Raw genomic sequence first — 72,089 nt, 5'->3', positions numbered from 1 at the left:
ACCCTTCTACCACCATCACCACCACCACCACCACCACCACCATTATTACCCATCTGTGCTTATTATCTGCAGCTGTGCAGAGGCCTAAATAGTAATGTATCTAAGGCAAGTCAGAGAAGTGGTAGTGGTGGTGGAAGTCCAGTAGAGGACACTAAGCAGCTAAGTCTCAGATTGGCACAAAACAAGGAAGGGTCAACAGCGTGGAAGGAAGTTTATGGTGGATCCTGCTAACCAGCCCAAAGAGCCATGATACCATCAAGTCAGAGCACTGAGACCAGTCAAAACTGCAAGAAGGATTCCAAGTTGGCATATCACCCAAGACTAGATAATGAGGTTTGCCAAAGAGCTCTACATGGGTGGCTACTGACAGCACTGGGGCTCTTCAATTACCCCAAGTTATCTGATTTCCTAATGCCATCCTGAGGTCCAGGCTACAGGATCAAGGAGACAACAATTTTGCTATTTTGCCAATTATCCAGTTACCTGGGTATGTGTTCAACTAAGCTCTTATATCCAAAAATTACTAGAGTGCCCCAATGGGTGTCAGATTGAAAAAAAAAAACAACCTTAACTTTTCAGATGCTTTTTTTTGTCATAAAATAAAAGGAAATAGGAAGAAAGAACACTTTTAAACACTGACAACACTTAAATAACTTATAACTTTCATTCAAACCATCCTACCATTATCAACAACAAATATAAATTGATTCCCTGCTTTGTGCAAGGCATCCTGCTAGGCATTAGAGATGGAAAGATGCAAAGAACAGGATACAGTATCTGCTTTGAAGGAGTCTATAATCCAGTTGTGCAGACAAGACACACACCCCCAATATGAATAGAAATTCAAGGTAGCATAAACTAAGTGCTGAGTGAGTGCTACGGATAGTTATTATAGGACTCCAGAGGAAGACATGACAACTGAGCTTTGGGATAACCAGGAAAAGTCTCACAATGCCAGACTCTTAAGGATTTAGAACTAGAATTAAAGAACTTAAACAGTCTCCAAAGGAAATTATCAGAAATATGGATAATCTCTAAAACTATATAAAACGTTCTAGAGAAAATTATACCGATTTTTAAAATGTATACACACACACACACATGCACACACAGAGGAGATGGACCCATCCAGGATAGAATGAATGCTTGATTAAATTAAACCTTGCCTGGGGAGAAAGAATGGGGAACATAAACTATGGTCTTCATAATGCAGAATTTCAGAGTTGGAGAAAACTTTTTAGGCCACCTAGTCCAACCCACCCTCAACAATAGTTCATTTTGCTACATATTTGCCAAGTGGTCATTCAGCCATTATTTGAAAACCTCCAGCAAGGGAGAGCCTTCCACCTAACTGAGCAAACCATCTGGACAGCTCTTGCTGTTGTTGAGCATTTTCAGTTGTGTCTGACTCTTCATCAGACCCCATTTGGGGTTTTCATATCAAAGATACTAGAATGGTTTGCCATTTCCTTCTCTAGCTTATTTTACAGATACGAAACTGAAGCAAACAGGGCTAAGTGGCTTGGCCAGGGTAACACAGCCAGTAAGTGTCCAAGGCCAGATTTGAACTCAGGAAGAAGAATCTTCCCAACTCCAGGCCTGGCACTCTATCCACTGTGTCACCAAGCTGCCAACTAACTCTGGGACTTTCACCTAATTTTTTCTAGTTCTACTCTCTGGAGCTAAACTGGAAAAGTCTAATACTTTTCCTGCTTCATAAACCTTCACATACATACAAACACCTATCATATTCCTCTTAGTCTTTTCTTTTCCTTTTCCAGTTCCTTCAACCTGTCCTCACAAGGCAGGATCTCAAAGTCCTTCTCCATCCAGGTTGTCATCCTCTGGACATCCACAATTTATTAATATCCTTCCTAAATTATAGCACTGCAGTGAGAAAAAAATTCTGTCAAGCCATTTCTCTGCCATCTTTTACTTATAAAGTTGGTGTTTTCACCCCAAATATAAGACTTCATTTTTAAAAATCAAATTCTATCTTATTAGATTCAGGCCAAGACTCTGGCCTGTTGGGATATTTTTTGGATCCTTACTGTCATCCAATGTATTAGTTATCCCTTCCAACTCTGTTTCACTAGCAAATTCCATAGACAAATTCCATTAAATTCCATAGATAGCTGAAAGGCTATCTATGCCTTCTTCCAAATCATTGAGAAAAACGTTGACCCACACAAAGCCAAGCAAAGATCCCTGAAGCACTCCACTAGAAACTTTCTACATTGACATACAATCATTAATGTATTAATTACACTAATGTATTAACGTATTTATCACATTAATGTATTAATGTAATTTTTGGGTCCAGCCTTCAACAAGTTCTAAATTCACTTAGCTATTTTTCATCATAGAAAGGAGATGACTTTAAATTTTTGAAGGCTATGCCAACAGAAGGTAAGCTCTGCTATTCCCAGTAAAATAGACTTAATCATTTGGTCAACAAGAATTTATAATATTTCTGCTATGTGCTAGGCTCATGGGACACAAAGACAAAAGTGATCTGCCCTCAACTTTATTTACTAGGTGGATGTTCACAGAATAATAAATATGATACTAAGAGGCTGAGTTGCCAAAAATCAAACAGGATTATTTTTTTGTTTTAGTCTAAAAGCATAAGACCATAGCTTTAGCACCAGGAAGTATCTTAGAGGCTATCTACTCCTATCCTCTCATTTTACCAATGAGTAAATGAAAGAAGGAAAAACTGACTCACCTAAAGTCACACAGCTAGTAAGTGTCAGAGGCAGAATTTGAATCCAAGTCCAACACTCACTCCACTATATTTCACTGAAGCTTTTTGAAGCTTTTTGAGCACAGTAATGATATGGTTAGAACTTTGTTTTAGGAAGATTAATTGAGCAGCTTTGGGGGAAATGGATTGGAGTAGCATAATAGAGGCATGGAGTCAATTAGAAGGTCATTTCAACAAGCCAAGTGAAAGATGATGTGGGCCTGAATTAGAATGACTGTGGGTGTTAGTAGAGATATTGAGGAAGTAGGATTGATGAAACTTGGCAACTGATTGGAGGCAATTGTACAGTGTTTATGCTATTCATATTCACTGTGACTCCCAACTGTGTATGTTGAGTCATTTTTTAACTCTTTTGAACTCTTGAACTTTAGCCACCCTCCTTTTCTCAATGTTAAAGGGTTTTTTGTTTTTGTTCTCTTTTTGTAGGCATTATTTTCTCTCCTGATTCTGAACAGTATCCTTTCAAGTCAAGGAAAGAGACATTAGTCAAAGGACAGAAGGGATTAAATACAGCTTTAAAATATAACACCTAATTAATTCAAATATGTTCTTAGCCCAAAAGTTGAATGAATTTGTTAGCTTGTACTCGCTGTGCCTTTCATTACTTTGTTATAGAAATTCAGTGACTTGTACTAAATAGGAAACAATTTATTTTGAAATTTAACTTGAGGAAAGACTAATACATGGTTAAGAATTTACAATAAGAGCACATCTAATATTCATAACTGCTTGTTCATGGATTTTTGTATTTAAAAAATTAATGTAATAGTGATCTACAAAGAAACAAGCATTATATTAAGGTTATTATTCACCACCGGCATATAAATAAAGCCTAATATTTTCAGTGGGAAAAAAAAAAAAGATGAAGCCTACAGCACTTGCCCATTCTGGACTTGGAGTGAGGAAACCTGAGTTTTTAACAGATTTACCACTACTAGCTATATGACCTCCAGCAAGCCATTTTAACCACTCTGAGCCTGAGAATGCTAAGTTGTAAAACAGGGGAAATTATACTTTTATTTGTTGTGACAAAACCAATATATGTCAATTGCTATCATTGTTCTTGTCATTGTTACGGATGCCTACAGAGCTGGGAGATGCTTTGAAGCTTGAAAGACTATTGTCTTTAATAATCTGACGAGCTAGAGGCAATATAAATTAGGACATAAAAGGTACTATCCATCTGTCGTTTTCTCCTTAATCATCTCTCTTGGATAGGGTAGCAAGTAGAGACAAAGCAGAAATATAAATGGCTTATGCATACAAGGCTCTGTCACTCTCCCTTTCCCCTTCTGTTGCTAATCTCATACTCTTTTATCATTTGGGCTCCTCTCTCACCCTGAACCTCTTTCTTTATGAGTCAAGCCAATAAGCATATTAATGAGGACCCAAATCAAAGAATGTACTTTCCACACAAAGACAGTCAGGAAAGATTGGTGGTAACAAGCATTTTCAGAAGCTCAATGAATGTGATCATCCTTTTAAAAAGAGGTTGTTTTTTTAAAATTTAACAAACACCAAAACAAATTGGCATTTTTATATATAAAGTAGAATGAAAAAGAACATGGTATACTAAACTGTGAGCTTCTATTATACATATGTTGCTTTTTTCCTTTTAATCATATAGTAAATTCAACATATAACTTTCAAAGCTGTCCTGCTTATCTGTGTTTTGGTTTAGCCTTTCTCTTTGTTCTGTTTGATTCATTTAAGAAATATTTCAATGGGGGCAGCTAGGTGGCACAGTGCACAGAGCTCTAGCCTTGGAGTCAGGAGGACCTGAGTTCAAATCAGGTCTCAGATTCACTACACATGACATGTACTAGCTGTGTGATGCTGGGCAAGTCACTTAACCCCTATTACCTAGCAAAAAGAAAATTTTAAAGAAAAAAAAGAAATATTTTAATGATGATCTTTCTTTTCTTTTTCTTTGGGGAGGGGAGACCCTATTATTAGCCCCTCCCCTCCCTCCTACCTTCCCACTAAGTTGAAAACAAAGAAAAGCAATACCCTCACAGCAATGATTCTCAGGGCTAGAGCAACATGAACTCAGAGCTGGAAGGAACCTTAAAGGCTGTCAAGTTGAACCTTTTCATTCACAAATGAGATACCTGAGGCCCAGAGAAATTCAGGGACTTGCCTAAGGTCATACAGCAAATTAGTGATAGAGGTTGGTAGATCTACATGAGGGCATTCACTCAGCATAGCCAAAGTTTGAATTTGACATTCCCTATAGATTACAATCCTCTTTTCAGAGGCTTTGTGACCCCACTGTAACACAGGAAACAAAATGAATAATAATAGTAACTCACATTTACACAGCACTTTGACATCTGCAAAGCCTTTTCTTCACAACAAAGCTATGAGGTAGGTTCGCCATAGCATAGGGAGCTTAACTTTCTGACCCTGAAAATATGTGTATTTATAATTCATTCATTTTCCACTTGCATTCCTCTAAACAAATCCATCATGCTCCAGAAACCTCTTCATTCTAGAAGATCATCACTTTGGCCCTAGAACTGATACCTCAGAAGGACCCTCTGCCCCTAGAGTCCATCCCTAAGATTAGAGACAGGAGGATCCTCCCAAGAACTTCCATCTAAGGAGGGCACAGAGACCAGCTTTCTATTTCCTATCATGCTGCACTCCTCTGGATTTTTCCATCATGACTTCTAGACCAAATACCTCTCATTCCCTACCCTTTTCAGGTTCCTTTTGTGTGTTTTTTCCATTAGAACATAAGTTCCTTGAGGGCAGAAATCATATTTGTATTTGTATATCTAGCACTTATCACTGTGCCTGGCATATAGTAAGCACTTTATAAAATGCTTGTTGACTGTTTATTAATTGACTATTAAAATAATCTTTAATAGTCTCCCTTATTATATATATTCTCCTGCCCTCACATAGTACACACTAAGTTACTGTCTATCTTGCCTAAGTCAATATCAAAATAGAGATATCCCAACTCTCAATTCAGTTGACTCATTTTGATTATGATCTCTAACTCTTTTCCCTACTATGATTACTACTTAAGTACAAAGGACAGCAACAAATATCAACCAGTTAAGCATTTATTACAGAATCTTGAGTAAAGTAATTTTGAGTACAAATACTTGTATAAATACAAGCAAAAAAAAAGACAGTCCCTGCCCTCAAGGAACTTCTATTCTAACATAATTCTAACATAAATACATCTTTAATATATGTTTTGCCCTTATATAAGCAGCTTCAGTCTTTACTTGAAGAATTTGAGATAAGTTTCCCTCTTCATTCCCCACCAACCTAGGAAAGAAGGGATGCAGTTCCCTGGGAAAAAAAAAAATAAAGAACAGCAGATCATCTAAAAAACCTTGTATATTTCAATTTACCACATATGGATTTCCCACTCCCCCAGTCTTTCCTCTCTCTCTTACCTTCCCCTCCAACACATTTACTTATTTTATTTAGTCTGTTATTAAAATTAGTCTATACTCTCTAAGTGTGTATCATCTGATTCCAGAGATGGGGCCCAGAAGTATACTGGAGGATAGGAGGGAGCCTATGATTGATTTTTTTTTAGGTTATTGGGGTTAAGTGACTTACCCAGAGTCACACAGCTAGTAAGTGTCAAGTGTTTGGTTTGAGGCCAGATTTGAACTCAGGTCCTCCTGACTTCAGGGCCAGTGCTCTATACACTGCACCACCTAGTTGCCCCCATGTGTGATTTTAAACTAAGGACAGAGCTTCCACACACTGATGACTGGGAGATGTCTATAATAGGTCTTGTCCTATAGTTTTGCATCTGAAAGAACTGGGGAAGAAGGAGGGACCTTAGAGTCAGGAAAATTGGGATCCAGTCTCAGCTCTGCCACTAGCTCAGAGTGACCTTGGGGCAACTTGCTTCATTTCTTAGATCTTCAGTATGCTCATGTATAAAGACCTCTTTTTGTATCTCCAATACTTAGCACAGTACCTGGTACATAGTGGATACCTAACAAATATTTATTGGTTGGTGTTGATTGATTGATTGATTGAGGGGTTGAAGATCCCTTCTAGCTCTGAGATTGTGAAAATGGTTGTCTACTATTATCTGCTCAGCATTATTTCAGAGATGGCTAAATATAAATAGGAGAGCTCCAAGTCAGCAACTTATAAAACTTCAGCAGGAAAGTACTGTACCAAGGAAAATCAGAATTGATTTTTCTTCAGGATTTCAGGAGCCACCATTAAAGAGCTACTCTGGCATTGACACCAGAGTAAATTCTTTCTTTTTTGTAAAATTTCCTCTTTGTGAAATTTGTCATATTTTATTATGTGTCTTGTAAAGGAATCTCAAAGGCAATGAGAAAACAGAGTCTGGCTTCTTTGTAAAGAAGTTGCATCTGTGTGACTGGAATATCTTAATTACTCAGAGGATGAAGCCCTATAGCTCAAATCCATCCTTGCTGATAACACAAAATAGTTTAGAAGAGCTATATACTGGGAGACAAATGGATAAGACTAAATGCCTCCAGGATTAGCATTTAGGACCACATAACAGCAGCTGATACTTGGCAGGCCAAATAGTTATCTGAGGATATTGTGAAGAGTCTAGATATTTAATATTATGATTAATATTAAAAAGTTGGGATCATGGCAATGGATGTCAAAGGGAAAAGAAATAATCACATTTTATCTTTTTTTTGTTCAGGATATTTGTACCAGGTACACATTACAGACAATTTAAACAAAATAAAACAGAGGTTAATCTATTTATGCAATTCTTTCAATTCTATTTTCAAAAGAGACCATCCTGTCAGATTCATTTTAGAACACTATCAAGTGACTAATTACATTATTATTTCTTTTTAAAGAACAGAGTTATAGATGTATAGATATTCATATATGATTCATACACAAAGAAGATGAGAGATAAAAATCCAATTATCCTCCAAAGAGCTGATTCAAAAATCACCCTAGCATTTAAAACTTTTAAAAGAAACTGGAGCTGAAAATAATATCTAATACTTGACAGCATTTTACATACATACATACATACATACATTTTATGTGCATTTGATCCCCACAACAACTCTATAATATAGGTACTGCAGGTATTACCCCCTTTACCTGAAAATAATCTAGCCTGATCCTCTCCTCCTTTTCAACTTTGGCTCACTGTCCATCTGTACTGTCTGTCCCAGATCAACATACAATTGGACAAACTCTATGGCAGGTCCTTTCAGGTGCCTAATGATATCTGAACAATTAATATTCTTTCCATTTTATCTTTCCTGTGTGAATGGACAGGAGAAGGTCTGGATGTTCTACAATGTCCTGAGGACTGATGCAATTAACCTATTCTGTGAACAGGAGCAGCTGCAGGACATAACCCTAACTATCCACAGGGAATTTCTCAGTTCCCTAGATTCTATGCTAGATCTCCTTTATCATCATGATGAATATTTTTTGCAAGCATAGATATTTATCCCTGCTTTATGTCTCACCTGATGCCCTACTCAATGCCTCATTTGGTATGGAGGTGGCCCTAGATCTAGATTCCTGCAGAATATAAGCCATAAGAGGTTCTCTAATGCTGTAAAGACTACAGGCATGATCTCATGAATAGCCTGAGCATATTTTCTGAGCATTATCCTCGCTAATTATCAGTTTTTACCTTCTAAGACCATACCCCACCCCAGGAGAAATACAACCAAGTACAATCAACTTCCAGGATGGCAAGACATAGACCTAGAGATCAAATAACCTTTTAGGATTTGTAAGTGATCATACAGAGGGCAGGGAGCAGAGCTGTGCTTCATAACTTGGGCCACAGAGTAGCTCCTATCATCCTACCACACTATACTGTTTCCATTCAACATTACTTCCTTTATGAATTGACATTTCAATAAGTGAGGAACAGATAAAAAAATAGAGATGGAGTAAAAAGCCATAAATTCAATAACATAGAAATGTTATAGAAAATTTATTACATCCAAGGTTCTATGCTCATGAAGGATACAGAGAAATAAAGAAGGAAGGGCACAGTCCATAGAATGTAGAATAGATGAAGAAAAAAGGGAAAAAAGTGAGTTAAAGTAAAGGAAAACTTCTTGGAAAAGGGCACCATGAAAAAAAGCTTATTTAAAATTGGCTTACAGGAAGGGAAGATTTTGAAACACAACCTTAGCTATGTGAGGAAAGAGAAGAGTCAAGAGAATGGCAGAAATGCATAATTAATTAAGCAAATAATCAAGAAAATGATCAAATGAGCAAACAAGAAAATAGAAAGAAAAAATTAACAGTAAGAAAATTTAAAGATTTTGGATAAAGCCGGCAAATGGGTATGGGGAAGAACCTATTGGAATGGACTAACATTATAGCAATATTTACTCAAAAGATAAATAGGGCAAAAATCAACATAAAAAGAATAAATGGTAAAAAAAAAACAAGCCTTAAAACATAATATTAAATGTGAATGGATTAAGCAATCTAATTTTTAAAAAAGAATGGCATAATAATGGCATAATAAATAAGAAAAGAAAACTAACCATTATGATGTGTATGATATATATTGAATGAAAATTAGATAGATTAAAAATTGCTATATATCTGATCCCCCTAAAAAATCAAGAGTTGCATTCATTTAAAAATAAAACTTCTTTACATTGGTAAAGATAGAGAATTTGCATTGTGTCCAAAGGCACCATAGACAATGGGGGAAAAAAGATAAATGCTAAACATATATGCACCAAATGGAATAGCATCTAAATTTTTAAAAGAAAAAAAATAACTGGAAAAATACAAGGATAGTAACATCATAATTTTAGAAGAACCTCTAAGAGCTGGATAAATCTAAGAAATGAACATACATATCCACACACACACACACACACACATATATATGTATATATGTATGTATGCATAAAAATGATATGTGTATGTGCATGTGCGTTTGTGTGTATCTGTTAGAGAAATTAGATCTGAAAGATCAATGGTATATTATGAGTGGTAGTTTAAAGATTATATATATTTCTCAACATCTCATCGTACTTTTACAAAAATATACCACAAGCTAAGTCAGTTCCCCATGAGGCCAGAACCCAACTTCAAGGTTTCTATCACTTGGCACCAAGGGATGCATGTTCTACTGATTTGAACTTTGAAAAATGGATTGCATTCCACCTTCTCCATAACAGCCAACTATAGAGCTTGTTTCTAACACAATCACATCTACTATTATTTCTCTGTCTCCCAACCCTCACCTAATATAAGGAGATAACCACCAAAACTCTTTCACTCTGTTCCATCTCTCCTCTATTCAAGCTCATAATCAGAAGTCTCAGGGAATTTATAATTTAATTCTGACCCAGCACCCAAGGCAGAAGCTGCATACCCAACCCTCCCCACAGATAACTTTCTGGCTACCCCAAATGCCCCTTAGAGGGTGAATTCTGCACTCTAAAGTAGTGATCAGTGAGTAAAAACCCTACCTTCTTTCTTTTCATTTCTGGTGGGACAGAGTGAAAATGAGCAGGCAGGATGGGTTCTGACACCTCATAGATACCATTACATTACCTTTCTTTCCAAATCTCCCAGTTTCCAAAAATTTCTACAAGGGTACCACTATCCTTCTAGTCACTCAGGTTCACAAACTTCATGTCATCTTCAACTATTTACTCTCCCTCACCTAATATAGCCAATCAATTGCCAAATCTTGTTTCTACTTCCACAACTTATCTGCCCCCTTCACTCTACCCACACAGCCACCACCCTAGTTCAGATTCTTACCACCTCTTGCCTGAGCTATTGCAGTTGCCTCCAAAGCAGGGAGCTGCTTTGATTCTCTCCACTATCCAACTCTCATGGAGCTGCCAAAATGATTTTCCTGAAGTGAAAACATGACCATGTCACTTCCCTACTCAATAAATTCCAGTAGTTATGAATGGACTAGGACCAAATGGTATTTCATTTTTATCTTGTCGTTTTAATTTTTTGTGGAAATTTTAAATCTATATAATAACTAGTATAGTAGTACATGTATATAATTTACAAATAAGTAAAGCTACACATTGGAGTTGTATATTCAAAAATGTTTGATTATTAGAGGAGTGCAATCACAGGAGTTTGGAGATGACAGTTTTAGAGTATAGAAAAATTACAAGTAAATACAAAATTAGAAATAGTAAACATAGCTACTTATAGGCTAGAATGCAATAAAATAGTAATTAATAAAGGGAACAAAGCCAAATACAGAGCTTGAATTTAATAACATCCTTAAAAAACAAGTTGGTCAAAGAACAAATAACAGAACAACAACTATGTTCAAAGTAATGATAATGATGAGAAAATTCCTCAGAGGAAAATGATTTCAGGAAATATAAATTAACAAAATAAAAAAGACATCCACCATGCAATTAAAAAAATAGATAATCAAGAAACATACAAGAGGAAATTTTACACATTAAAGAAGAAATATATAAAATGGAAAAAATCTGGAACTCATAAAAATTTTAAAATGGTTCTCTGAAAAAAAATTAACAAAATTGATAAACCTTTAGCTAAGCTGATTTACAAAGACAATGTCAAATTACTAAAATTAAAAAGAACTTATGTTGAAGAAATAAAACAATAATCAGAATCTAGTAAATAAAATTTTCTAGCAATAATTATATAATATTCGAAGTATGTAAAGCACTTTACACGTATAATCTCATTTGTTCTCCCAACAGTCCTGAGATGCTATTTTTTCCTCCTTTAATAGATGAGGAAACTGAGCCAGAGAGGTCAAGTGACTTATTGAGGGCAATATAGCTGGTAAGTGTCTGCATTTAGATTTGAACTCAGGTTTTCCTGACTCTAAGTATAGCACTGTATCCACAGTGTTACCTAGCAGCAAAACTGAAAATTTAAAGGAAATGGATAAATAATAACAAAATATAAAATGTTCAAATTAATAATAGGAAATAGAGATCTTAAGCAACTCAAGCTCAGGAAATGAAATTGAGTAAACTCCCAAAGAATTACAAAAGGCAGAGGGATGGGGGTTGGGGGTTGAGAAATGGAAATCCCTGGTCCAGACATTTACAGTTGAATTCTATAAAAAAAAAAAATTTAAAAAGCAATTAATACCCAATAATACACAAATCATTCCCCAATATGGCCATTTACAGAAAAATCTTCCTTTCTGCAAATGGACCAATTACAAATGAGATAATTTATATGATTCTGGATAACTATTACTTTCAAAAAGCAACTGTTAGAATTCAGTTAATGATATTTGAACAATTGTTATTGCTGTTTCAAAACTTTTTCCAATTGTCCCTCATCTCCACCACATATATCTCTTTGATATACCAATGCCTAAATGTGCTGATATAATTTATTCATGAATCTGGGATATTATTGTAATCAATTGGATTTATTTTTAAATTATAATTTAAAATGTCAGAATAAAAATAACATTTCCATTAATATTTAATTTCTAATCTTACAAACATACCATCCCTTATTTACTGCATTATGAAGTATTTAAGTCACATCTCCTGAAATGAATCCCTGAAGCAATAAATGAATGTTTAAAAAACAAAAGATAAGAAAGTAGTTTTTTTTCCTACTTTCTTTTGGGGAATAAAATTTTCTCATTGAAAAAGCTGAATTTTATTTCACTGAATGTTTTGAAATAGCTTTTCCCATTTGTTAAGTGTAAAGGTGTAATTACTTCTACAGTAGAAGTGTAGTTATGATTTCATGTGCTTTGGCCTTCTCTCTCCAATTATCTCTACCCATAAAGCTTAAGAAAAAGTGGAAGGTAGGTGTGCCCACCATGAGAAGATATGGAAAACTATAAAGTATGGTGAATTGGGGAGCTGGGGTGGAAGTGATCAAGGATAGAGTCAGTGAGAACAATTGTTCAAAGGGAATATAGAGGTATAGCAGGCTTGAGGGGATTCTCTAGCTATGTCTAGGCCTGCTCTTAAGCCCAACTGTTCTATTCCCCTGAGGCTGAGCAAGTTGTGAGGACTGGAGGACTGCCCATCCAATAAGCAAGGCACTCAGAAAAGCAGTAAGAAGTAGGATCATTACATATTGTAATGCTGTTATAATAATGTTGAAAGAGGAAAAAAGGTCAGGAAACCTGAGTACCCGCAACTGACTGGACATTGACCTTTGGACATTGAGTTTTGGCCATAAGTAGAATTAACCCTGAGAGACACTTGCTTCCCCTCTGCGGGAGTGGTTGAAGAGAAGTTACGAATTTTTGCACCCAAATTGTGTTTCTGAAATTCTTGGTTTGGGGTTTATAGACTGGCTTGAGGCTACATGGATCTGGGAAGAGTCATGAGCATCCAGAAAATGCTGTAGTTATTTTAATGTAAATTTTCTCTTTTCTTTCTATGGCTATGAGTATAGAATCATATAATTATTTTATTCATTTGTGATTGACTCTATTATGCCATTTCTGTGACTGAATTCTAAAAGTTATCCTAAAAGAAGAGGGTAGACTTTCTCAAAGTGGGATACTATTTATCTTTTTGGATAAATCTATAAACATTACACCCTTAGACAAATGAGAAGTAATACTACCTACATAAGGAATAAAGATAAGGGGTAGAGGTAGCCAGCTGTCTGATAGCCTTAAAGAATTTAATTCTTCTCCCAGTGCATTCTGGTATTGAGTGGATTGCAAAATCACCAGGGGGAGCATAGAAATGCCAGTACTTAACCAGCAGCTTCCCCTAGTGGTTAAACCCTCCAGGAACTAGTCTACTGGGGGCAGGGGTGATGAGAAGAAACTACAGTTATTCCTTCCACATCCACATGGGTATGGGGGAAGGTTGAGGGGGCGGCACCCACCACGATCTGGAAAATCCATGTAAATTTTTTTTGGCCCTCCCTTCGTACCAGGGAAGAAGTCTAATTTTTTTCTTTTTCTTTTACCTTACTATAAAATTTGGAGTTGGCATCAGTACTACACATATCTTTTACTCATTTCTGAGCATCTAACCTTTTTCTGTGTCATCTGCTGGCCTTCCAATGTCATTTGAGACTTCCACAAAATGCTCAAAAAATTCTTATTTAATTTCTTATGTTGACCCCACAATATAGTGAAACCACAATGGGGAAAGTCAGCTGTGGAAGGGATAACTGTATTTCCTAATTGGTATCCAAAGATCGAAAGCACCTTCAAAAAAGCCTCCTCTTTCCCCTCCCCCACAGAAGAAGTAGCACGATAATGCCAGAAGATATGATCCTTATGCTACTAAATTCTTTATCTTCCAGGGGAGCCACAGAAGGGACTCCTACCTTGGATAAATTGGATTAGATGACCCATTAGATCCTTTCTAGTTATGCAATTCTGTTATAACAAGCAACTGACACTCCACAGAAGTCTTGTCCTGATGCTTCACCATAGTATGAAGAAGACTATGAATTTTCAAAGGCTATGCTAGGAGAGTAGAAGCTCTGGTAAGTCTTACCAACCAATGCTGGGTGGGGTGGAGGGTCACCTGTAATCCCTGCTACTGGGGAGGATGAGGCTGGTGTATCACTGGAGCTCAGCAGTTCTGACCTGCATTAGGCAAAAGCTGATTAGGTGTCAATACCAAGTCCAGTACCAAAACAGTGAGCCTCTAGCAATAAGGGGGGTGGGGCATGGGGAAGAGGAAGGGCACCAAGCTGCCTAAAGCTCTCTCCTTATAATACTGGGGTCAGGAGCTATTGAACTTCAAACCTCTATGAGATGGAGAGATGATAGGGAGACCTAGTCCTCCCACCCCCAAAAAAATCCTTACCAAACCAGACAGGACTATAGGAAAGGTCCCTACAACATTATAACATTTCTTTGGTCTCCCACTTTAGTTACCCTAAAAATGAAATGAAGTTAGTCAGGCACGAGCTATTCTTGCTGAATTTTAGGGATCACTGCTTCCTGATCCCTTGGGGGATATTCCTAGTAAAGAATGGGAAGTGGAGGGAACATGGGAAGGAGCAAATGTAAACCTGAAAATAAAATATAGTTTAATTCCCCCAAAATACAATGATTAGAAATTTAAATAGTTTTCTTTATATGTCTAAAGGTCAGATCCAATAAAATTCTGAATAACAATAATAGCATTTATATAGCAGTTTAAAGTTTGCAAAGTGCTTTATAAATATTATCTCATTTTATCCTCACAACCACCCTAGGAAACAGGTATTATTATTATTATTCCCATTTCAGAGATGAGGAAATTGAGGTAGATAGAGGTCTTCATGCCCAAGGGCACACAGCTAGTAAGTGGACTCAGTTCTTCCTGACTCCAAGCCTGGCATTCTATTTACTGTGCTACCTAGCTGTTCACTAAATATATATTTGAGGGTCAGCCTTCAGGGCCCTCTTCCCCATTCAAGCAGCCTGTATTTTCATATACCTTTTTCCCTTCCCAATGACCCCCACTTCAGTGCCCTACCCAAGCCTACCCTCTTTATCCCCACTCTTTAAGGTGTCCACCACCTGAAACTATGTGCCTAATGTTACATTTCCTAAAGGTTCTGCTCTCTAATAATGTCTTTGCCCATGTGCCTTTCCCTGGGTGGTCTGGAATGCATTCCCTCCTCATCTTTGCCTCATGGAATCTCCATCTTCCCGTCTCACACACAAAGCCTTTCCTGAGACTTCCTTCCCACTCCCAAGTTCTGAATGTTTTTTTTCCTGTCATTTTAAATTACTTTGTATTACTGCACAGACCTTGTATTCACTTACATCTGCGTACAAAATGTCTATGTGCGTGTAATTTCCCCCAGCAGAATGTAAACCCCTTGAGGGCAAGGATGATTTCATTTTTGCCTTTGTATCCTCAGCATGTAACACAGTGCCTTGCACACAAGAAGAGCTTAATAAGTGTTGGCTGAATTGAATGCTGATGAATTTAGAATTTGGGACTGGATCATAGGATCAAAGATGTAGAGCTGGAAGTGGCCTTAGAGAACATTTAGTCCAACCCTCCAATTTTACAGATGAGGAAACTGAAACATGGCTTGTCCACTGTCACATAGGTTTTAAGTGGAACCAGACTTCCAACCTAGGTACTCTGATTCCAAATCTAGCACCTTTCCCCCAGATCTAAGGTAAATTAATGAGGTTTATTTTCATATGAGGCATATGGAAAGCAATTATTGCTTTATAATTACATACGTTATATGAGACAAGAGCTTTGAGCTAATCCATACCTTTATCCTTTTACGGAGGCAGTATGCTTTCATGGAAAGAACATTCGGTTTGGAATCAGAAGACCCAGGCTTCAAGATGTGCCTCTAATACTTACTATATAAGCCTTGAAACCATGAAAAAATCATGTAACATCTCTGAATTTCCATTTGGCAGCTCAGTAGAGTATATGGATAGAGTCAGGAAGGAGTGAGCTCAAATTCTGCTTCAGACGCTTACTAACTGTGTAAAAGAGAGAGTGAGGCTGACAACTTTGTGTAGTTCTGCCTCAATTAAATCCAATTCACACTCAAGTCAAGACATCACCCTCATGATATCATTAATCCTCTTCGAGAAAAAGTCAAACACCACCAATAACTGTGTGACCCTGAGCAAGTCACTAAACCTATCAGCTTCCGTTTTCTCATCTGTAAAACAAAGTTACTAAAAGCATCAACTTCATAGAGTTATTATTATGAACACCAAATAAGATGACATACATAAACTGTTTGGCAAATCTTAAAGTGATCTAAATGCTAGCTATTACTACCTAGTTTCCTCATCTATAAAACTTACCTACTTCACAAAGGTGTAGCAAAAAAGTAGCATTGTAAACTATAAAGTGCAGTAAGTGATATATAGGATGTTCTAAAAGTCTTAGTGCATGTTTAAGTTTTAGTAGATTAAAACTGCACTAAGACTTTTGGCTCCGCATTTATTTGGGGGCAGTTAGGTGGTGCAATGAGTAGAGCGCTGGTCCTAGAGTCAGAAAGACCTGAGTTCAAATCTAGCCTCAGACACTTACTAACTGTGTGACCCTGGGCAAGGCACTTAACCCATTTGCCTCAGTTTTCTCATCTGTAAAATGGGGATAATAATAACACCTACCTCCCAGGGTTGTTGTGAGGATCAAATGAGATAATAATTGTGATGTGCTTGGCACATAGTAAATGCTATATAAATGTTAGTAATGATGATAATGGTGGATCCTTTTGTGATCTTGTCTATACCTTTACATTATGAGTATCTTATCCTTGAGCTCCCATAAATCCTGGAAATAACAGGGCAATATGACGGGGAGGGGACAGATTCTGAGTGGTGGATTTTTTGACGCCCCTTAAATCATGTCACCTAGTTGACCTACATGTGGGGATGGAACATAGTTCTAACTGCATTCTAATCTCAGTTCTTTTTCTTATTGATTGTGTGACCTCTGGTAGGTTTTTAAACTACTCTGAACCTCAGCCTTCTCAGTCTACAAAACTAGTATAGTCATACATGCCCTCCCTACTTAATTGCAGTACTGAGAGGCTCAAATAAAATAACGTCTATAAAATTTTTGATACCAAAAAGTGCTATATAAATGTTATTATTATGGCAGAGAGGCAGTGTGTTAACAGTGGATAGACAGCTTGTCTCCAAGTCAAGAAGACCTAGGTTCAAGTCCTTCTCTAAATACAGCCTCTCAATGCACCCACCCCTGCCACTTCCCCCTCCAACTCTCTAAGACTAAATAGAGCAGGTCATGGCATGATTGATGGCATGATTGATAGATGGAGCTCTTTGGTGGACACTCCCTACACCAATGAAATCACAATCTGATACAAAAAAAAAATTGTTAGAGCCAGTCCCATATTTCACACACATGCTGGGCCATGAAGTGTGCACCCATGCAAATGCATTTGGCCTTTGGTATTGCAAAATACAAGTGTGTTAATCAGTGACCAGCAAGAAACAGGAAACGTTACACAGCCTCTGGTTTTTCATTTCAGTTTTATTCACTTGGCTACCCTTCACTGATTGGCTTTGACTAGAAAGTCATGTCTCACTTTGAGATCAAAACAGCAAGTGTTGCTAAAGCTGGTCATGCTGTTAAATTATTCCAATTAAAAGAGTGGCTTTTCTGCTCACAGCTGCAGCCAAAGCCATTCTTCAGAGAGTCTTTCAAAACTCTGCCACTTGGCCTTCAGAAATCAAGCTTAATATAATACCATTCCTTCCAGCCCCAGGAATATATCCAGATTTTCTAGAACTGTACATTGGTAAGAAATTTTAGGGGTCCTTTAAAAATAATGTAGCAATCACTCAAAATAGGTTGAATATCAGAATTCCCAGTCTACAGAATGCTCAAAGACAGGGCCCAACCTTGGCAACAATCACATAAGGAAGAATAAAGAATCAAGATGAATTAGAGAATTGGATTAGATGATCTTCAAAGTAACTTAAAAATCTGATTTTATGATCCTATGATGATGATCCCCATTTTACAAATAAGGAAACGGAGGCTAAAGAAAGGTTAAGGATGTGGCCAGAGTCACAGAGCTAGCGTTAGTGATTAGAATCAGGGCTCCTGACTCCAAGTCCCATACTCTTTCCACCACACAACAGCTGCCTCTCTAGTAGAAATTTACTAGAACATTTTCCCAATATTCAGTCATAATCTGCCATAATCCAAAAGAGTAATCTCTAGCTCGTAATGAGGCATCAACATTGGTGTCCTGCCCACAGCTGTCATGAATTAGCAGCTGACATAAAAAAATACAAAACAAACAGTAATAATGGCCTTATGAAGGCCAGTCAATAAACTTTTATTAAATTTCTACTATGTGCCAGGCCTCAGCATCATGAAACCAAGTAATTCAGTCCCCTCTGCTATGTGGCATCCTGGCTTTGATGGACAATGCCTAAACTGAAGTCATCCCCTTGATGTTTTCAGTCTGCTGTGGCCCTAGTTATTAGGTTTTCAATTTTGACCTTTTAAAAATCTAATTCAACTTAATTAACAAGTATTTACGATGTACCCAAACTATATTAGCCAGTATAGGGTTGCAGTAGGAAGCTAAAACGTGGTCTCTGCCCTTAAGAGATTTATAGTTTTGTTGGGAAGCTAAGACTTCTATACGTGAATGATTCGAGAACAATGTAAGATATTAGGTATGCAAACATTCTAATTAAAACAAACATAATTCAATACTTCAAGCATTCACGAGTTCCTTCAGTATGAGAATATAATCAAATGTCAACATGTCTCTTACAAGCAAAAGTTCATATAGTTCAAGTCTCTTGTGGCCACTATATGTGGTCTCCACATTAGTTTTGTGATGTTTCTGGAATTTATCATCTAATGCCTCCTTCTGGCTAGGAGATCTATAACATATGTCCACCATAATGTTTCTCATATATTTCTCACAACTGATCTTTACAGAAATAGCTTCTACTGTATTTCCTGATTCTGGTTTATGGATTTCTACTCTAATATACATTTTCTCATTATATAATTTTCTTGTTATATAATTCTACTATATTCTACTACCCTTTGTCTTTTTTCTTTTCCCCCTATTAGAATATAAGCTCATTGAGAACAGCAGCTGTCTTGCTTTCTGTGTGGTACACTAAAAAGGACAGGGTGCCAGATTTGGAGTCAGAATAGCTGAGACCAAATCTTGACTCTGTCACCTATTAGCTGTTTGACCTTGGGCAAGTAACCTCTGGATTTTAGTTTCCTCATCTATAAAATGAATAATCTCTGAGGTCCCTTCCACTTCTAGATCTATGATTTTATGAACCTATCCCCAGGGGAAAGTATAGTGACTAGGACATAGCAGGCATTTAGTATATGCTCATTTGACTGTTGAGTTTGGTGGTTTGTTTCTTTTCAAGGGGCCGGCTCTTCTTGGCACCTTGAGGTCATACTTTGTGGATAATCACCTACTTTGCTTATGTACAAAGCCAACCCTACGCAATGCCATGCACATGCTACTCTATAGGAAATAGTATTATATACTATTATTATTTATATCAGCTTCCAAAAATTAAAGCAATTTGTGAACATCCACTAAATGAGTAAGTGGGAAAGAATACTCCATTCATTCTTCTGTTTCTCCTTCTGTTGCCTTTTATACAAAGCACTTTCTGATCCTCACCAACAGATAATGTCTTTCCTCTCAAAATGACCTTTTAGTTCATTTGGATGTATTTTGTATATAACTATACACACATACACACACACACACACACAAATATATATATAAAACTATATATATAAATATATGTGTATATACATACACACATATTTTTATATGTGTGTACATATATGGATGTATGTGTGTATGTGTGTGTGTGTATATATATATATATTATATATATATGTAGATATATGCACACACACGTGCTGTTTTGTCATATGGAGTGTAAGTTCCTTGAGGGCAGAAGCATTTTCACTTTTATCATTGATCTTCAGCTCCTAGAATAGTGCTTGGTACATAATAGGCATGTAATTGATTGATGGGTTGATTAAAGTCCAAATGTTCAGCTGTTCAGTCCTTGCTGTCTTGTGATAAACTTTGTTGAACAAATTAAAATGAAAATTTTAATTCTAGAATATTATTTTTATTTCAAGGGAACTTTTGGTCCAGTGAATTATCTCTTCCATAAATTTAGCCATTCAGCTCACGTGCATCTAACCCATTCACAGACAACTAACTGAAATATACTGAAGAGTTGAGTACATTTGTTCCAAACTAAAAGCTGACAGTAATAAAGTTTAAAATGATCATTTATCACTTCCTATATAGCATTAATCTAGAAAAGGCATGACTGTAGGATGAGTCTTTGTCTCAGCTTCCACTGGGCTGGCATCCTGAAGGTCACAGCCCAAAAGGACACCTTGCTCCTCACAGCTTTAATCCTGCATTGTCTCTGTACCCTAGACTCTGGAATGCCCCATCTGGAATGCACTGGGATGCTCCCCTATGACTACGAAGTCATAAGGACAGAGCCTCCAATTTCCTTCACCTAAAAGGGAAAAGAACAAATGCAAAAGCAAAGCCCTTTTCACTGGTCCATATGTGGTTCCAGAGGGCAGCAGGCCCTACAGCCTTTACACACACTGTCTCTCAAAGGCTGCCTTGAGCAAAGTAGTCACTGGATGGCTCAAGGAAGAAGTGGCTGAAGCTAATAGGCCTTTTGGCATACCTCTGCAATCAAACACAGAGCCTCTTCTTCAGTTTGTAGTTAGCTGTTCAGAATCTCATTACCTACAAAATGCCTATTATTAAAAAAAAAAAAAGAAATAAAGAATCCAAACAGCTGATCTTAGAAAGAGATGTTGGACAAAACCATGGAGGAATTCTCAAAGTGGGAGAAAAACATTCTGGTCTAAATCAGCTTACAGATGAGTTCTACCCAATACTTACAGAACAAATCATCTCCATACAATATGAACTATTCTCAAAAACAAAGAAAGCATTTTGCCAAACTCCTTTTTACAGAAAATATGATTCTGATATTCAAATGGGGGGGTGTAAAATGGAAAAGGAACATAATTGTAACAATATATGCAGAATAAAGACCTAAAAAATACAAATGATGTTTTTATTTTTAAAGCACATTCACTTAAAGTCATAAGAATAGAAAGGACTTTTCCTTTCCTACAAAATAAAGGAAATTTGTCTAAAACCAAAAGCTAACATTACTTATTGCAAAGAAACCCTAGAAACATTATCAGTAAGATTATTTGTTTTATTTTTTAAATTTTACTAATGCCTTTTAATATAGCAGTCATATTTGGATATATCCACCAGTCCCTGAAACTGAACTTTCCTTTGGACTAAATTAAAATCTTTAAGTAAAAAACAAGCTATATAAAGTCCAGGTCCAACAATGTATGAAACATTCTGCCTCAAAGTCCCCTGCCTCTATGCCAAAAGTATAATAATAATAATAATAATAATAATAATAATTTTACAGTTTACAAAAATTTACACGGCACTTTGTAAATATCTCATTTTATCCTTACAACAACCTTATTTTACACATGAGGAAACTGAAGAAGACAAAGGTCAAGTAACTTGCCCGGGATCATACAGCTAGTGAGTATCTATTTTTGACTATCAGATTTGAACTCAGGTCTTCCAGACTCCAGGCTCAATGATCTATTCACCGTGTTCCTCCGAAGAGCGGGGAAATATATTTCCTTACTCTCTCTTCTCTCTCTCTCTCTCTCTCTCTCTCTTTCAAGGCCTATTATTTCCAATAAGATTTTAATGCAGATGGTGATTTTATTAGATTTTTTTTTGGCTGCCATAACACAATGACTCATACAAAGCTTTCAGTTTACTACCCTCCAGCGACTTTTCAAATAAACTGCTATCTTGCTACTTTCTCATCTTATACTTATAAAGTTGATTTTTTTAAAAGCCAAGTCTGAGATTTTGATTTTATACCTCTTAAATTTCATCTTACTAAATGGAAACATGAATCTTATAGAAGAAAGAGCTATCCTGATGGAGCCATGCTGCATAGTAGCCAAGGTTAACAAATGGGCTGGTATTAGATTGGTGTTTGAAATGATTAATAAAATTGTTAATTTGTTAGGATTGGTAAATGGATGTGTCACAGCCATTATCTGTACATGCTCATTTACTAATTCTACACTCATATAAGATATTTAAAGTGAATACTGATATTTCTATTGAATTCCAAAATAATATTGGAGATAGGCTCTAGAATGGGAATTGAAGGTGGTTGGGGAGTTGAAAACTTATGGTGGGAAAATGATTTAGATAATAACCAAACTTGTTATATTCTAGATATTTTTTTTAATGCCCAAGGATAATTAATTATATTTGTTGGGAATTGTAATCTCTGCCTCTAGCTGTTCATTCTTACCTTATAGTACTTCCAATGCCTTCCCAACTTCTTCCACTGTCAAATACCATCCTTATTGCTCACTGGACATCAGGAAGAGTTCCTATACTCAGCAATCTCCTGAGTCTATATTCAAAACTCGTAATAACTTTTTGCTTTCTCTTAGATAGTCCAACAAGGCCAAGTTGGTGGATACTCATACCTGCAAACATGATCAGGCAAGCCAGGGTATAGACAGGGGCACCATGAAGAGAGCTAATAAGTGAAGGTGAGAAATTAGCATGATAGTCTGACAATCTAATGGAAAGCATACTGGATTTGTGTCAGTAGAAGTCAGGTACAGGAGGTACAGATCCTGGCTCTGTAGAGCATTTCCTGTGATACTATGAGCAAGTTACTCTACTCTAAACATGTTTCCTCATTTACAAAATGAAAGAGTTGGTCTACATCATCTCTAAGGTTTCTTCTACCTTAAATCATAATGGTGGAACTAAGGTTACAGGTGTAGTCAGTATAATTGGAAGTCATAGGCCACACAGACAAGAAAGCATACTATGCATTAGGTTGTGAGCAGGATTAAGAACAGATTTAGACAGGCCAGAGAAACTGGTGCCTAGTTCCAAATTTGCATATGGTATATTTAAAGTAATTCCCAACTTTTCCATTTACTTCATGGAAAAAAAAAACTGAGATATTTCTGGTGAAATTCTATGTCAACAAGTCATGGAATGCCACATTTTCTAAAGAATTGAAAGTATGCATCACCCAGCAGGGAATAAAGAAGTACATAATAGAAATTAATAAAATTGCACAAAAGTAGACATAAAAATATCATCATAGAGCTATGACTGGAAAAGGAAATTGTTCATATAGCAAAACTACAAGATCTACCAAATACCTGATCAATTAAATTACAACAGGATACTTCAGAGAAGTAGACAAAATAATAACAAAATTCATGTGGGGGGAGTAAAAGATCGAGAAACAAAGGAAAAATGGGGGTGGGGGGAGAAAACAAGTGAAATCACTTTCCCAAAGCTCAAACCATATTAAAAAGAAGTAATTATAAAATGTGGTACCATATAAAAACAGAAAATTAAATTACATGTCTCATCATAAGTCTCTCCTAGTAAGGCATGCTTTTTGTCCTTATTTATATTTTTTGGAATCAAAGAGCTGGTCAAGATCAAAGGATACAGATGAGGGATAAAAAAAGATTAAAGTAATATTCATTTATCATCAGTATTCAGCAAGGTATTACTCAAACCCATGCATAAAATCCAGTATACGAGATAAGCAGAAAGATGCTTTTATTGGGCAATTTTATTCAACTGCAACCATAGTATTCAATTCTATAAAAATGATCATAGCATGGTATTTCATTGAGTCTTATGTAAAGAAAATTGAAGGTGCCTTATATTTTCTGGCAGTTTAAGAACAGGGAATAGATGTCTGATATCATTGTTATAAAGAATTCTCAAATAAGAGAGAATTCTCTCCTTTAGTAATATGAATTGTCACCTCTGAAACTGATAATAAAAGATCTGGCCAGAGTCCCAAATGGTAAGCAACTTGCCCAGGGTCATACGGGGAAGGATAAGAGGGAAGCAGAAGAGAACTAGCATTTATTAAGTGCCTATTACGTGCCAGGTACTGTACGAGGCACTCTACAAATATTATCTCATTTGATCCTCACAAACCTAGGAAATAGGTGCTATTATCCCCATTTTATAGTTGAAGAAGGTAAGCAGAGGTTAAGTGACCTGCCCAGGTTCATACAGCTAGTAAGTATCTGAGACTAGATCTGAATTCAGGTCTCCCTGATTCTAGGCCCAGCACTCTATCCACTGCAACATTGAGCTGCCTCTCTCTACAGTATACAGACAGTATATATCAGAGTTATGACTTCATCTCATGGCATCTTGGCTTCTAAGTCAATTACCTACACCCTATACCATATTACCTCTCTCTAGGAGTTTACCATCTAAAGCAAGTATTACTAAATGAAAACCAATAGATATACTTATCTTGTACTTTAGACTAGCTGCATTTAATCATGCATAAGGCAAACCCCATGTAGCTTTAGAAAAAAAAATTGGAAATTCTTTTTTACCATATTTGTAATTTACAGGAAGGTCATATAATTTATGGTTAGGCTTTAGTGAAAAGGATGAGGTGAAGCGTAAGTGAAGAAAAAAAAGAAATAGAAAGAAGAAAATTAGATAGGAAGAATGAGAGCTGAAATACCCCAGAAAGATTGGGAGTGAAAAGAGAGAGGTTATAAGTCACCACATGAATCTGACGAAAGTATTGGTCTTACATCTGACAAAACTGAAAAAAAAAACCTACGAGATCTACCAAATGCCTGACCAATTAAATTACAAGAGGATACTTCACAGAATTAGACAAAATAATAACAAAATTCATGTGGGGGGAATAAAAGATCAAGAAACAAAGGAAAAATATGTGGGGGGGGAGAAAACAAGGGGAATCACTTTCCCAAAGCTCAAACTATATTAAAAAGAAGTAATTATAAAACAGGGTGCATCTGACAAAAAGTGATTCCATCATAGGATGTTAACAGTGAGGAGATCACTGGAACTACAACTGGGAGGGGACTTTAGAGATCCTTCAGTCCAGCTACCCCATTCCATTTTGTAGTTGAGGAAACTGAGACCAAAAAGGAAAGTGACTTGCCTATGGTTATATAGACAGTAACTGGCTCATTCCATCACACCATGCAAACTGATAGATTAAAGTACAGTAGTACTATGCATTAATATAAATTATTACTAAAGTCCTCACTTTCTCACAGCTCAACATGTTTTAGACTTTATCTAATTTCCTTCATACCCTAGTGGGACTGTGTTTACATGCATGATTGAGCTGGTAGTTTTCTCCCCAACATTTATAAGACATAGGGGTAACAAGGCAAACCTTTATTCAAGCTGGTTAATTCCATTCTAGACACTATTTCTGTATTTAAGGTGGTTGCTATAAGACAAACGGTAGTGCCTAATTCATATATTTGCCTAAGGTATAACTCTGTAATAAAATAATATAAGGCATATAAATCACTTTATAAACTATAAAGCTCTCAACAACAATAGCTCATATTTATGTGGCGCTGTAAAGTTTGCAAAGTGCCTTAAATGATTTAGCTCATTTGATCCTCACAACAATACTATGGGTTGATACTATTATTATCCCTTTTTTTTTTTTACAGATGAGGAAACTCAGGCTATGAGGTTAGGTGACTTGCCCAAGGTCACAAAACTTGTAAGTTTCTGGAGTAGGATTTGAGCCCAGGTCCTTCTGATTCCAAGTCCAGTCTTCTAGCTACTATATATATGCCATGCTGCCCCTCATATGCAAATATGTCCTAAAAATTTTAAATGACTGGAACTTATATTGATTAAATCCTGATGTCTACCAGCGCTCAGCTATAATAAAACTTTGTCTGACCAGAATCCTCTAAAAATGTGTCATTTTATATAGCTAAGTTTTCCAGGTAGCTTAAGATCAAACATTTTAAAAGTCAGAACATTTTTATTTAATCTTTATTGGATAAAAAACCTTTCCAAAATATATCATATAGTTCATAGATAACCAACTGTATTGAGGCAGAGGGGACAGGTGATTATTTTCTACCTCTAGTCTTATCCCCTCACACACACTGTGAAGATATCCTTTAACTTTAAGGGTCAGGGAAAGGTAGCATAAGGGTACTTGAAGAAAGAGTAAGAGGTTTAGAACAGCTTCTGTGGAAGGTAAGATAAACATTAAATTAGAGAGGAATAAAAGGATTTCTTCCTGTTGTGGTGGCTCAATTGAGATTAGATAAGATTTTATAAGTCCTGTCAGTGACTATCAGAAGAAAAAAAAATAAATTAAAAGGGAGACTGTAGAACCAGATAGAAAAGAACTAGATCTAGGGAGTCAGAAAGAAGCAAGTAGGCTGCACAAACTTCAGCTCCCTGGAGGAAAACCTACAGGAAAACCACTTAAGTGAATGGAGTCAGTAGCTGAGCAGCGAGGAATAGCTACCTGGATGATGCTGGTAGCTGCAGGAACACAATTTCACAGCAAGGATGGAACAACAAAGATGTTGCTAGACCAAGCTGCCAGAGCAAATCAGAAGAATTTTTGGACTAAGCAGGGGTGCCCTTGAACCATAATGACTTCCTGGACAAAGCAGACATAGCAATTGAAGCAGGAGCTGAAGAGTAGCAAGAGACAGAGCCACAAAGGAACAAACCTGAAGCTAGCCCTTCACTGGTATTGTGATTTATGTGGACTGTGCAGGTCCAAGGAAAGGAATACCTCTCTAGAAATTCTGAGTGTTTACGAATTTCAGGGAGAGGCTCAACCCCAGGGTAATATTATACATTTAGAGGACTGTGTGGTTTCCTAGAGGAGGTGGGGCTCATTGAAGAGAGTTGTCTTGACTTAGATGCTAATGCTTTTCAAATGGCAAGAGGGGAGTAAATCAAGCTTGTCCTAAATTTATTGGCTTTTTTAGCCTAAGAAATGAGGGTCTTTTTCCTTTTCTTAAGAGAACTAGACATTTGGCAAATTCTAATGTTCTTAAGTAAAACCATGGGTTGGGGCACAAACCAAGGAGATTCAAAAATGAATCCACTCCATATAAGCCAAAGAGCTAATTTCTTATAGTTCTAGACCAAAGTTTTCAGAGGCAAAAGATCTACACAACTCAGAAGAAGAAAACTAGTGTGGGGTAGATTAAGTAAGGAACAATATTTGCCCTCCACAGTGCTACTCCCAAGCCCCCATTCCTTCTGTTCTTATTTCCTTTTTCCCAGAAGAACTATAGGGATTCCACACAGAATATGTCTATGTTCACTTATGGAGAGTCAGTAATAGAGCAAGGACTTGAACCTGAGCCTTCTGACTCCAAATCTAGCCCATTTTCCACCATAGCTTGTTTCTTCTGCTAACAGTCACAAGACCTGAACACAAGAATGAACCAAATTTTTCACAGTAAAAGGATATATGCCCAAAGCATAATTTCAGTCTCCTCATTAAAAGAACAATGACATCAGATTGTTTAGGTGGGCCCCAGAGCATTAGGCTGTTTCCTGAGCACAAGACTGAGCAAGGATTCACATGATTCTTCTGATTTTAAAAGGATCTATTCATATACACAATGAATGCTGGAAAGCAGCACCCAACGAGAAGCCCCACAAATATTTCTACAGAGATAATCATAACTATTGCTTTCCATCAAAGGCTTTTTCTACGATGGAGAATGACATATATTATTTGTGAAAATATTATGTTCTACCCACACTTAGGGGCACTTTGCTGCAGATATGGATACTCTCTAGCCAAGCTCACAAAATGTGACTACATATGATATAGAAGATTGGTTGATAGTAGACAGATGATATTCGATAGACATTCCCCCTATATATATTATGTAATATTATATGTATACAGATATAGACTTATCTAATATAGATCTACCTAAGCTCCAGATAGAGAGTCAGAATTTTGCCCTAGTATTCCCCAAATATTACAAAGAATCAGAGGGAGGTGTACCATGTACTGAGTTGTGTTCCTCTGGAGGATCCATGGAAAGACATGAACCACAATGGTACAGGATAAAAAGATGTGGCTAAATTTCAGTCTTTACTGGTTGAGGAAGTGCCCACATCAATGAGATGATGCTTCTACTGCAGTGTAATAAGCAACAGATAAATCCCACATCTATCTTCTGTTGACTCCTCCATTTGACTTTTAAAGTACTTGACAACCTGGTCCCACCAACTGGCAACCTCCATTTCTAGCCTTTATTTTACATTATTCTCTTTTCCATACACTGAAGTCCAATCACAACGACCTTTCTTCCTATTTCTCACATGACACTCTGTCTCCTATTTGTACTTTTGTGCTGGCTGTCTCTCATACCTGGAATGAACTCCCTCCTCCTCACTACCTCTTAGAATTCCTTATTTTCCTCAACCCTCAGCTCAAGCAACATTTATTACATAAAGTTTTTCCTGATCCACTCCTCCTTCCAACAGGAGTGGCCTTCCCCCCTCCATTATCTTTTAGTTAGTGTGTGTATATGTACACATACATATGCATGTGTATATGTGCATGTAAAATACATATCCTATAGACAGTATATTTATTTTATTAAGCATGTGTATATATATATATATATGCATATGTGTGTGTATACATGTATGGAAAGTCTTTAGAAGGAAGGACTGGGCATTTCTATATACTTGTGTCCAGTTTTGCCAAATCTATGTAACCAGGATTCACAGTGCAAAAGTCAAATGGCAGGTGTGAAGAGGGGAAAAACCTTAGTAATGTTTCACCTTTTACTACTTCCAATACAGGGAATACACTAGTTGAGTCTAGCTTTCAAGAACAGAGACACAGTTACGCATTCAGCTGATCTAACGGGTGTGTTGATAGTACAAAACTGGTTGAGTGGTTATATTCACATACAAAAATGGTACTAGGCCACGTGTTTTCTGCTCCACTTCCACCCACTGGGTCACCATCCTTAACTCAGGGAAATGAAGTAACATATGTAACATCTAACTGTTCCCAGGGAGTCAGCTCTATCCAGATGGCCCATGGCTGTTAGGGTCTATGTGGTTTTATATGGAGGTAGTCAAACGGAAGAAGAGTTTTTATAAATGTACCAATTTTGAGTAGATCAGAAAAAGCTAAATACTGGGGTTGATACAGTTCATTTGAAGTCAGGGTTTGTACTCACAGTGATTCAACCTTAGTTGTCCTCCTCTTCCTCTTTGGAGGAAAGGGGACCGGATTAATCAGTCAGGTAGTGATGACAACTTTGGCCTGGCTATTGTATAAAGAGAGAATGGATTTAATTCCTTTCTTGGTATTGCTACTTAACTGCAGTATGAAAGATTCCTCCAAATGGGAAGGAACCTGATTATTTCTGGCAGCTTTAATCCCTTCTTTTTGCTATTAATGAGAGCTTTTGATAATCTTTGTCACACTGCTTCAATAAAATACCTAAAAATTATTTCCACAGGAAATATATTTTCACTGACCGTAAACTCAACCTGGTTAATACCTAACACCAGAGGAGGCTTTAGAGAATGGGCTGGTGCACTGTGGGGGAATAAGTGGATAATATGACTCTCCATATCTGCTGGAGATTTGTACTGTGAACCATTTGAACTATAGCTTCCTCTGGGATTAAGTGGGAAGAGAAAAGAAGTGGAAGGCAAGGATTGCCATAGATAGTGATAGTTGACCTTTCCCAGATCCATCAAATAGAGGAAGTCACACAAGATACAAGGATCTAGAATAGTAGATGTAGATGCAGTGCCCTGGAGGTCATCTGTTCAATTGCTGCATTTTACAGATGAGAAAATTAAGACAAGAGAAGGAAAGTATCTTGATAGAACTCAGACTACAATTAAGGTCTTCTGAACTCAAATCCATTGTTCTTCCCCATAATAGCACTTACATATCCCAAACCCCAACTCCATTATCTAACTGGCTACAGAAAAGATGGTTTGAGGCAGAGGAAGGGAGATCCTCCATCTGAGGTCAAACTAGAAAAGAAGAAAGAATCCTTGCAAGTATATACATGGAGAATTCCTCCTTCCATCCTTTTTTGAGAAGTTTCTTTCCAAAAATTATTCCTGAACTTCAGAATAAAAGGATTCTGGTTCAAAGAGAAGTTGTTTCACTTGCTTCATTCTCTTCCTCTTTTTCTCTCCTTCTTGTCTCTAAAAAATCAGAAGCACAAGAGCCTGTAAAGGAATTCTCATGATTTCAGTGACCAATTTGTTACAAACCTACTAGTGTAGACCTACACAATTCCTTAGGGTAATGATGAATGAATGACCCAGAAGATAGTTCATAGAACACACGAGATAAAAATAATACAAGAAAGGACATCTCACTAGATCCATTTGTTAGGGTCACACAACTAGGAAGTGTATGATGTAGAATTTGAATTCTGGTCCACCAATATTTCCTAGGTACTTTCCCTTTACGATATAAATTAGTAGCAAAAATGGAGAGCATAGAAAAGGGAATTACTAAATTAACAAATAAATATTGATTTAATACCTAGTATGTGAAAAGCACTGTGCTGGAATAAATAGGCAGAGCAATTCTGACACTACGAGCAACCTGTAAAAAGCGCCTCTTCAGAGGCCAATTAGCTGAATTCTCTGCATGCAGAAAGATCTGAACCTAATCAACCACTGGCTGATCTCTGTAAGTCATTTAATTCTTCAATATCTACATGGAATAACAGTCTATACCCTCCCTGGGTAATGAGTTTAGTATAGGAAAAGAGTTTTACCAAATATAGTTAACATCTTACAAAAGGAACCTGGAAAGCAATTACTATGGGATATTTCTTTAATAAATGTGGTCTAGGTTTTTAAATTTGTAGGAAATTGGAAATTTTCCAAATAGAATAAATTGTAAAGTCAGCAAAAGCATATCACATTTTAGATTGCTTTTTAATAAGTGAATATTTGTATCATTAAATGGCACAATGGACAGATGTTAGGAAGACCTGAGTTCAAATCTGGCCTCAGACACATACTAGCTATGTGATTCTGGGCAAGACTTTTAACTTCTGCCTGCTTCAGTGTCCTCATCTATACAACAGGGTAAAAAAGCACCTACCTCTCAGGGTTGTTACAAGAATCAAATAAGATAATATTTGAGAAATGTTTTACAAACCTGAAAGCTCTATATAAACGCTAGCTATTGCTATCACAAAAATTAGGATGACTCCACCACCACCACCACCACCCCCTCCAATTTGTGAGGCACATAGAGCAAAGACAGACACAGACCAGAATATGAAACATTATTTAGACATAGCCATTGGCCATGTGTCACAAAGGGAAGCCTGAAAGAGAAGATACAGTCTCAGATAGGGATGGGGAATGTTTTATCACATTAGCCTAATTAGACGTTAACAGATTAGAATGACTGATATGAGCACTGAAGAAGTGACACTTTTTATACAAAGCCTTATTTGGTTCTCACAGTACTTACAGCATTAGCAGAGAAGACTTGAAAGAGCCTGAGTATAATTGTCTCTTCAAATGGTGTCACTGGTACTAATTATGGCCAAAATCCAATACATAATCCAGGTCAGTCATGTAAAAGGTTATGACGTTGAATCAGTAACCACAGTAACTCACATCAGGGAGAATAAGTTGTACTTCTATGCCCGTCAGAACCAAGAGAATGACAATGGGGAAAACAACCTTAGACTATGCTGACTTGGTCAGCATCATATAGCAGGGTCATAAATTAACAGAGGACTTAAATCATCAAGTCAGAGAGGTGGTACAACATAGACAGAAAGCTGGCCTCAGTTGGGAAGACCTGGGTTCTCTGCCATATACTGAATATGTGACCCTATGAGTAATTTAACCTTTCAGTGCCCCCAGACAACTCTATAAGACTTGGCTGTAGAGAAGATTCCCATTTTTACTTAGAGGAAGTCCCTCACTGAGGGCTCCCTGTACCAATGAAATCATAGGTCTAATTAAAAAAAAACAACCTATATGCAATCAACAAGGGTGTAAGGTTTGGGGTTCCCCAAGTAAACACAAAAATTGTTCCATCTGTATATATTGTATTTGTAATATATATAATACATATGTGTGTATTATATATGTACATATATAATACACACACATGTATGTACAGATGTGTGTATTATATATGTACATATATAATACACACACATGTATGTACAGATGTGTGTGTATAAGTTTCATGCTGATTCTGGGGTCAAGAGGTCAATTATCCAACGATCAAAAGCAAAATCAACAGGTTGCCATTCCTTTCTGCCTATCTCTTCTACAAGTCTTCCCGAGGCCAGGGTTGGTGGACAGACCCAGAAAGCATAGAAAAAAGCATTTGAAATAGAACAGCTCAGGGAGTCAACTCTCTCAGGTTGACCCCTCCCTCACCCCTAGCCCCTACCCTGCAACCAAGTCTCAGGCCCGAGGACGAGCCACGTGGCTAACTGATCAGGAGATACCTTTGATCTCACTACTAGACAGGCTCTAAATGCAGAGTGGGGCTTCCTGAGAAGCACAGGACTAACCTGGAGGCAGCTGGTTCTGGGGCAAAGCAGCGGCCTTCCCTTGCCCTGGCCCCTTTTCCAAACGCTCCCCGGGCACGAAGCAAGGCAGGCCTGCTCGGAGGGAGGCCAGCCCGGCTCCTTCAGTCTGTGTAACCCTGGTAGAAGGCTGCAGCACGGAAGGGTCAGCCAAGGGGAGCCCGGAGGAGGTGCCTGGCTTCCTGCTGGGGCTGTCACAGAGCACAGCTTCCCTCTCACTTGGCTGGGGAGGAAGCCGGAGGATATGGTGATGCAGCTGGGGGCTGGGAAGCCTTGAAGATAAAAGAGATGGAACAGGTGACTTTTGTCTAGGCGTGTTGGATGGTGGGGATGAATTATTAAACAGAGCGGTGACAGGTGCCAGCGATGGTGGGGAAGGCCTCTTCTCTTTTGCCCTAGGCCAGAAAGAGCCAGGGTCCACTTTGTGGGACCCACTCGAGGACAAGACTTGGTGGCTACTTAGGGGCAGCCCCGCTTTCTTCCCGATCCTGGCCTCCGGGAGGGGGTAAACAGTTTTTCTGGTGTCGGGGAGACCCAGGCGTTTCCACTCATTGCCTTCATCTAAACTCTCACTCTGCATAACCTTCAGGAGGGCTTTGTTCACGGCTCCCACCTGGCTGGAAGATTCACTGGGAAGTGGGGCTTGTTCTCTGGCCAGTGGCCGGGCCCTGTCCATTTGTGGCCTTTTCCCCTTTCTCTTGGCTGGCTGAGCTGGGACCTCCTCTCCAGGGAGTGTGAGCAGATCTGCTTTGGGAAAACATTCAGACTGGATGGCAGAGGGAAGAGTCCCCTCCGCTATGTCCTGGCCATGGAGGGAAGTGCTCCTTTCCTCAGAATCAGGGAGGGTTTTCACAACTCTCTGCACCTTAGCAGACAGATCCTGCACTTTGGTCACCACTCTGGTGACTGGTCTCTTCCTTCTAGTCTTCTTGGCCGGTTTCTCCCCCGACCTCTCTGCTTCTAGGCCCTTCTCAGGGGTCTCTCCCTTCTCAGATAAACCAGCTTGCTGATTGTCTGCCCTGCGAGGCCCACCCTGTGGCACCTGAACACCACGAACAGCGACAGACCTTGGGGAATCCCCCACAGAGCTACAGCCCCCAGGCAGCACCTCCCCTCCCAAGGTAGCATTCTCATAGCCAGACACAAAGGCCCGAAGGTCTGGCTCTAACTCTAGTGTCCTGGGGATTTCTGGAGAATAGCTTTCTCTTCTGCTGTGGGGACGAAAAATTCCTACTCAGGGGCAAGTTGCCCCTGTCCTCCAGATGCCGATTAGGCCTTGCCCAGGAGTGAGAAGGGCAGCTGCCTGAAGAAACCCTGTCCCTCCCTGAGCCAGAAGTTGATTCTTGGCCGCCTTGCTCTTTCCTTCTCAGTCTCTTCTGCAGGAGCTCCTCAAAGCTTTCCCTTCGCTTGCCAAACCTCTTGTTTTTTCTGTTCTTCAGAGTTGTCCTCTTGTCCAAAGAGCCGGCCGGTGGCTCCCCCTGCAAGCCCCCAGAACTCTGGAAATAGTCATCCTCAAATTCCAGGCCCCCAGACAGCTCAGGAAGCTTCCCCTCCTGGTTCCCCATCTTAATCCCCAGGATGTGGTGTGAGCTCAGCAGATTGGCCAGTAGCCGCTCCTTCTCCGCAGTGAGCTTGTAGAGCTCAATGAGGATGTCTTTTGTAGTGGTTTGTTTGAAAAAAATGTCCCCAGGATTCTCATATGGCTGCTGCATGAGGCTGATGGTATCTGACCCCTCCCTGACTTGATAGCAGTTATGAAACCCTTTACTGGATTTGTCTAGAGTTACAGTGCCCTTATATGAAAATCCTCTGACTTTCCCCTTTGGAAGATAGAAGCTGATGTAGCAGAGTTCAGTAATGGGTTTGTGCAATTGAAGGGTGGAGTGAGTGCCTTCCATTATGCTCACCTAATTATTCATGCATCAGAGTGGTCTGTCTGTGGTTAAGATTCCCAGGCTCTAGTGGTGGGCCATGTGATGGTGGGAATGCACACAAGGCAGCTGACAGTCATCTCCCGTAACAAGGGTGCCTGTAAGAAGGAACGAGGGGGAGAAAAGCAGCTTGTCTGACAGAGTTTGTACAAATCAGACACAGAACTCAAACAAAGCAAAATGATCACAGGATCTAGGGCTAAGTGGGATCTTGGGCATCACAAATGTGTTCATTAAGACTCAGTATTGAAACCACCAACGTCACCCAAAGTAGTAGGTGATTGTAGACTTACCTTCTGCCTATCCATAACTAGCCCCATCTTTTCTCTAGGCTGGAAGTCTGAATATTGCTACATACAGGAACTTACAATTTAAAAAAAAAAAAGAAGAAGGAAAAAAGGGCCGTGTTCTTGACGCTAGGTAGAATAGTGGATAGAACACAATAGGACTTAAATTCTAATCCTGCCTCAGACACTTATTAATTATATAACCCTGGGCAAGTCACTTAACCTCTGTTTGCCTCAGTTTCCTTAAGTATAAAATGAAGATAATACATCTTTTACCTTGAAGCTTCTACCTTGAAGGGTTGTTGTAAAAAACAAATGAGATAATATTTGTGAAAAGCACTTAGCACAATGCCTAGCACAGACCTGGCACTATATACTTATTCCCTTCCCTTATTTTGTTATAATTGCTGTTCAGTTGTGTCTGACTGACTCTATGTGACCCTATGGACGTTGTCCTGGTATTTTATTGGCAAAGATACTGGAGTGATTTGCCATTTCCTTCTGTACTATGTATCCATTTTACAGATGAGGAACAGAGGCAAATAGGGGTTGAGTGACTTGCCCAGGGTCACATAGCTAGTGAGTGTTTGAGGCCAAATTTGAACTCAGAGCTTCCTGATTCTAGGCCCAGTGCTCCATACACTGCACCACCCTAGCTGCCCTACCTTCTAGTGCTATAAAAGTTTCCTTCCCTTATAGTATTATATAAATGCTAACTAGTATTAGTATTGGCCATGCCAGAAATTCAGTGGGACTAAATGCAAGGCTCCTATCGCTTTTATGCCCCAGCACCTCAGTTCCCTTCATCTGCAATATGGGTATCCCAAAAATCTTAGTGCAGTTTTAGGTTATTAAAGCTGTAGATGGTTGTCAAATAACATGTGTTCTCTCTCAGAGATTTTGAGGTTAAGGAGAATAAGTGCTTTAAGATCTTGGGGTAGGGGGGACACGTTTGGTATTACTTTACAAGGATGAATCAAATCCTTTCTTCTCTAAACAGCAGCTTCTCTAGTCTGAAAGCTGTTTATTTATTTATTCCATTAAAATACTGCCTTAATACTTTGGCATGACATCAGCAATGACATTGGCTCTGCCAGTGAGTTATGCAGAGCTGGAAAGGCTTCAAGTGAAGGCCCAGTGACAGGCAGTATGTCTAAGACAAGGCTAACTGCATTTAGAGAGGCTCGTCACCAAAACATGAGTTCCTAGGGGATAACACCTTTGATCACACCAATTCGTAAAGACAGTTTACCAGGGTGTATAGAGATTGAGATTTTCACTGGTGGAGGAAACACACATATAGGTATACAAAAAAAAAAACTTTCAGGGCCCCTAATTCTGATGAACCAGCTAATCAGCTAACTCCTAAATGTTTCTAATCCAGTTAATTTCTCTCTGTTTCTTTGAGGCCCACTGAAGCTCCGTATATTTTTATTTGTTACAAGGCAGGCCTGTTTACTGCAGGGGCTCCCTACCACTTCCAGAATCAAATATAAAAATCCTCTGTCTGGCTTTTAAATTCCTTCCTAATCTGGTTTTTCTTACCTTTCCTGTCTTCTTACACCTTCCTACCTCCACACCCCTCACGTATTCTGCAATCCAGGAACGCTGTTCTTTTTTTTAATTTTTAAATTTTTTTTTTTAGGCAATTGGGATTAAGTGACTTGCCCAGGGTCACACAGCTAGTAAGTGTCAAGTGCTTGGTCTAGAGGTCAGATTTGAACTCAGGTCCTCCTGACTTCAGGGCCAGTGCCACCTAGCTACCCCCAGAGGCTGCCCTTGCTAGTCACTCCACTACCACATGGCATTTTTACCACGTCTGGAACATCTCTCCCTCTTTATCTCTACCTCTTGACTCCCTCCAAGTCTCAGCTAAAAATCTACTTTCTGCAAGAAGGCTTTTCCGCTAGTTCTTAATCCTAATGCCTTCCTTTTGAGATTTTCTCCATTTTATCTTGTATATATCTTGTTTGTAAATAGTTGTTTGCATGTTGTCTCCCATTAGACTGTGAGCTCCTTGAGAGTAGAGACTTTTTTTTTTATCTTTCTCTGTATTCCCAGCAATTAACACAGTGCCTGGGACATAAAGGCATGCTAACAGCTTTTATGGGGAGGGAGGTGTATTGGAGGGTTATGGAGAGATGTGGGGAAGGTAGTGTTAGTGATTTTTTTTTAATTTATGGAATAAAACAGTCAATTTATGACAGTATAATAAAAAGATGATTGCACATGAAATTGCAGATCTATCATGTACAACTTGCTATTCCTTTTAAATATATAATAAAGTGTGATAGTGATTTCAAACCAGAAAAAAAAGAGTTTTACTGAAATACCTAAAAATATATAGAAGATAATTAAAGGAAGTTGATAAGGGTATACAGATGAGCAGGGTAGTGTTGAAATTAATGAGTTAAGTCCAATATATACTTTTCAAAAATAAGCCATATATAAAATACTGAGTTACAGTATCATATGCAATCCTCTTTTCTATTCTTTATATTGTTAAGCAATTGTTAATATTTGTTGATGTGCGTCAAGTTAATAATGATATAAAATAAAAAAGAAATATAATGCAAAATAATAATATTAAAAATAAATAAAACCACAAATAAATTAATAATAACAATAACAGAAATAATATAAAAGAAAAAAGAAACATTAAAATCCAGGCCAGGATACAAGGTTAAGGCAGCAACGTGAGGCAAAGAATGTCGGATTTGAGGTTACAGGAATTTGTTTGGCCTCACAGTTCAGCTTTGTTACCTATACGAGTTTAGGTATCTGGTCCTCAGTATCCTCATCTTTAAAATGAGGGCTAGATAACCTATAACACCCCTTCCAGCTCTAAATCTATAATCCTGTAACAGCCCCTTGTGATTTGAAGAGCATCAGGATCTTGGTTCCTGAAATTCCACTACTAGCAATTCATTTCTTTGGATTAAGTCATTTATAGGTTTAATAAAATGAAACTGTTCCTTGGAAGAGGTGATACATTAAAACCAGTCATCAGCTATTATTATATTATCATGAGTCACCTTTTAAACTGATGGCTAATATTTACTTCTCACATTTATATAGTCAATAAGGTACTTATTTACAACAGATAAGCCAGGCAGTAACTATTTCCATTTGATAAATAAGTTGAAACCCAGAAAAGTTAAGTGACTTGTCCAAGATCATACAGATTATGTGTCAGACCTAGGACTTAAACCTAGGTCTTCTGACTCCAAATCCAGTGCACTTTGAGCAAGGAATGAGACATGCAACAGTTGTGTGTGAGTAAATATTTAACAAATGGCTATGGGATAGTGTCATTGAAACACCTAAAAATACACAGAAGATAACTGAAGGAAGTTCACTAGGGGTGAAATATATGCATGACACACATTTAAGTCTAATCTGTGTTATTAACATTTTCTTCATCATTTTCTAAAGTCTAGATAATCAAGAAAACAATAAATCAAGACCTAATTTGTAGAATTCACCAATTTCTGAAGTGTAAATGCTCACAATGCAAATTTAACAATGAGCTGATTCCAGCACACAACCCCTGTATACCACAAATAAAATTTTATTAGGAAAGGAATGAAAAGAAATAATTAATGGAAAAGTCTTGGAGGTTGAGGTGGGGAGTTAATCAGCTAAGAAGTGTCACAAAGGACCTTGATGTACCTGTAGAAGACAGTAGAAGGCCATAAAAATGAAACAGGAGGACATTAAAGATAAACCTTGCCTACACCATAATTTTTCCTAAAGCAGAATCTACTTATAAAAACCCTGCTTGGCCCTTCCCAAGGATCAATATCTATACAGATTTCTAAAAACAGATGCAGAAGTGCCTCTGATACAATGTAAAATTGGATTTTCTTTTTGGTTTTGATTTTCCCTGCATTGAACAAACAATAGAATAACACACCATACTCAGCCCTTCACCAAGCAAAATTATGAATGAGTTTAAGCTGTGAATATTGGACGAATAAGAAGGCAGATCTGAATTTCAATTCAGAGGGAGGAGAGAAGTAATAGCTTTATTCTGGGGTGTCTTGTGAGGAATGGAGCCTTCTTAGCTGTTCTTTCTTGTTTTTGCCACCATTTTTCCACAGAGGCAACTTTCCTCTCCTAAAGCCTCTTGTTTTTTCCAGCTTTCCTGGGCCCTGAGTAAGCAGGAGCTGAGAAATGTTCCATAAACAATGCTAAGGACCTCTACAAAGTTCCTCTCATGGGCTGAAGTGGGAACATCAATGTGCCTTCTCTTTAAAAATCTTCTGCAATGGTTCTAATAACCTAATTAATTCTTCATAGACAAGAGGCATTAGTCTTAGTCCAATGCCTTCTGCTGATTAACTTTACTGCTCTAAGAATCACTGAATAACTTTATTAGAAAAAAAAGGGGGGTGGGGGGCAAGAAGCCAAAAAGATCTGGGTTTGAATCCTGCTTCTGTCGCTTGCTGGATATATGGCCATGGGAGAAATCATTTAACCTAACCTCTCTGGGCCTCAGTTTCTTCATTTGTAAAACAGAAATAATAATACTTTAGTATCTAACACAGATTATTTGTGAGGCTCAAAGAACAATAAGGGGAAAAAATGCTCTTTAACTGTCATTATTAAGTCGTTTTTCAGTCGTGTCTGACTCTCTATGACCCCACTCGGGATTTTCTTGGCAAAGATACTGGAGTGGTTTGCCATTTGCTTCTCCAGCTCACTTGACAGATGAGCAAACTGAGGCAAACAGGGTTAAGTGATTTGCCCAAGGTCACGTATCAAGGAAGTGTCTAACTTCCTGACTTCAGGACCAGCACTTTATCCACTGAATCACCTAGCTGTCCAGTAAATTATTATGCCCACTTATTATTACTTCCCAATAAAGCCCCAGAACTGGACCTTGAGTCAGAAGATCTGGGCTTCAGTCCAGGTTCTGTGACTGTGTGACTATAAACAAGTCGCTTCATCTCACTAGGCCTCAGGGTTGGGCTAGATGATATTCCAAGATCCTTCCAAGCCCGACAGTCTATGATGGAGAGGCATGGCAAGATACAGTAGAAGAAACGATACCAGGTTTGGAGTCAGAGGACCAAGGTTTAAATCCTGGCTCTGTGACTTTGGACAAGTCACTTAGCTTTTCTTCATGAAGGCACTGACCAGGTGGTCTGTAAGGTCCCTTCCAGCTTTAACCTACGATCCCATGATCCTGAGATTTTACAAAACAAAACTCTTCCTCTCCTTCGTATACTTTGCTCCGGAAAAGAAGGTTCATAGTATCACAGAAAGTTAGAGCTAGAAAGTATCTTGGAAATCAATCCAACTCCCTCCTACTATACATGAGGTAACTGAGGCCTAGAAAAATAAAGTGACTTCACTTCTTGTCACCTTAACCCACTCATTTGATACTTTCTTGGCTGCTACCTGAACAAGTGAAGGTAAGATCATATGCATACTCAGCGCATACCTAGTCAGGATCTTATGCTAAGGTCTCATATTGCATTGTACGACTTGCTGTACATAGCTATTAATCAGCTATCATTTTTAATATATGTGCTGCAGAAGTGAGCACCTGAATAACTCATAGTGCATGCCCCTAAATGGCTAAAATTTAGGAATGTGTCAACTGATTTCACTCCAAAAGCGTCACAGGTTATGGGAGCAGGATAGGATGGTTCTCTGTCACTATTAAGGGTTAAATGCTTTTTTTTCCAGTTTTTATATCCTCAGTTCCATAAATGGGCAAAGTGTAATAGTGAGGATTAGGTCTATTAGCCATGGTTAGAGAACTACTACTGTCCCGGTTTAGGAGTTTAGGATAGCGGCCTTATGAAGACAAAGTCACAGTGCATGAAATGAAGCTACTTTGGAAAAACAGGCCATTCCATACCATCAACTCCCCAGTCCAGTCCACTGAGCATCATGCTACTGGTTGAACTTAGCTTGCAGCAGTAGACATAATACTACAGAAAGAAACCTTCCCACAGAAATGAGGAAGGAAGGATTTCCCCCTTAAACATAAATGATTCGATTCTAAAAAAAGAGTACATCTGTCCTCCCTTGCTCATGATTGAGAAGACCTGGGTTCTGGCACTGGCCCTGCCATTTACCAACCATGTGGTCTAAGATTAGTCACGGCTGCTCTAAGCCTCACTTTCCTTATATGCAAAATACAGATAATAACACTGTATTAGCAACCCCACAGGGTTGTTGTAAGAATCAAATAGATAAATAGATGCAGAACTCTGTAACTATTAGGCTATATGAGGAAGGGGAGCCTGGAGGCAGCTCATACCGGCTCAAGAAAACAGATTGTTAAACTGTCGTTGTGACCATTTAAACCTCAGAAATTGCCAAATGCTACAAATCAGGGCTTGATTAATAATAATAATATTAATAATGGTTAACATTTATTAGTACTTACTGTGTGCCAGGTACTGTACTAAGCCCTTTATAATTATTGTCTCCTTTGATTCTCACAACAACCCTGGGAGGTAGATACTGTTATTATCTTCATTTTATTTTTACATATGGGGAAACTGAGGCAAACAGAGATGAAGTGATTTGCCAAGGGTCACATACCTAGTAAGTGTCTGAGGTCAGATTTGATTAATTGTTTTGCTGATTGTCTAGACTTAAGGCAGTGATGGAGAAAATGTTAATAATAAAGATAAAATGTAAACGTATGTCTTAAGTACTCACTTAAAAGTGAATACTTTTGGAGGCAGAGGGGTTGGGGAAGGGGATGAGAGCCAATTATTAGGCATTTACCAGAATGCCAATGGCCATACGGAATGGTAAACTACTATCAGAAATCCAGTCATTTGACTGAACTCATAGAATCTTAGAGTTGGAAGGTCCCTCAAAGGTGAACAATTCCATAATTATTCCTGAACATGAATCCTGAACAAAAGGCCATCTGGGGGAATTTCTTTGTGCCCAGGTAGCCTGTTCCATTTTGGGGCTATTCTCATTATGACCCCCAAACAAGACAATACATTCTACTTTGTACTATTTGATTTGTTAGAAATTTTTTGTAATGTTGATCCAAAAGTTGCCTTTCTGGAACTTCCACACCATGTTGTTCTTCTTGCCATCGACAACCCTTTGAATACATAAAGACATTGGACCTATGACTTCCTTCCTTCTTTCAAGTTACTGTCCCAAATTCTGTCCACTGTCTTTACTTGGCATAGTTCTGAGCCTCTTCACCATTCTAGATGTAATAAGAGGGCTTACAACTTACCCAAGGTGGTAGAAAGGCAATGTTAGTACTAAGACTAGAACCTGGATTTCTTGATTTCAAGTCCACAGCTCTGCAATAGTATGGGACAGCCAAAAGAGCACTGGCTCTGGAGTCAAAGGACCTGAATTCAAATCCTGCTTCTGTCATATACAGACCTTGTGTGACCTTGGAAAACAATTTGACTTGTCTGGGCCTCAGTTTCATCATCTGTAAAAATGAGGAGACTTTTTTGTTGTTCAGTTGTTTCCGTCGTGTCCAACTCCTCGTGACCCCATTTGGGGTTTTCTTGCAAAGATACTGGAGGAGTTTTCCATTTCCTACTCCAGCTCATTTTACAGATGAGGAAAATGAGGCAAATAAGGTTAAGTGATTTGCCCAGGGTTATATAGCAAGTAAGCATCTGAGGCCAGATTTGAACTCAGGTCCTCTTGACTCTGAATAGATGGCCTAAAAGTTTCCTTCCAGCTCTAAGTCTACGATCCTATGATCCATTTATAGGGTATTTATAAATACCCTAGGCCTTTTATCTTTCCTCCCTAACAGTAACTGAAGATTGCCCTTAGTAACCTGTGATATTATCTGTTGCCATCTCTAACTTCTTAGTTACTTACTGCCTCTCCTAAAATCCAGGAGAAACTAACTCCTGGGGACCAACGACATCATCTTCTGTGTGTTTTTATTTTAGAAATGTTCCCTATCTGTGGGCTCCACAAACAGGACAGTCTATGAGTACTCTATCCGTATCAAGAGGTGAAGAACCCACAAATTAGGGACCAAGCTAGGTGTTAAGAAGTGAGATCAGCAGGCACAAGCTATGTATTTAGAGCGTTGCTTGCCTTGACAACAGTTTCAGAGGTTGGCAGGACACGCACCCAACATCAGAAAATATATATTACAGACAGATGAAAGCTTGAATCAGAATTCTGACACGAATAACCTGCTAAAAGAGTTTGGAAGCTCAAATTCTAATTGCCAATTAGAACTGAGACTATGACAAGAGTCCTTATCTTCTGAGTTTCTTATGGCATTGTAAGAAGATAAAGAATAGCTTAACACCCTTTTCTAGGTATTTTTATTTCAACAAGGCCTTCTAAGGAGAATACATTTTTCCACATCCTAAATGAAGAGCTAAAACAATAAAGTCCATCGGATGACAAAAGTGAATTTGAACCAATTTACAGCCCCATTCACACGAAACTGGATAATGTAATGCAGTGTAGTATAAACAATATTTAATCATTTCAGTTTTATCTAATTTTTGCCTACATTTAAAATCAATATGAGAATCTCTGAGGGAGTCTGGAAAGGAAAATAAGAGTGTTCATTTTGTGGTCCTGAAATAGGTTTTAGAATGGGCTATGTATGCCCTTAAGCATCTAGGATACAAATGATCTAAGCTGGTTTAACCCAGAATGTCATGTTCAAACAGCTTTTCTTTAAGCCCACCTACCTCCCTTTCCCCATCCCAAGCTTTAAAATGTCCACACTGTCGTGGCACTCCTTCCACCATCACTAATGAATATGTATTGAATTCCCACTGGGTACATGGCAGTGTACCCAACACTTTCATCCCAGTCCACAGCTTTTCCCCCAAAACAGCTCTCTCAATGAAAGAAAAGGCAATGAGGATTTGCTCAGCAGTCCAGCATCTCTGCCAGATTTCGAGCTTGGCCAAATACACTTGTGTCATCAATTTTCAAATCCCTCATGAACTAAAGAAGAAAACTAAGTCATAAGTTTCCAACCTGCTAACTCAGAATAATATCTCATCCCAGCTCCTGGATGGCCAAGAAATCTTACAAAGCTCTCCCTCACAAAAGCTACATAGTTATCTCTGTACCCAAGCAAATGGTCTCCAATCTTCTGCCAGGGCCCTGCTGGAAGATACATTAAAAAAAAAAAGCTGCTTATCAATTGGGACCAACCCCTCTCTCTGACAACCCATTAGAAAGTCAGAGTTCTTAACTGAGTCACTGCACATATTTTCCACATGGGAGACTAAAAAGGAGAGAGAAATCACAGTCTTAAGAGAAAAAAGAAAAACACCAGGAAAAGCAACTCAGAGGACAAAAATACACAGTGGCTACAATTCTGTGCTGAGCTTGTCCAACTAATTCAAGTCGAATTGCCTCACCATATTTTTATTGCAATCCAACAGCTCTGTGGGAGCCACATACTAAATTACACATCTTGATTTGGTCTACTAAGTGACCTTCTCTAGTTCTGTTTAGCTTTAAAGTACATTATTTTTTTCTGGAGCCTCCATGCCTTCCACCCTTTTCCTTTCCACTAGCAAATCCCAGGCTGACATTTTCTCATTTTTTCACAAAGTCACAAAGCTGTAGCGACTTTCTTCCTCGATTCTTTTTCCATTGAGCCAGTACCTTCTCATTCTACTCAAACTGGAAAATGTCCGCCAGAGTTTTGTTGTTACAGGAAATATTTTTAAAATATTTAGCACTCATATAATCTATTCCTCAGAGAAAGCTATTATCCAATCTCAAGAGCTGGAAGGGACCTCAGAGGTCATGGAATCCAACAGTGTTCTCCCCCACCATATCCTTCACAAGTGGGCATCCAATCTCAACTTGAAAGTCTTCAGTGATGGGGTACTCACTGCCTGTGAAATTAGCCCATTCTACTTTGGAGCAGTTCTAATTCTTAAGAAGTATTTTTAAGACTATACATATTTTTATAAATAGTATATAATATTAACTATACATATATTTCCATTTCATGCTGTACTCTGCCTTTCTGTAATTTTGTATTCTCTACACCCATCACCAAACTGCGATTCATACTATATTTACAATAGCCTAAAATAATATACAAGAACCAGCTAGTGACAAAGGGTTTCTAAAACGATTCTGGCTGGAAAACAAAAGCTTAGTTCAAATATTTCTCTACTCAATACTTGACAATGTCATGCCCTCTAAACAACAAATCTAAGATATTTTAGTTTGAGCCACAACATCCATTTAATTCTTGTGTAGGATGGTACGAGAGAGTAGGGATAATAAACTGTTGTGTTCACTCATTTATTTCCCCACACCTTCCCCCTTCCACAACCATTTTTTGTTTCTATGCATTAAACAACTCTAGCTAGCTGGGATTTTTTTGTTAGTGCTGTTGTTATTGATTGTGTGTGTGTGTGTGTGTGTGTGTGTGTGTTTTATTCCGAATTTCACAAATGTCAGATTAAAAAATAAACATTTCCCTGTACATTATAGAACAGGAAGGACCTGTACACAAAAATGAAAATCTCTATTATGTAGAACTTGATTTTCTTTTTAAGTATGTAATAAATCGGCATATAACTTTCAAAGCCATCCTGATTGAGATTCCTTATGGCCTTTCTTCTCTTAATTTTATTTTTGAACACGATCTATCTTGCTGCACCAGCTCTCCCCGAACCAATTTAAAACGAGTAAAAGAAACTCATCAAAATATGCATACACAAATAAAACGAATTCCTATATTGGCCATGTCCAAATTCCTATATTGGTCATTCTGCACCTTGAATCTATCACTTCTCTGAAAAAAGCTAGATAGCATGCCTCATTACTGGTCCCCTGAAATCATGGCTGGTCTTTACCTTGATCAGACTTTTTAGTTCTTTCAAAATTCTTTTTCTTTACATTGTTGCTGTTGTTGTATAAATCATTCTCCTGCTAATATTCACTTCACTCTTCATTACTCCATACAAATCCTCCCTGAAACCATCCCTTTTTTCTCACAACACAAAAGTGTTACATTACATTCATATACCATAATTTCCTCAGTTATTCCCCAATTAATAGCCATCCTCTTATCTTTCAGTTCTTGGCCACCACAAAAATAACTACTGTAAATATTTCTGTATGTATGGGTCCTTTCTCTTCTTCTTTGATCTGTATAGACACATATATGCATTTTGGGGATTAAGAACTGAGGTAGGACCTATAAGTATATACACAAATGAAATAAGTATATACATGCATGTACATATATACATTTATGTATATGTATATATGTATTGTGTAGTTCTATATATAGACGTATAGATGTTTATTGTGTATATATTTAGATAGATAGATAGATATTCCTTTCCCATTTCTACCTATCAAAATCCTTCTCTTCTTCCAAGGCTCAGCTCAGATGCAAAGTCTTCCAAGAAAACTTTCCAGAGTCTCTCAGTTTATAGTATTCTTTACTTCAATCCTTCCTAGGGAACTCTATCCAAATCTTTCTTTTGTCCCTATCATAGTCAATCTTGTACTATACTTAGCAGTATACATGTTTCTGCCTTTGTAGACTTTTTATTGTCATTTAGTCATTTTCAGTCATGTCCAACTTTTTGTGACCCCATTTGGTGTTTTCTTGTCAAGGATACTGAGATGGTTTGCCATTTTCTTCTCCAGCTCATTTTACAGATGAGAAAACTGAGGCAAACAGGGTTAAGTGACTTGCCCAGGGTCACATAGCTAGGAAGCATCTGAGGCCAGATTTGAACTCAGGGAGATAAATATTCCTGACTCCAGGCCCTGCACTCTATCCACTGTGCCACCTACTTTGTAGATAAGCTACTTAAGGTCAGGAACACGTGCCATTTTTCATCTTTGTATCTCTAGCACATAGGACTATACTTGGTCCACAGTAGGCACTTAATATTGTTATGGAATTGAATTTGTTGTCTGCCACTGGTCCCATACTCAAAGCTTACTAGATGTACCACAGTTTTGGCCTACCTTTATAGCATTAAAAAGCCGTGGGTCACTTCTGGACTTGACTTTTCTGTTTGGTTGGGATAGAACTTGTGATTTCATTAGTGTAGGGGATATTCCAAAAACAAACTTCTTCAAATCATGCCAGTAGGCATCTACTCTGTAACTTATAGTCTTAGCCCTAGAGGCACTGAGGAGAGAGGGAAAATGGGAAGGGAAGAACACCAGGAAAACCCTCCTAAGGAAGGTTGAATTTGAGGTGCAGTTTGAAAGAAGTCAGGAGGCAAAGTTGAGGAGAGAAGGCCTGAGCATGGGAAGATAGCTAGCAAAAAGGTTGGCTCTCCTAAAGTCTACAAATGTTCACGGATATTACCATTTACAGTTTTTAGAATTAGTTCCATATTTTCCCCCACAGTCTTCCTGGTTTGTTTCTCTCTATCTCTCACTAATCCATTTATCCTTTGATATGCTCCCACAGTCAGGAGCCAGATTAAATATTCATTATAGATCTGGAAGTGATAATTTGCTAATTGCCTCTAAAAAGCTTCAGAATAAGACCCAAACTCAGCCCCTGACTTTCCAAAATGGGAGAATATTGGGATCAAAATTGGGTTTCTAGCCAACAGTCCTCCCAAACTAATATGTCCCCATTTTACAGAGAAAGGACATGCAAAAGAAGATGATCAGAAGCTGGCCTTATGTTTACTTGGGATGGTTTTTCTATTTGACCATGGAGAAACTCTTCAAACAAATGCAGGAGTTAAGAATTCAAGAGGAAAAAAAAACCCAAAAAACTCCCATTCCCCTCTTTTCTGCTTTTGATGCTGTTTTTGTTTGTCACAGAACTCAAAGCAACATGATGCCAGACTCTCAGGAGGAGGCAAGTAATCCGAAAGCCTTCCTGTTGTATCCCATCATAACCACACTCTGTCTTGGCACTCCTCACCATACTTTATTTTACAGTTCAGTGTGGCATGCAAGGAATATTGGATTTGTCCTTAGAGAACCTGGGTTCAAATCCTGGCTCCGCTGATGTTATTTGTCCTTTGTTCTCGAAGAGGACCATGACATCAGGAAGGAGACGCCATAACATGCAAGTGAATTGGATTTAAGTGAGGGAGGGCTGTGCAAGGTCATCAGCCTCACTTTCTCCTCCAGAGCCATCTGGGTCCAGTGGCAAGATGTAGATTAGGATGCCCAGAGATGGCTCTGGATGCAGTGGGAGACCTTGGCTTTCTTAAACTAAGGTCTTTAACAGGTCTCACTTTGACTGAGGCAAGACCCATTCAGTGAGTAAGGCTAGGTACGAAATGAGGCAGAGAATGGCCTCAAATTGCTGGCCAGGTTGTTCGAATGCAAAACATGTACTTGCCAAAAAGACTATTTTATGGAGAACTCACACAGGGCAAGCATTCACATGGTGGTCAGAAGAAGCTATATTGCTTCTCTTAAGAGATCTCTCTTAAGAACTTTGATACTGATTATGTGACATGGGAGACACTAGCACAGGACCACTCAGCCTGATACTCTCACATCAGAGAAGGTACTATATCTGTAAGCAAAGTAGAATTGAAATAGGTCAAAAGAAATGCAATATGCACAGATTTAGAGAATCCACCCCAAATGTTCACGTGGACTATTTGTGACCAACCAGTGGTAGAACATTCCAGGCTCGTATTGGTCTGATCAGCCATAGTCAGACACTGAAACTTGACTCTAGCAGTTATATCATTGGACAACAAGCCATCTAGACAAAAAAAAAAATCAATGGGGGGGGGAAGACCCTAAGGGTTTCTGTCCAAAATAGAAACAACTGCTATTTATATTCACTTTGAGCCAAACAAATGGTCTAAACAATGACTAAATAGAGCTTAACTGGGGACCTATTGTTGGCCAATCAATGAGATTGACTCTACTAAGACCTTGAAGAAGACACAGTTTCTCCTCTCTTCACTTCCCCAATCTATAAAAGGAGGGATGTTAGATTAGATTATCTCTAAGATCTCTTCTAACTCAAAGTCAGTATGGTGCTTCAATATTTATTCTCAACAGAGTAGTTTCATTTAAAGGGCAAGTGGGTGGCACAGTGGAGAGAGTACCTGGGCCTAAAGGCAGGAAGATGAATCTTTCTGACTTCAAATCAGGCCTTAGACACTAGCTGCGTGATCCTGGGCAAGTCATTTAACCTTGTTTGCCTTAGTTTCCTCATCTCAAAATGAACTGAAGAAGGAATGGCAAACCACTCCAGTATCTTTACCAAGACAACCCCAAATGAGGTCACAAAGACTCAGATATGACTTAAAATGACTGAACAACAAATTTATATAAACAGGTGATCAGAAAAAAAAAAGCTTTGCTCAGTTTTTCAGTATGTTTGCATTATATCATGAAGCCCAAATGTTTTCAGTAGGAAATTATATCTAACTTAATAATAGAAATCAATGAAAAAATTTGACTTCACAGAGAGAATCTGCTTTACAAACAACTCATATACAGAAGTGCAACTCTTTAGTTACGTGAGTTACATGATTCTATCCCTCAACACTTGTGAGTGTAACATCACAGAACTAGAGAATTCCAAAACTTGAAGGAGCTCTAGGAATCACCTAGTCTACTTGACAAAGAATCCCTTCTACCACATATCTAAAAATTAGTCGTCTTTTATTATATGAGGACCACATTGGTGGGGAAACTCACTACTTCCCAAGTCAGCTCATTTCACTTTTAGATAGTCCTAATTGTTACAAAGTTCTTAATTAAATCAAGCCCAAATTTCTCCCCCTGCATCTACCACTCTTCCTAATTCTGTGCTTTGGAGCCAAACAAAAGGGGTGTAATTCCTATTCTATGAATCAACCATTCAAATACCTGATGACTGCTACAATGCCCTCCTAAGATTTTTTTTTTCCCTAGTTCCTTCAACTGGCTCTCAGGCTCCTTCAGCATTCTTGTTACTCCCTTCTCTAGATTCTCCAATTTATCTAAAATATGCTGAATATAATACCTTAGGTGTGGTCCGACCATGGGAGAACACAGTGTGGCTATCCATCTCCTCATTCTTGGTGCTATGCATCTTTAAATGAATCCTAAGATCATATCAGCCTTTTTTTTTCTTGCCATAACATGCAACTAACTCATTTTGCTCTTGGGGTTCAATAAAACCCCAAAAGTTTTTTTTCAGAGAACTTCTGTCCAGTTACATCTTCCCCATCTTGTACTTAGGAAGTTTATCTTTTTTTTTCTAACCCAAGCAAAATGATTCTTTTATCCCTACTAAATTTCATCTAATTGGATTCAGCCCAGTGTTCTAACCTGTCAAGGTCATTTTCATTCCCGATTCTGTCATTTGTTGAGTTTGCTACCCTTCTTATCTTTTTTATTATTTGCAAAGAAAGCAGGCCACTATGCTTTTATCTAAGTCACTGACAAAAATGATAAACAGCATAGGGCCAAACACATCCCTGGAGTACTCCATGGGAGACCTCCTGCTGAGCTGACAGCCAGCTAGCAATGACTTTTCTTTGGTTATAATTCATTCAATTCTGGTTCTACCTAAAGGTACTACTGCCTAGTATTGATTTTTCCACCTTTTCCATGAGAATCATGAGATACTTACCAAATGTTCTGCTAAAAATATAGGTCAGCAGGGCAGCTGGATGGCTCAGTGGATGGAGCATAAGCCCTGAAGTCAGGAGGACTGGAGTTCAGATCTAGCCTCAAACACTTGACACTTACTAGCTGTTTGATCCTGGGCAAGTCACTTAACCCTGATTGCCTAATAAATAAATGAATAAATAAAAATATAGGTAAGCTAGAGCTTTCCCCAATCTATCAGTTTTGTAAAAATTTTACTAAATTGTTAAAAAAAATACGATCAGATTAGCAGTAGCTTCATAGAATTCCCAATTCTTGTGTTCATTCAGTTGAGGTGTCCAACAGTCTTAGAGAAATAACTTCATTATCCCAATCAATTTTGTGGTCAGAAAACTCACCATGATTAGTTGCTTGTTTTAGAACATAGTTTGTAAAATATTAACAGTGCTGTAGGGGTGCTAACCTACACAGTCTCACAAGGAAGAAGAGCAGATAACCTGGCAAGAACAACCCTTGGGTGAGGGTTTTAATAAAAGCTTTTATTCTACCCTAGTTTCTCTCATCTGCACAACAGGTCAACCCTAGGCTCATCAACCCCCCATCCCCAGACTCAGTTTCCTTATTTGTTGTTTTTTTTAAAGGAGCAAAGGGAGTAGAAAACCAGGGATGTTGTGGTAATCATTTGAAGTCAAATTTTGAAATCCAATTAAGAACTAGAATAAGATAGTGAAAGGGTAGGTAAGCTATGGCTGTTCTCATCAGTTTATTTAATGATTATGATAATAATAATAATAATAGCTAGCATTTATATAATGCTTTAAGTTTTAAAAAGAACTTAACAAATATCATCATATTTGATCCTCACAACCACATTGTGGGATAGGTGGTGTCATCCTCACTTTGCAGTTGAGTAAACTGAGATAGACAATGGTGAGGAAACTTCCCTAAGCTCACACAGCTATTAAGAGTCTGGTGCCAGTATTGAACTCAGGTCTATTTGAATCTAGGTCTTGGGGCTGAATTCACTGTGCCACCTAGCTGTCCTGTTTCAGTCTCACTTTAATTCAAGAAAACTCAATCTGACAAAAACTAAGTGTCTACTGTGTATAAGGCACTATCTCAGGTACTAGAAATACAAAGCCATAAATGAAATAGCCCCCTGCCCTCAAAGAGTTTATATGTACTCTGTTGCTGCTGCTGCTGATGGTGATAGCTAGCATTTTTTATGATGGTTTAAAGTTTGCAAAGTGCTTTACATATTATGTCATTTAATCTTAATTGGATCCTTGTATAAAATATGTACACAAGGCTAGTACAAGGATAAAGAGAGAAAACATTTACAGCTAGAGGGAATCAGAGAAGGTTTCCTGGAGAAGGCAGCAAATGAAGGAAAGCTTGAAGGAAGATCAGGATTCTGAGAGGGAGAGAAGAGAAGAGAGTGCATGGTAGGTATGGGAGATAGTTTACATGAATGTAAACATCTGGGAGATGGAATGTCCAATTCAAGGAAAAGCTACTAATCTATTTGACTAGAATATAGAGTACTTTAAATGGAGTCTTATTAAATATGGTTGGAAAGGCATATGGAAGCCAGACTGCAAGGAGGCCTTAATTGCTAGTCTAAGGAATTTTTATCCTATAGACTATCTGGAGAACTTCCAAAAGCTTCTGAGCAAAGGAATAATGTGATCAAAGCCTGTGCCTCAAGAAGATTATTTTGGAAGTTGTGTAGAGAGTAGATTAGAAATGGGAGAAAATGGAAGCAGAGAGACCAATTAGGAAACTTATTATTGTAGTTCAGGCATGAGATGATATGAAGTAAGAGGAGAAAGAAAGGGAAAGACAAAGAGATGATGTAGGGGTAGAACTAACAAGACTTGGCAACCAGTCGGACAGGAGATATGAAAGAGAGAAAAGTCAGGAATGATCCTGAAGTTACAAACCTGGGTGCCTGGGAAGTTGGCAATGCCCTCAGAAGAAGCAAGATAATGAGTTCTCACAATATGAAAGCATCAGTGATAGCTGATTTTCATCTATACAGTACTTTGATGTTTACAAGGCATTTTCCTTGGAATAGGAGAGATAATATAGTATGGGTATTAGTATCCCCATTTCAGAGTTGAGTGAACTAAGCCTGGGAAATGAAATTGTTTTCTCATATTCACATGCCTAGAAAATATCAGATCTGAGACCTCAACCAAAGAAATCTTCTGTTTCCAAGTCCATAAAGGTCCCTCTGTTCCATAGTCTCTTTAATACACTCACACTGTCTTTTATAGCACAGGAAAGTTGTAAGCAACTCATTGCAACAAGGCAAGCACAGATTTGCAGCTAGATGGGACTGTGGATAGAGTGCCAGGCCTGGCATCAGGAAGACTCATCTTCCTGAGTTCAAATCCAGCCTCAGACATTTACTAGCTGTGTGACCCTGGGCAAGCCACTTAATCTTTTTTGCCTCAGTTTCTACATCTGTAAAATGAGTTGGACATGGAAATGGCAAACAACTTTAGTATCTTTGCCAAGAAAACTCCAAAAGGGGTCTCAAAGAGTCAGACATGACTAAAACAATTGAACAACAAAGCACAAATTTAGCAGAATAAAGTAGCCCTTTTGAACTTATATCATCCACTGATTAAGTTTCCCAAGAATCTCTATTGTAAGATATTACTTCACACTCTCATCACTTTTCTAAAGAATATAACCATTAATTAAATGTTTCTGTGCATAAAACACAGAGGGCCATAAAGATGCACAAAGTAGGTACAAGTAGACTTTCAATATGTAATGAATTCAATGAGGAGTTTCGAAGAACATGAGTAAATATCATCAAGAAAATGTATGATAGAGGCAGCTAGGTGGTGCAGTAGATAGAGGATTGGACTTAAAATTAGGAAGACCACAGTTCAAATTTGGTTTAAGACACTCCCTGTGTGACCCTAAGCAAATCCCTTAACCTCTATTTGCCTCAGTTTCTTCATCTGTTTAAATGGAGATAATAATAGCATCTACCTCTTAGGGTTGTCATGAGGATAGAATGAAATATTTGTAAAGCATTTTGCAAACTTTAAAGTGCTATATAAGTCCTGGCTTCATGACGATGATGACAGTGATATAATGAAGATAAATGATATCAAGGGGGCAGAGTGTGCCACTATCATCTTGAGGTATCAGAAGAAACAGAGGAAGGCATCCTGTTCATCAGGAAAGATCTATAGTAAACTTATAGGAAGACACGGAATAGACTCTCACAGGATGGGAAGGCATGAGTGGCTGGGAGTCACTTCATTAGAGGAAACATCCAAAGACATGAAATCATAAGATCATTTGAGTATTTGAGTGTCTAGAAAGAATAAGGGAAAAGTGCTTTGCAATTCATTCTCACAGCTCACAAGATGCTTCAGAAGTATTACCAGATGATTCCGTAAGCTTTTAGTTGCTTCTATTAGGAAGGGGTGGGGGTGGGGAACTTATAAAAGAATATTCCCTCCTTAGAAAAGCCAAAATATCTACATAGGTCTGTGACAGTAACTTAAAAATAAAAATAAGAGGAGGAAAATAAAGTGAGTATGTTATAGGATTGTTGGAGGGGAAAGGAATTTGAATTAAATGCTGGGTTTCTAATTACTTTGTTGTTGCTGCTGCTGTTGCTTGTTTATTTGTTTTCAGTCATGTTTGACTCTTTGTGACCCCATTTGGGGTTTTTTTGGCAGAGATACTAGAGTGATTTGTCATTTCCTTCTCCAGTTCATTTTACAGAGGAGAAAACTGAGGGTTAAGTAACTTAACCAGGATCACACAGCTAGTAAGTATCTGAGGCCAGATTTGAACTAAGATCTTCCTGACTCCAGGTCCGGCACTCTATTCACTGAGCTACCTACCTGGCCTCTAGCTAGTGAGATATAGTAATTTCTCATTCTACCAAAAAACTATTGTGTTCTTATAGTTTTAGAGCATACATGAAATCATAAGAAAGCATCCTAAGCTACTTCACGGGGGCTTCTCTGAAAAATGGAAAAGCTTTTAACGCCAATTAAAAATAGCAAATGACCAAATTTAGTATTATTTCATCTTTGAGACCAGTATTTACCAACCTGTCTGCTACAGCTTACCAAAAGGAATTTGAGAATCCATAACTAAGCAAACATGCCATCTGCAAACTTGAATAAATAATGTTTCACATAAATAGAATTACCACTTTTCAAATGCAAGAGGATGCTGTTGTGATTAATAAAAACCAGCGGGGGGAACCTGTGGCTTTGGGGCCATATGTGGTCTTCTAGATCCTTAAGTGTGGCCTTGACCAAATCCAAATTTTACAGAACAAATCTTTCAGAAAAAAGGTTGCACTTAAGGATCAAGAAGGTCACATGTGGCCTCAAGGCTGCAGGTTCCTCACCCCCGAATAAAAATATCAACTTCTGCAAAAATGTTACCGACTTCATAACAGCTTTTGGTCATTACAACTGTTATCACGTGGTAGAGGCAAGAAAATTTTATATACTAAAGATGAGACTTAATACTGGAAAAAGCCTGTAAAATATATATTTAGATAAATTACATGAGTTCATTTTTAGGAATATAAGTATATCATATACAAGAAATCAAAACTGGGCTCAGAGGCAAATGGTTTGCTATTTCCCCAAAGTTGTAGAAATAGATTCATGTCCCTCACTAACAAAACATCAAAGGATAACCTTGAGCACAACAGAGCAGATCAAAACAAAGAGAAAGCCAACATGATTTTGTACAATCTGTTGCATATTTCAGAGGCAATTTGAAATTTAATCACTTCTAAAATAAGTAAAACAGAAAACAGTAAAATTATAAATGGGTTTATTAAGCAAAACATAAAATAGGTTTGAAACTTTAGCTGGGAATATAAGATCACAATGGAACTAAGCCTAGACATCCATTCCACCCCACACCCACACATTGGTTCCATCCTTTTATTCAAGTTGTAATCGTCACAAATCTGTCTCAGGAGGATTGCAGAGTAAGCCCTTGCAAAAGATGAGACCATCAGGGAGCAAGTCATGATGTGCTTTTTCATCATCAAATTAAGATAATAAAAGCTCAAAGCCAGAAATGTACTTGTGTGACAAATTGATTTTCCAGTTAAGAGTGGTTCTGTTAAAAAATCAAGACTTTCATGGAAATATTACTTACAGTGCCTTTAAGAGAGGCAGCAATTTTGGCTGGAGCTCAGGTGTCACTTTTGGGGAAATTGTGAAGCCATGTGATCCAAACGAGCTTAGAGCATTAAAGAACTTTTAAAAAAAATAGGCTCTCGATCAGTGAAGTCCCTTAGATTCTAAATGAAGCATAAATAACTCCAGGGAATAGAAACTGAATTTTATTTAAGGACACTTAGATTCAAGTATTACTGGAAGAAAATTATACCATGTGGTATATGAGATTTTCTTAGATACTAAAGTTTGGAGGCCGAACTCAATAACTGCATTTGTCTATTTCTGTTCTTTAGTATTAACTGTTTGATGGATTAAAACTGTAATTACCACAAAAATCCTTATGGACCTCTCAAACTTATCTATAAAGAGTTTTCATAAATACACAGCTTGAATATCAATAAGCCATTTTTCAATCCAGATAGAAAAGTAATAACATAGTATTATACTAGACGACTTAGTTGGCATTCATGATGTGACATATGACTCCATTTACTGAAATATAGGGGAAAATATAACTTCAAAAATAGCAGAATTATGCCTAACATTTAAGTAGTATAATTAAAAACAAAGAATACTTGAATTAGAATAGACCTCAGAGATCAACTATCTAGTTTCTTTTAATGATGTTGTATAGAGTGTTGGGGCAAAATATAGACTTCTAGGGATTGAGATAGCTTTGGGGGGCAGGAAGTTTAGGAAGAAAGGGGATATGCAGGATGGGACAGCTAAATGGATTGGGTCAAAGGAAAGCTTTTTTTTTCAAGACTAAGGATAACTGAGCATGTTTCTAGATAAGAGGCACTGACTAATCACTTCTTAGTGTATGAATCTTCTATCTTCCAAGGCTTTAAGGTACAGGTGTGATCATGCCCAGCATGACCAGTCATTTTCTTCCTACTTTTCTAAGAAGAATGAGGCCATCATCCTGTGTTAGCTTCCTATTCTCATTCCTCAAAACTTCTCATCATTATCACCCACTCTTTCCTTCACAAAAGAAAAGCCATTCCTATTTCTAAAATTAATCCCTATACATCAGAATTTCTTAACTTGGGTTCCAAAAACTCTCCCAAAAGGACCCTGGATAGATTTCAGGAGGTCTGTAAACTTAGATGGGAGGAAAAAAAATACATTTTTATTTTCACTAACCAATATTGAAACTCAGCATTTCTTTCAAATATTTAGAAACATTATTCTGAGAAGGGGTCCATGTACTTCCTCAAACTGCCACAGGGGTCCATGATACCAAAAAGGTCAAGAGCCCCAGTTCTACATGAACCCCTGTAACAATATTTGCATCCGATCCCCTCATAATTCCTTAAAGACCTGGCTCCAGCAGACATTCCTTCTCTCTGAGGGCACCATCAGCCTTTTCCATTGGCTCCTTTCCATCTGCCTACAAACATTCTCAAGTTTCCTCAGTTCCTTAAAAAAAAAAAAGAGCCTCCCTTTGACCTTTCTAGGTCATTGAGCTATCTCATCCTGCTTATCCTTTTCCTTGTCAAACTTTCCCCAAAAGTTTTCCACATCCAATGCCTCTACTTCCTCATTTCCTGCACTCTTCCTCAGTCCCCATCAGTCCATGTTCTTCCCCACACCTTTCCACAACAGTGTGTTTCTTTGCATTAACAAGGTCTTTCAGAAGCAGATTTTTATTTCTTGCTACTTGTTCATTTTCAGTTGACCTCAATTTGAGCTCTACCTTCTTGAAAAGTCTCTGTAACCTATCCTACCCCTTCCAGGGGAACCAGAACCAGCCTACCTGCCCTGGCTTCTCCTATGGACCCCATAGACAAAGGACAAGAGGGACAAAAGTGCCTGGGATGACTCAGCTAGAGCCAAAAGAACAAAAGAGAGGTCTTTGCTCTGGGCATGCTCAAGGCAGACCTAGATTCCTACAAGGCTCAGCCCAGCCTATATAAGGCCTTTCTGGATTCCCTCACCTGCCAGTCACCCTCCCCCAGAAAAAATGACCTTGAAATCTACTTTGCATAGGTATTATATATTCACATATGTGTACATGTTGTATGGCCTTGAGGTCAGGGACTGTTTAATTTCTGTTTTTGCATCCTCCAGCACCTACCACAATGCCAAGCACTTAGTAGGCACTTATTAAATGCTTGTTGTTTGATTGGTTGATAGATATAGAAGAGAAAATACTTCAGAGACATGAAGCAGCTTGCTCAAGAATTGTGCCAGACTGGGTCAGCTACCCAGGTGTGGCTGAGGTCTAGGTAAGAAGCTGAGGATGAAATCACAGAAAGAGTTGGTCAAATCAAGTCAGAAAGCATTTATGAAGAGCTTACTATGCATTAGGTATTGTGCTAAGTGCTAGGGACACAAAGAAAGGCAAAAAACCTCCCCTCCCCTTCTCACAAGAGGCTCACAGTCTAATGGAGAAGACAAGACATGAACAACTATATGAAAACAAAATATATACAGGACAAATTAGAGATAACCTCGGAGGAAAAGTGCTAAGATTAAGAAAGATCACGGAAGGCTCCTTGCCCAAGGAAGGGTTTTAACTGAAACTTGAAAGAAGCCAGGGCAGCCATGAGGTAGAGATGAGGAAGGAGAGAGTTCTAGGTGTGGGTTGAATAAGTGAATAGTAGTGGCCAAACCAATGGATATATCCAAAGTAGACCCATCAGAACATTCCAGATAGCAACTATGAATAAAGACTGAAGTGAGCATCATGTCATGATAAGCTGGAAGTAGCAGTAACCAAGGAAAATGTGTATTGTAATAGGGCCCTCCTGATACCACTGATAGTTTGCCATGATCATCATGATCTTATGGAAGGTTGGTATGCTTGCCCAATCCCTGATGCTTCTTAAATAAGCAAGACTGTCAGGTATTGGAACCTAAGCACCCTGCTCCCAATTCACTGATAACCCTTGACCTAACCCCTCCACAATGCACACACCTACTGTATTTGTTTGGGTTCAATTCAATTCACAAGATTTCTGAGTCAGAAGGAGACTCAGACATCATCCAATGCAACCCAGCCCTAAAAGAGATTTTCCTCTAGAGCATACTAGACAAGAGGTCTTCCAGTTTGCTTCAAAACCTCCAGTGAGGGCAAAGCCATTATTACCTAACAATGCAGCCCATTCCACTTTTAGATAGCTCTAATTGTATATAAGTTTTTCCTTAAACCAAACTTAAATATACCTCTTTGCCTCTTCCACCTGCTACTCACATCTACCAGTTACTCTTAAGTCTCCCTACTGGGGACAAGCAGAGTATGTCTAAATGTCTCCAACATGGCAACCTTTCAAATACTTACAGGCAAATGAGTACATGAATTAGACATAAAGGGTAATATCATAAGCAAATTAGGGGAGCAAGGAAAATTTTGCCTGTCAAATCTATGGATAGGGAAAGAATTTATAACCAAACAAGATGATCATGGAAAATAAAATGGATAATTTTGATTACATTAAATTTAAAAGTTTTTGTACAAACAAAACCAATGCAGCCAAAATTAGAAGGAAAGCAGGAAACTGGGGGGAAATGTCCACAGCAAGTTACGCTGATAATGGCCTCATTTCTCAAATATATAGAGAAGTGAGTCAAATTTATATAAGATATGAATCATTGATTCATATAATTCAGAATGATTGATAAATGGTGAAAGGATATGAACAGGCAGTTTTCAGGTGAAGAAATCAAAGCTGTCATTAGTCATATTTTTTAAAATGCTCTACATCACTATTGATGCAAATTAAAACAACTCTGAGGTACCACCTCCACTTATTAGATTAACTAATATGATAGAAAAGGAAAGTGACAAATGTTGGAGGAGATGTGGAAAAATTGAGACACTAATATACTGTTGGTGGAGTTGTGAACTGATTCAACCATTCTGGGGAGCAATTTGGAAGTATGCCCAAAGGATTATAAAACTGTGTATATACTTTCACCCAGAAATACCACTGCTAGGTTTGTATTCTAAAGAAATCAAAGAAAAAGGAAAAGGTCCTGCATGCAAAAGAATATTTATAGCAGCTCTTTTAGCAAAGAATTGGAAATTGTGGGAATGCCCATCAATTTGGGATTAGCTGAACAAGTTGTTTTATGTGATTGTGATGGAATACTATTGTGCTATAAAAAATGACAAGCATGTTGGTTTCAGAAAAAAAAAACTTGAGAAGACTTATATGAACTGATGCGAAGTGAAGTGATCAGAACCGGGAGAACATTGTACACAGTAAAAGCAATACTGTATGATGATCAACTGTGAATGACTTAGCTATTCTCAGCAATACAATGATATAAGATAGTTCCAAAGAACATATAATGAAAAATGATACCCCGTTTCAGAGAAAGAACTGATGGAGTGTAAGTGCAGATTGAGACATAATTTTTTTCACTTTATTTTTCTTGCCTTTTTTACAGTGTGACTAATATGGAAATGTTTTGCATGATGTCACATGTAAAATTGATATCAATAGATGCCTTCTCAATGGATGGGGGAGGGGGAGAGGAAGGGAGAAAATTCAGAACTCCAAATTAAAAAAAAACCTGAATGTTAAAAATGAAGAAATAAATTAAAAACAACAACAAATACAGGCAGCTCTTATGTCCTTTCCCCTTCCACCCACCCATCCACAATTTCTTCAAGCTAAACATCTCTAGTTCTTTTAATTGTGTACATATCTCAATGCCTTTTACCATCCTGCTTGCTCCCTTAAAGATATTCATAAATTTAGAACTCGAAAGAACATTTGAGGGTGTTAAGTTTAACCTCCTCGTGTTTGGGAACTGAGGCTGCTAAGAATGGTTAAGTGACTTCCCCAGAGTCACAAAGCTATTAAGTGTCTGAGACAGAATTTAAATCTAATTCTTTCTGCCTCTGTGTCTAGTGTTCTATCCTCTACCCAACCTATCTGCCACAGCTGTTCTCTGACTTATTGACATCCTTCCCAAAATGTGGCATCCAGAACTGAACCCAAAGCTCCATATTGGGTCTGATCAGAAAAAGAGTTCAGAGGGACTGCCCTCTCTAGTCATGGACACCGCATTTCTCTTTCTTAATGCAAGCTAAGGTTATATTAGCTCTCACTTCTAGAATAGATGAGGCAATTATATTGCTTCCCATATCCCATATTTTATTGTTAAAAAAAAAAGACAACCTTAGATTACATTCCAAAATCTGGATGCCAACCATGGAAGTAGAGAGGAAGCCTAGTGCATTAAGAATGCCTTTCAGATGGCTATATTTTTCTTTCTTTCTTTCTTTCTACTTGTTCACTTTAATTAGTGCAAGTAGATTGCTCCCAGAAGAAAGAATCATTGTTCTGGGAATGTGGTATCAATAGAAGAAAATGTTCTGAGCCATTCCTACGGAAGATAAGCAATGTCCTAGGAGAAGACCTCCCCTGCCCCCTCAGTTCTAACTACCCTCAGCTTCTAGCTTTGGCTTGAAGGACATCAATTCTCTTTCCCTTAAAAAAGTATAAGATTCTTCTTAAACTTTTATACTTTTCTTATACTTATACTTTTATACTGGAGACAGGTCTCTACCTCTCTCCAGAAATCCCTACCCCTTTTCTCTGCTTTGAAATTATGAAGTTGGTACTCAAAAGTCCTCAACTACATCCCACTGTGCGGGCTATATAGCAGCTAGCCTGGGGACTAACAAGTAGGGATGACACACCTAGACAGGTCCCCAGTGAAAGCTGTTTTTAGCTTTCTTTTGCCAATGGCACCAAAGCAAAGCAAGTCTGACAAGTGGTTCTCACATGTGGTGCCAACATGGATGTCAAAGGGATCCCTCACTCCCTAAAAAAATCTTCTAATCTTGAATAGACTTTCATCCTTGCGCCTTTCTAAGTCATTAGCTACTCTATTCCAGCTGGAATGGCTTTGTTGTTATTATTTATTAATCATTTTAACTCAAAAATAGTAGACATGCAGCATGGCATAGTGTATAGAGGGCAAGCCTTCATGTCAGAGAGAATTGGGTTCAGGTCCTGCTTTTAACATATACTAGCTGTATGATCCTGGGCATGGCACTTATGTAGATGCCCTAGGGACCTCTTCAAGTAATACACGAGTTGATAATTTGCATTGGAGCAAGTTTTCATGCAGGTTATTCCCTGACCTTGATAAAATATCCAGCTAGGTGGCAAACTGGATATAGCGATGAATATGGAGTCAGGAAGACCTGGGTTCAAATCCCATCTCTGAAACTTATGAGGTATGTGACCCTGGGCAAGTCACCTACCCTCTCTCAACCTCATTTTCTTCATCCATAAAATGAGAGCACCTCACTCCCAAGACAATTGTGAGGATCCTATGAGATAATACAGTTAAACAGATGTTACTGTCCCAGAAGTATTTGTATATTAAATTCTATCTCTCTGTGGAATTAAATAGTTTATTCTCTGCTACAGAAACTTCTGGTTCATTGCACAGGAGAGAGAAGTATTATGTCGGATAAATAGCCCTTCCCAGAATCTCAAAGCACATAAAATGGTCTTTGACATCTAAACTGCTTCTTGTAATCTCTCACATCTCCTACGATACCCCCCAAACACTGCTAGCTGTGCATGTGTGTGTGTGTGTGTGTGTGTGTGTGTGTGTGTGTGTGTGTGTGAGAGAGAGAGAGAGAGAGAGAGAGAGAGAGAGAGAGAGAGAGAGAGAGAGAGAGAGAGATCAGTGAAGTGCCTAGAGGGGAGAAGTGGCAGAAAAGCATACAAAACTGATCTGCCGCTGACAGTGTCACAGTAACACTGAGACCTTATATTTGTTACTTTTTTGAAGCAGCTAGGTGGTATAGAAGATAGAGCACTGAAAGCAGTAGAAGGAACACTTGAATTCAAATCCTACCTTAAACACTTAGCAGCTATTCAATCCTGGGTAAGTTACTTAAACTCTCCCACCCTCCATTTCCTCTTTTATAAAATGAAGATAGTAATTGTACCTACTTCACAGGGTTGTTGTGAGGATCAGATGAGATGATGTATATAAAATGTTTTACAATCCTTAAAGTGATATACATACATAAATATGTACATATATAAACACATACATATATACATGCATATGTAAGTATATATATGTGTGTGTATATAATGCATATATACACATACATAGTAGATATTGTTACTTATCCCTATCATGAGATTGAGAGTACTTATTCTGTATCAAACCTTGTTGCAATTTGAAAATAAATGTAATTTGAACTGCTTTCATATAAAATAATTTCCATGTAAATATCTATTCACCCTAAAATACCATAATTCTCTCCCTACTCTCACTGACACAAAGGTGCTCAAAGACTAAATTACTTCTAGGCAGAGCAACTAAGTGGCAAGCCTGGCATAAGGCAATCCCGTAGCTGTAGCAGTTGAAATGTAGCAGTACAGAAAAATAAGTGGAGAAAATATATAGAAAATACAGGGTGAAAATGTGAAATTGATGACTGAAGTCAAACAAAGGTCTCTAATGCAAGTAATAAGAAGAAAAACAAGTAAAATATCAAGGAAATGTTAAAGACTGGCTGGAAGCTAATATCAGCAAGGAATAATTCATGAAAGCATCATCCTTTTCCTACTTTTTCTTTTTAACAATGAAGCCAGAAGATGTAGGGAATACATCACTAGATTTAGAAAAACACCTAGATTTGACCATGAGCAAGGGACAACCTCTCTGAGCCTTTCTCTTCACCTTTAAAATGGAGATAATACTACCTACACTACCTACTTCATAAGGTTGTTTATAAGGGAAGCCAAACTGGAGTGGAGTCTCCCGAGTTTTCTCTTGGGGCAGAATATTTAGAGGCCTTCCACAGAAGCATTAGTGACAGACAGTGATTAATGAAGACTTAAATTAATGGAGACTTAAATTAAAACAAATGAAAGGTCTGAGCCGTCTCAGAACACAGCTGCAGCACATTAAGAGAGAGAGAGAGAGAGAGAGAGAGAGAGAGAAGAGAACACAACCTTGTACCCACATAACAAGTTAATGTTCTAGCTAAGATGAAGGTAAACTGAATTAAACTATTGTTTCTAGGGGCTAGGAGTGCATGAGCCATCTACGCTTATTCCTGGTTGCCCAATCTAGTTAAGTTTCTTTGAATTCCTATTTTGCTAAAAGTAAGACCAGGAAGACCTAAGAGTAGTTGAAAATGGTAGCATCTCTACCCCAAGATGATAAAATGGCTTTGTAGTAAAGGGGAAAAGACTAGGAAGAATAACAGGTTCCTGTAAAAGGTCTTTCTGGGTCCACAAGGACACCCTCTCCCCCATTTAAAACCTTCCCTTTGAGATTACCCCTCATTCACACTTATCTGTTTTATATATACATAGTTGCCCACATGTTAGACTATGAGTTCCTTGAGGGCAGGAGATGGTTTTGCCTTTCTTCACGTTCCCAGGTCTTAGCACAATGCCTGGCACACAATAAACACTTAATAAATTCTTGTTACTGTTGCTGATGAGGTAGAAGTTAAGTTAGGTAGAGCTCACTATTTCAGATAACAAATGAATAAATGAAGCATTTGGGGATTTCGTGTTTGTTTTTTCACTGTAATTTTTTTAATAAATTATTTTTAGTTTCCAACATTCACTTCCATAAGCTTTTGAGTTTTAAATTGTCTCCACCTTCCTCCCTCCCTCCCTCCCCAAGATAGCGTGCAAACTGAAATAGGCTGTACATATACATTCCTATTAAACATATTTTCACATTAGTCATGTTGTAAAGAAGAATCAGAACCAATAGGAGGAACCACAAGAAAGAAGAAACAAAACAAAAGGTAAAAAAGAGCAAATAGTATGCTTGACTGAAGCACTTGTTAAGAGTTTACTATGTGCTACTGTGTACACTGTGCTAGTGGGGATACAAATAGAAAAGTAAGATACTTCCTCCTCTCATAGAGCTCATATTCTAATGGAAGAGACAACACATAAGGAAAGTTTCAACTTCAAGTCAGTTGGAAAAGTGGTCCCATGGCTTTTAGGGAACAGCAACAAAGCAGATCTTAATGTCTTTTCTTTAATGCCGTTTCTACTGATAAAATCCTATCAGTGTCTGATATTGAACCATTTGAGAGTGCCTAGGACTCTGGTGACAAGAATTTTCTTGGGGGAGGGGTCGTCAAAAGACGTGACTATAGCACCTGTAGAAACAGTTGCCAAACTGCATCTCCACAGGGGTTGTTTCCCAAGCTGAGGGATATGGAAGTGGGCTGGACACTTTGCTATTCCAAGGTTTTTGAGGTCAGAGTCCTGGGCTCTATCTCTATCAAGAGTCTGAGGGGAAATGGTGGTCAAGGTAATGTGGGTGGTTTGACTTGCATGGCACATGCTGCCTCCTATCTCTCTCCCCTTTGCTATTTTGCTGTTTCAATTAAATTGGCTTGCCTGCCCTGTGAATGACAGTTGGTTGCCATTTGGTAGGGATGGCTGGCACCTTCTCCACAGGAGCCACATCCCTAAACAATGGCTATGAGGGTTGGGTTGGAAGCAGGACTGGTATTCTATGGGGTGCTGCCACTTCCTGGGCTCCTGTGCCTATCTGCATATTAGTGACGGTTGGTCAGCAGTTGTTGGTGGTGATAAGGACAGTGGGTCCCGTCTCCACAATGATTTCTCTCCTCAGTGGTGGCTGCAAGAGGCAGGCTGGAAGCAGGTCTGGTGCTCTGGGGGACACTGCTATTCCCAAGGCAGTGACATAGTTTCTTAAACCAGGAGACAGGACTCTACCTTGTAGGAATCAGACCCCAAGGAGTTGAAAGTAAAGTCAAATAACAACTGAAGATCAAGATACAGTCAGGAATCTCTTTCCTTATGATGAGAGGATCAGAAGCAGGCCAGGTAGTTCCCTAGAACTGAGTCAACTACCAGTACCAGTGGTTTGACAGATTTACCTCTCCCTGAGCAATGGCATCTACTTGCGGTGGGCTCCTCACTAAGACCTACTACTTTCTTTTTTCTGTTTAATATGATACTATATCTGCTTTTTGGAGCCTCTTCGGCACAAAATAATTTAAATTGACAAAAGAACTGGAAGCAAAGCCAGAGACAGCTACTCTGAGGGATACACCAACAGAATGATGAAGAAGAGAGGTTAGAATATGAAAAGTACAAGAAGCCAAACGGAAAACCAAAGATACCTAGAGGATAAATAGGTAACTGTTTTTCTTTAGAAGGAGAAAACTCACTCCAAAGAGTCTCCATCAAGGGATGATAGAACTATATGCACAATGCTATCAAAATCATTTTCAGTTTGTGTTTGCTTAAACAAGAAATTCAAAAGGCTGCACTGAAAGGTCACATAAATGGCCTTCAGGATAAACCATTGACCCAAAGGATGCCCAAGACTAGTATTTATAGTCTACATTAAAAGGACATTGTGGAGAGTGAATAGAAGAGATGAAAATAATGTTCACAGATATTGAAAGGATTGAGAAAGACAGACTGAGGCAGCCCTGATCAAACACTGAGGAAAATGGAAAGGAAGATGATGACTGTGAGGCTTCAATGCAGTATTTTCTCCACCTACTCTAAACGCGGATGTGAACCTCAATATTTCATGTTTATATCCTCAATTCATGTTGCTTTTTTCCCAATAAAAGATATCTGACTGCCCTGCCAATGAGTCAAAGTCACATTTTTTCCCTTATCTCCAAAAGCCTCTCCTCTAGTTTCAAGAAAACACAAAATAGGGTTTGGGGTCTATTATGAAAATCCCTGCTTATGTAGATTTGGGTAGACAGAAGTGATAAAATAGATATAAAGCAGTCAATGTAAAGTTTACATATATAAACACAAACATGTATATATGTACACCATATATATGAAAATATGGACTAAAAATTTGGAGATCAAATATTGAAATGGGATGTAATTTGGTTAAAAAAAAAGGAAGATTTAGATGGATTTTTTCAGTAGTGCAAAATGCCTCAATATTCGGAGATGCTAACCTGCAACAGATGGAATGCATTGGTGCTTATTATAGCACTTGCCATTGGTATACAGGCAGGTACTCCTCTATTAAACAGAACTTTATAAAATTAGCAATTCTATTGACAAAATTAGTGCTTCTAGTGATTATGTATTGGAACTGCAAGAGGATCCTAGCTTTGCTGTCATGGGTCACCCACCCCATCTTCTGTGGTTATATGAGTTTCATGTATTCTGTCTTGGGTCATGAGTTTTGGTTCTAGATAGGTTTTGTTGTCGATGTTCCCTAGAGAGTGGGATCCTATTATGAAGTCTGTTTGCATATATGTGCTGTCAAGAACAGTGTGTTCAAGGCAGTCTTCTCTTAGCAAAGCCACTGGCAGGTCAGTAGTATGTGATGAGGTTTATGGACTAGACAAGCCTGTGAATTTCAAAGTGGCCTGGGGTATAAGGGATGAGATGCAGGCTATCACATAAGGAGTGAAGAAAGAGAGGTTGAAGATTGACATAAAATGACAAAGCAAAGTTGGTCTACTTTGAAATTCAGCCTAGGGCACAGATGCCCTTGTACTACTAAAATCACATCCAGGATTTACTGTAGGTTTCTGATGCCTGTCATAACTTATATCTGAACACCTGCGAGCCTATTTAAAGTCTCAAGTCAAACATGCACAATTGAAACAATTACATTTCATTACACATTAGTCCCCTTTATCCATTGAGAGCTTAAAATGATTCCTAAACAGAGAAATAAGTGGGAAGTCTATGACTCTCTGGGACTGATTTAGCTCATTATATGCCCCCAATTTAGAAGAAGTAATGTCTGGTTATTGCACATGATGAAGTCTTGTTGAGGTTCTGAGTGTAAGAATATTTTTAGAGAACAGGTAACACACAATGGGAAGACTTCAGCAGACATAGCAATGAAAGGGAAACTTATTTTTGGTCAAAGTGAAACAGCTTTTAGCCTGTAGGAAGGGAAGACTTTATTTAGAAAAGCCACTGCTAAATGCTTAAACCTCCTGCTGGAGCCTGGCTGCATTCAGACAGCAATGACTTAAACAGCTATATATTTCCACCTCTACACTATTCTCTCTGTCTCTCTCTTCCCTCTTTCCCTCACTTATTCTCATCTTCCTTCAATCCCAGTCCTTCTCTCCCTCTGTCTCAGTTTTCTCTCTTTTTTTCTTTAGTCTTTTGTTTCTAGTCCCAGAACATCTGCCGACAACAAAATCAAATCTAAAAAAAGACAAAATAAGACTATGGAAGTTTCAAAAATGAGAGCCGGGAAAAAAGAAGACTAAAAACTAAAAAGGAAAATGACACATCTCCAAGTGGAGAAGTCTCTGTGACCAAAAAAAAAAAAAATGGTGAAACAAAGCCCTTGATTGGCTTGGGAATCTGAGTTAGTTATTCTGCAAGTTGTACCCAGAACAAGAATCAGTTCAACAGTTATTGAACACCTTGTGTGTAGGGCATTGTTCTAGGAATCAGGCAATAATGAAACCCACAGGAATTGTGAAGATTGTGGATAAAAAAAGAAAAAGGAAGAAGTCCAAGATAGAATCTTGAGAGTTGCCCACATTTAGTTGGCATCTTGTTCCAAATGTTCTCTCCTCTCCTCAACCCACCCACACCACCTCCTTTCCCACTCTTACCCCATATTAGACAAAAAAAAAATAGTTATTCACTACAAGATTCTTCTTCTCCCTTTATCCTCATCTCCCATCTCCTTGTTCAATTCAGTCTCTGACAAAGAGGTGTTCCTTCTCATTGCCCAGTAAAATTTTCTTTACATGTACCCTTGATACCATCCCCTCCATCTTCTCTAGCATATTGTACCTACTATTATCCTTCTTCTCTTTCTAATCTTTCATCTCTCCCTATATTCTTGCTCTTTCCAAGATGCCCACAAATGCACCCGTCTCTCCCATTCTTAAAAATTCCTCCCTAGATCCTACCATACCTGTTAGCTATCATCCTCATTCCTCCTCCCCTTCTGAACTTGAAAAAGCTGACCACTCTTAGAATTACCATTTTTCTCATTCACTGTCTTCTTAAAGCTCCTGCAATCTTGCTTCCAGCTTCATCATTTGATAAAAAATGTTCTCTCTAAAGTTACTAATCATCTCTTAATTGCTAAATTGAATGGCCTTTTCTCATTCAGGATCCTTCTTGGTCTCTGCAGCATTTGACATTGTTGACTCTCTCCTCTTAGATACTCTCTCTTATCTGGGTTTTTGTGGAACTGTTCTATGTTGGTTCTCCTATTACCTGTCTGAACTACCCTCATTCTCCTTTGTTTGATCATCATCTATGTCATATCTATTAATTGTGACCATAACTGATGGCTCTATCCTGAACCCTATTCTCTCTCTCTTTCTCTCTCTCTCTCTCTCTCTCTCTCTCTCTCTCTCTCTCTCTCTCTCTCATTTTATCAATGTGAGGAACTACAAATGTAGAAATTCCCTCCATCAAAGAAATTAGGCAACTTGTGTCCATCTTAGAGAATTGTCTGTGGCACCTAGAGTTCAAATGCCTTGACCATAGTCACCCAGATAGTATGTATCAGGTTTTGAATCCATATCCTGCTGGCTTCAAGGCAAGCCTCCTATCCACTATGTCATTGAAATTACCAAGGATGAGGACAGGGGTTGGGGTGAAGAGAAAGACTGGGAATCAGATATTGAACTCATTGAGAAAGAAGGGAAAGTGCCCTAGAAGGCAGAGGATGACAGCACTTGAGATCTGGACAAGTTGATATAGAAGGGTGGAGTAAGAAGTTCTGAGTGATGGTGGTAAAAGAAGGGACTAGAGGAGACAGTTGGGATCGAGGAACAGGCTGAATTCTCTTCCTGGATCTGTGTGTAGGAGAGAGGAAAAACTGACCAATGCCACTGGAATATTTAAAGAGTATATAAGAAAGGGATCTAGGATGAAAGGAATTAGTTAACAATAGAGCACAATTCCGGAAAGCACAGTGAAGGAAGAAAGGGACATTGTTGAGAGTGTTGGCTCCCAAGTCCTACCTGATACTCACTTGCTTGTATGTTACTTAACATCCCTGGGCTTCAGTTTCCTTAACTATAAAATAAGAAGATTGGTTTGATGGCCTCTAAGATCTATTACAGCTCTAGATCTATGATCCTATAAGGGAAGACAAGGGTAGAGATGGTAGAGGGAAAGATCTGAGCTTAAGAGGAATGGGAATTTGAGAAAAGGTGGCACTATAGAAAGGCTGGATTACAACAATTAGAGGATAATGAGGTAGGAATCTTCCATAGCCATAAGTAAGGAAAAGAAACAATTCTGATGTAAACATTCCTCTTCTCCCAGACTGAATAGATATCAAGGAAAGGATGTTGGGATGGATGGATTAGTGGAATTGGCCAGCTTTTTTAAAGATGTCATCAAAGATGTTTGAGCTGATGCCTCTCGTGTTTCCTGACAAATTTTTCCTCAATAAATCTCTCTTTACCAAGAAGAGATCTGAAAATGTATCTTTCTGACCCAGAAGTCAGCTAATGGCTATTGTCAAAGGAGTTCAATTCAACTTCATTTTCTGATGATGCTGGGTGATGACTTTTATTGCTGCAGCAGCTGCCATTAATGGTGGTTTCACCCAGTGAAAACTGTTTTATAAAACAATGGCTAACCAACATTTCTGCCTCAAGCCTCTCTCCTATGTTCTCAATGGATTCAAAGTTATTGTTGCAGTTGCTTAGTAGCCATCTAAATAAAGACCACCAGAAAATAAGAAATGTGTGCTAGACTCAGCTCTGCCACAATGGCCCTCCCCCACCAAGGTATATTTTGTGAAACAGCAGAGTTGTCCTCCATTATGTCATTCTGAATGAGAGAAGTATAGATAGAGTAGAAATCTAGAATAACAAGAAATTGGAGGGATATTTCAGATCTACAGCTTACCAGGATTCAAGGAAATTTCTGTGACTTCCTTCTCTTATGCACAAAGGGACTTTGGAGCATAGCCCTGGAGACTTCATAGTATTGGTATCCATCCCTGAGTTTAAATAGGCTGTTTAAAATTCAAGATCTTATCTTATTGGGCCATTTTCCCATTGAAAAGATGAATTGGAAATGAGAAGTGTAAGGACTGTTTCTATTTAGTCCAAGAAAGCAGGGGCCATCCCAGGCCAGCTGAAGAGCACCTGAAATCCTTAAGAAGCAATTCCCAATCTATTAGATCTACCGTACTAGCTATCCTCAGGTGCTTGACAGACACAAGCTTATTGTGATCTTCTCAGAATCACTGTCACCAAAAGAGTGACCCCTCATCTCATTTGAGTGGGAAGATGGTGTACTAATCCTGACTCAAACTAAACTTACAAGTTTTGTTCTCAGTAATAAAGAGAAAAATATTTTCTGCTGCACTTCCAGAATATATGATAATAAGATTCTCATTTTTCATGAATAATATGTAGAAATATGCTTTCTTAAATGTTCATTTCAAAGATGTTGGAAAATTTATCAATCAGTGTAAATATAGAAGCTCCTGTTAAACTTAGGAACAAGCAAATGTAGGAGGTTATTGAGAAGAGTTTAGTACAGGCAGGCTCTAAGGCAGAAAGCAAGATGACCTTACCAAGACCCTATTATTTTGCAGGGTTTTAATCTGTAATTCTTTGAGACTTTTCATATAGAATCACTTTTCCAATTCACTGAAATCTCCCAGGGAAAGTTTTCTGTTCATTTTTTTTTCTTCAAAGTGTTGGTTGGTATCAATAGCCCAGCACCTAACCATTTTTGAAGAATCATATAGTTATAAAATTTCATGAGCAAGAAGGTTCACTTTAGGTCAACTTTCCAGGTAATTCAGGAATCACTACTATTTTATCCTTAAAAGGAAGTCATCATGCCTTAGCTGCCTCTTCACTAGGTTCCTTCAGCCCCATTTCCCATTGGTAAGTTCTCAGAACTTTAGTTTTGGAGAAAGGTCCAAACCAACCAAACCTGATACTCTGGCTGTGGCCATCATTCCCCCTTCCTTCTTGCCTTCTTGCCCCATCTTTTCAACTCTCATTTTATGTATTATCCTCCCCCACTAGTATGCAAGCTCCTCAAGGGACCTTTTTTTCATGTATCATTTCATACATCATTGTCTTTCTTTTTGTTTATATTTATATCCCCAGATCTTAGCACAGTCCCTGACATATGATAAGCACTTAATAAATGTTTATTGACTGACTGAATGATCCTCTTAAACAGTTCCAGTGATAGGGAACCCATTACTTCTCATTTTTAGAAAGCCCTTATCATTAAAAAGTTCTTATCTATATGGAGCTGAAATCTTCCTTTATATAAAATTAATCTCAATCATTCATTTAGCAAAATATTTATTGAATTCCAGCTCCGAGTAAGACACTATGTTAGGCCCTACAATGAAAACAAAAATATGTGTATCTTATGGATATATACTAAGTGCTTACTACGTCCAAAGTTCTGGATATTATTATCCTAAGTTAGTTTTATATCTACACAAGGCTCTGTGCTAGATTCGGGGGATTAAAATGCAGAAAATGAAAATCAGTTCTCACCTGA

The 72,089-nt window shown here is 38.2% G+C and overlaps 1 pseudogene across 1 annotated transcript; it reads right to left on the bottom strand.

The window, feature by feature from the left end:
* Positions 1 to 32,668: 32,668 nt before the first annotated feature.
* On the bottom strand, positions 32,669 to 68,792 carry LOC110214857 (formin-1 pseudogene; annotated as a pseudogene). The gene is made up of 2 exons (XR_013485505.1): positions 68,565 to 68,792; positions 32,669 to 34,717 (listed from the first exon to the last, which is right to left on the bottom strand). The product of XR_013485505.1 is annotated as a formin-1 pseudogene (transcript).
* Positions 68,793 to 72,089: the final 3,297 nt, after the last annotated feature.

The sequence above is a fragment of the Phascolarctos cinereus genome, unplaced genomic scaffold, assembly GCF_003287225.1.
Source record: "Phascolarctos cinereus isolate Bilbo 61053 unplaced genomic scaffold, phaCin_HiC Scaffold_3;HRSCAF=262, whole genome shotgun sequence".
NCBI lineage: Eukaryota > Metazoa > Chordata > Mammalia > Diprotodontia > Phascolarctidae > Phascolarctos > Phascolarctos cinereus.
This window is presented reverse-complemented; position numbering and strand designations above follow the sequence as displayed.